This window comes from Lacerta agilis, chromosome 5 (assembly GCF_009819535.1).
Source record: "Lacerta agilis isolate rLacAgi1 chromosome 5, rLacAgi1.pri, whole genome shotgun sequence".
In the NCBI taxonomy this organism is placed as follows: Eukaryota; Metazoa; Chordata; class Lepidosauria; order Squamata; family Lacertidae; genus Lacerta; species Lacerta agilis.
In genome coordinates, this window is record NC_046316.1 from 74,879,374 (window position 1) to 74,933,583 (window position 54,210).

Consider the following 54,210-nt stretch of genomic DNA (forward strand, 5'->3'; position numbering starts at 1 on the left):
AAGAGGTGGGCAGCAAGGAAAAGCACGCTAACTCTGCCCTTGCCCTAAACTTGTGGAGGGTGACTGGTCTGAAAGGGGGGGGGCTTCAGCACTCATGGAGGCTCCCTGAACATTGATTTTCCAGGTTTCTAAAGTGCATAAGGAGCCTCATGTATAGACAATCACTGCAAATTGAGAAATTTAGGGTAACGCAAATGTCCATGAAAGGGCAGAGCTAGGACTCTCAACGCTGCTGCCCGCCCCTTCATAACACATGAAGAGGGTTATTGCACCAGGTGCGTAAAGTGCCTATTTGTGAACAACAGCGCCTGTTGTCGCCTTCACCTGAACACGTGGAGACCAGGGAGGCAGGCCAGCCAGCAGGGTCCTGCTCCTACTCTCAGAATACATAACAAAGGTGGAAACAGAGCTATTGTGAGGTGGTAGAATTCTGATGCGGTGGCAGAGCTGAGTGTGCCACTTCAGACTGCAGGCGGGGTGTGTGTGTGTGTGTCCCTTTAAAATGTTTCCTCCCTGCGTTTTTGTTTTTTTAAACCACACACACTTGCAAAAGTCTAGCACATCAGAGGAGGTCTAGATCAGAGTGTTCCCAGCTGTACTCATTTAGTACTTGAAAGGGGGGGGGGTTATTATTCTTTGACGCATGGCAGCAATCCTGAAAGTCACCCACCACCACCTGCAACCTGAAGTGGTACTGTCCATTATGCCACCTCCAGGTCTCTTGTTACTTCTGCCTCTGCAGACCCAAAGCCCAATCTGCTGCTCTTGGGGAACAACGTGGGAGTGGGGCAGTTTACCCCTGCCTAGGTGCCAGCAAAAATGTTTTCCTTTTTCTTTTTCAAGTGGATAGCATCCAAGGTACTGTATTTCACTCCAGGATCAAGCCCCTGGAGCAGAGGTTTCAGAGCAGAGGTACAACACACACACACACACATGGTAGTGGATATCAAATTTAGGGGATAGTATGGCAGTTTTATTTCTTAGTGGTTAGAGTGACCGATTATTAGCTGGGAGACCAGGATTCAAATCCACACTCAGCCATGAAGCTCACCTTGGGCCAGTCACTGACTCTCAGTCTAAACTACCTCACAGGTTTGTTGTGGGGATGTATAAGACTGAATCAGTTAAGTGCTGGAGATGCAATGGGGTTGAGGGTACTTTCTTTCATATGTGGTGGACCTGTAAAAGGGTAAGAGTATTGGAAAATATTTTATAATATTTTATAATGAATTGAAAAAAAAACATGTTCAAAAGCACCCCCCCCAAACCAGTCCTTTTTGTTGGGGATAATTCAGACAGAAATTCCCAGGTGTCAAAAAAGGTTATTTATGTATGCCACTGCTGAGGCCCGTGTTTTGTAAGCCCAAAAATGGAAAATGAGCAAGGTCACAACTAAAGAAGAATGGCAACTTAAACTGATGGAATATCTGCAGCTTACAGACCTAACATATAGAATAAGAGAACAAGAACAGCATATGTTTAAAGAAGATTGGAAAATGTTTATTGAATATATGGGAGGAAATTGTGTACGCTTGAAAGTGTTGGCAGCATTAAGATAAATTCAACAGTGTAAATAAGTTTTGATGGATGTAATAATGGAATACTGAATGGTTTACTTTATATAAAATATGCAGGGATTTATGTTATGCAAAATGAACCATGGAAAGAGAAGAAGGGAAGTCATTGATACATTAAGGTTGTTTAATTGAATACTCTAAATTGTGAAACAGGAAATTTAATAAAAATTATATATAAAAAAGAGAAAAAGGTGGCGTGTAAATGCAACAACTAAATTAGGAAGTTGTGATTTCAAGAACCCTGCTTCCCTTTTGCTCCACATTTCTTGAGGACTACATACTTGACTGACACATCCTGGGATTAAGCCTGTGGCCAATGTACGTTCAAGTTGATAAAGCGGGTTCCTAATGAGATAATCACAAGACATGGGGACAAATTTTTAGGTTTTAAAACTAATATACCGCAACTAGATTTAAAATATTATTTGGCTAATTATACCCTGACTCCTGCCCCATTTGTGGTACCTTCAGAACAAAACATAGTTGATCTAGGCAGGCTTGCCCAAACTTGGGTCTTCAGCTGCCAGCAGGACCAGTGGTCAGGGATGATGGGAGTTGTAGTCCAAAAACCTGGAGACCCAATTTTTGGAAAACCCTGATAGGATGGTGGAAAGGAGGCAGGAAATCAGACCATGAGGTTAGTTGCCTTAAGCAACTGGGACTACAATTCCCATCATCTGTGACCACTGGGTCTGCTGGGAGTCGAAGTCCAGCAACAACTTGGATGATCTCGGCTTCCTCAACCCTGCCAATGCTGTATCTTATTTATTTACCGCATAACATTTATACAGTACACCACTTGACTGCTAAAAAGTGGCTGGTGCAACCCAATCAGATGGGCGGGGTACAAATATGGTTATCACCATCAAAACCCCACCCAACCCAACCCAACCCATCAAAGCGGTTTGCAAAAAGATCGAGAAACCCCAAAGACATTTTTTTTTTTTTGGTGTGGCATGGCTTTCGCGGACTCTCAAAAGCTGATCCCGCCGTGACATATATTTTTTTAACCCTTTACGTGCCTCCAGACTTTTGGTAGGAATCCCCCTCTCCCCGTTTTCCCTCCGGCCGGGCGCAACTGCAACCGGCTGCATTTACCCTCGGGTAAAAAAAGCGTGCCGAGGATCGCGGCCCTCTAAGGGGGCAACCCCCCCCCCCAAACCTGCATTTCCCTGCTTTCATCCTAGCCTTTATTCCTCGAGCCGCGGACACCCCACGGACGAGTCTCCTTCTTTATATAAATGGATAGCATTGCGTTTCCTTCCCCCGGCGGCCTCCCTCCCCACGCCTTCTCCGTCCGCCAGTGGGCGGCCTCGGCGCGCCGCTCTCGCTCCTGCCCTTCTTCTCCCGCCCGGCGCCGAAGAAGGCGGTCCGCGGGGCGCCGGGCTCCTCCTCGCGGGCGGCGCGTCCTGGCGGGGCGGGCGGGCGGGCGGGCGGGCGGGCAGGATTAGCTCATCTCAGCCGCGGAGAGGCAGCACAGCGGCGGCGGCGGCAGCAGCAAGAGCGGCGGCCCCTCGGTAGCCTCGTCCTCCTTCCAGCCCGCCTCGTTGCGCGCTGCTTCCCGGCGCCCTCTCCCTGCGGCGGCGGCGGCGGCGGCTGTGCGCACACGGACCCGGGCGCGCAGCAGCTCGTCCCTCGGCCGCCCCTCCAGCCCTCCGGTGTTTCCAACCCCGGCCGGCTCTATGGCTGTGTGCAATGGAGACGCCAAGGTCAGTGCCGCGGCGCCGGCGGCGGGAGGGACGGGGAGGCGAAGGGGGAAGAGCGAGCGAGGCAGGCGGGGAAGGGAGAGCGGCAGCGCGGCCGCTCCGCCTTCCCCCGGCCCTGCCGGGCGAGCTTCCTCCGGGGGGCTTTGTGTGTGGCGGTGGCGCGTCGTGCCGGAGGCAGGAGCCATCTGGGGCGAAGGGCGAGCTCGGCTCCCCGCGGCTTCCACCTCCTCCTAGGGTGGCCCCCCACCCGTTATTAAAAAAAAAAACAACAACACCCCCACGGAGCTTCGCCTCTTAAGAGCAGCGGCAGGAAACGACACCCCTCTCCCTCTCCATTTGCGCGGCGTCCCTCTTTTTCGGGAGGGAGGAAGAAGCGGCAGCTTCACGCCGGGCACATGGGGAGAAAAGGCGCGGGGGGGGGGAGGGGAGGAAGAGGAAGGGAGGGTGGCTGGCACCCGCCTCCCCCAGCGCGGGCACCCGGGAAGGAAGGAGCTCGGCGAGCGCCCGGCCCCCAAAGTCCGCGGTAGTCCCTCCCCTTCCCCTCCAGGCGCATTCCCGCTGCCACTTGCCCCACATGGGCGATTTCTGGTGCTGCTGCCGCCGCCTCTTTGCCTGGCAGAAGGAGCCCCCCATTTCTCTTTCTCTTTCTCTTTCTCTTCTTGTCCCCCCTCCACCCCTATTACTGGCCAAAGAAAGGCAATCAGCTCCTATGCCACTGGCAGAGCGGGCTGGATTATTATTATTATTTTGGGGGGAGGGGAGGAGAGATAAAGAACTTTTGCACAAGTCTGATTCTTTTCAAAAAGACCTCTTCCACCCATAAGCTAAGCAACCTCAGTTGCTTGTTATGGGGCAGTTACCCCCCCCAACCCCCTTTTAGTAGATTAGGATTTGTGCGTGGGCATTTGTACCTGACCGAAACAGTGTTTAAGAAGTGGAGTGGGCTCGGCCACGGTAAAAAAACAAAACTATTTTTTACTGCATCCTCGTGCTTTTACACTTGCCTATAAGTTCTCGTAACACCCCTTAAACTCTGCTTATGGGGATGGTCAAAGGCTTTGCACAACACAAACACTCTCGCTCACACGCTCTTACTTTTGAGTGCACGCTTGTCTTTAAAGTGCGTCTAACCCGTTTGAGAAACTTTGAGAACAGGAACGGTTTGAAAGCATACTCATTTTGAAGTTTTAATACTGGTACGGTAAGAAGTCTGGGAGGAATTGCTCCTTCCTTCCCCATTGAGCATGGGTCAGGGGTGGGGTGGAGACAACCCCCTGGGTTCAGCTTTGGAAAGTTTCACTCGTATGACCAAATTGCTTCTATGTTGTCTGATGGTTGTTCCCCATGGCACCCCAGACTTAACTTAAAAGCAACACATCCCCCCCTTTTTGATACAGCAAATATGTTACAAGTATGTCTCTCACACAACCCTAATTCCCAGATAAGAGTTTCCAGAACTTCAAAGTTATGTATAGATTGGCAAAGCTAGATTTGATTCAAAAGGGATATTCTACCAAGCAGACCGAGGAATGATGCTCTCCAATATTAGGCTATTTCAGAGGATGCTAACGATGTGTACATTTAATAAATAATAAGCAGGAATTGCAGTTAAACATGGTAAGTGGATTGGAATGGTTTATGTCTGTTGAGTCAGACCCCATGGCCCTTTTTCCTGTTAGTAGAGAAAACTTTGTACATTAGATTTAGTAGCGGAGACGCTACTAGATTGGTAATATGCTACTAGATGGTGGGGGGAAATTGCCAAAATCCTATCTGTCTACTCTATGCCATGGGTAGGCAAACTAAGGCCTGGGGGCCGGATCTGGCCCAATCGCCTTCTAAATCCGGCCTGCGGACAGTCCGGGAATCAGCGTGTTTTTACGTGGGTAGAATGTGTGCTTTTATTTAAAATGCTTCTCTGAGTTATTTGTGGGGCATAGGAATTTCTTCAGCCCCCCCCAAAAAAATATAGCCCGGCCCCCCACAAGGTCCGAGGGACAGTGGACCGGCTCCCTGCTGATAAAGTTTGCTGACCCCTGGGCTGTCTAGGCTGAATCAAATGGGCACAATCTATTTTCCTTGGAATTCCCTTTTCTGGCTCTTCAAATAAGTTGGGGAAGGGGAGTGTACACTGAATTAGACCATTGGTCCAGCTAGTTCAGTATTGCCTACACTAGGTCTGCAGGATTTCAGACGTGAGTCTCTCCCAGCCCTACCTGGGACCTTCTGCATGCAAAGCAGATGCTCTGCCACTGAGCAAGTGTTTCAGATTAAAGGCATTAAATGGTATGGAAGAGATATTGTTTATTTCATAATTTATAAAGTGCCCAGAGAATGCCCAAGCAGTGTGCAGAAATAGAAATATAAAACCCATTGCTAAATGACCTGGTTCCAGCTCTACGGTTCTATGATTTTATGAAAACCAAGAAACATTAAAAGCAACAGAAATAAAAAAGACTGATTTGAGAAAGCATGGGAGAAAAGAAAACACATTAAAAAAACAGCACAGTGTTAGAAGTTGCTTCACTTTTGAGGTAGTATTGGAAACTTAAGATGAATAAGACGTAGCTCAGTTGGTTAGTGCGTGGTGCTGACACCTCCAAGGTTGCCGGTTCAATCCCATAAGGGACAGCAGCATATTCCTGTATTGCAGGGGGTTGGACTAGATCAGGCATAGGCAACCTTCGGCTCTCCAGATGTTTTGGACTACAATTCCCATCATCCCTGACCACTGGTCCTGTTAGCTAGGGATCATGGGAGTTGTGGGCCAAAACATCTGGAGAGCCAAAGGTTGCCTATGCCTGGACTAGATGATCCTTAGGTTCCCTTCCAACTCCATGATTCTATGAGATACCCTGTTCTATGAGATAAGCTAGGTGCCAAATGCGTCCTTAAACCGGGGCTACAGTTGCCGAAATGTAATGTCTAGTTGCTGTTTTGGGGCAAGACAGTTGTTGATGGACAGACTGTGATTGATTCTCAGTTAAACATCTGGCTAGTTCAGATGGTAACCTTGAGCTAGGTTAAGAGCTTTGAGAACTTAAAGAAGAAAAGCAACTTGATCCAGGGACAGTCCACATATATATTGGCCTATTCCGACCTCTTTCTTTTTCTGCTGCTCAGGCTGCACAGAAAAAGCATTTTGGTTCCAGAAATTCATTTTCCGACTGTGCAGATAAAATATAACGGATAGAATTCTACAGGATGGGGTATTAATGTGTGAAAACATTCCAGATCCAAGGATCCCCAGGCATGCACCTCCAGATGGTGGAGATATCGGGCACCATCCTGGTGCCCAGGCATCTTCACTTGGTCGCAAGTGGTCAAAAGCCAGGTGCAAAATGCACCTGGCTAATTTCGAACATTGTTTTGAGACAAGAGAATTCCAGAGAACTGATGCCAAAACTTAAAGGACTTACAGGTGAAACTCGAAAAATTAGAATATCACGGAAAAGTCCATTTATGTAAGCAATTGTTTTCATTAGCTACTGGAGTTTAATATATGAGATAGACTCATGACATGCAAAGCGAAATATGTCAAGCCTTTGTTATAATTGTGATGATTATGGCATACAGCTGATGAAAACCCCAAAGTTGAAATTGTTAATTTGGGGTTCTCATCAGCTGTATGCCATAATCATCACAATTATAACAAACAAAGGCTTGACATATCTCGCTTTGCATGTCATGAGTCTATCTCATATATTAGTTTCACCTTTTTAAGTTGAATTACTGAAAGAAATGAACCTTTCCACGATATTCTAATTTTTCGAGTTTCACCTGTACCTGAGTCACAGCAAGCTTCACCACAGGGACATGTGGCAGTATTAGCAGGTCTTTGTACACACACACCTGAGTGACCATGGTAGGATGTAGGGGGGGGGGAGGCAGCTTCTCAGATCCTGCCCAGATCCCAGTAGGAAAACCTCGACTTGCTAACTCTCTTAACAACGGTGTTGCATGTTGTTGATAGATTGCCCCAGTGAGCATTTGTTCCAGAGGTTGGCATTGCCTCCTTGTAAATGCCTTGCTTAGCTTTATAGACTTGCAGTGTTCTGATCTGGTGGGTCCTTTTGTATGGTAGAGAACAGTGGCTGCCTAGCTGATGTAACCCACCTAATTTTGCAAGGTGGGGGGTGAATGAGTGAAATAAGCATGTGTGAATAAGAGCGAGAGTGATCAGACTACGCAGCGCAGAAGTTTCAGCTACTTTTTCTTTGCACTTCCAATTATTAAAGTGTATACACAAGTCGCAACACAAAAAACTTTTGCAGCCTGAGCTGTCTGTGAAAGTGTTCAGTCAGAAAGTTTCCACAGACTACGAACCTGTTATATTAGTAGATTTATCTCCAGCCTCTTCATCTACGTAAGGAAGCTTTGAACTCCTTACTCGTTGCACAAATCTTCTGGCGATTTTTGCTTTCGTTTCGGCCTGATTCTGTGCAGGGTTTTGTGAGCCCATTGAAGTCAACGGGGGTTGTGTAACTCACTTTGTACAGGAATGCAGCCTGCCCCCTCCCCTTTAAAAACATGCATGTGTATAACATGTTAGAAAGCTTGTTTGCTGTTAGCTGCATATGCCTGTTAATACTGGAGTTTTCTAAATGCTTTCTGGCAGGAGGAACGACGAGCAAGGTGTTCTCTATGGCATCTTTTATAAACCTGCTGTGTTCACTGATGCTGACTAGGGCTATCCAGTTAGAATGCTAGGGGACTGTCCCCGTTCCTTCAAAACTTCTCTAGGGGGTATGTCTTTCTAGATGGTTGCTGGTAGCAGTTCAGCTTTCTCCATGATGCTTCCACAGTTTCTTCTTTGTAGCCATGGAACGTGGCTATCCATGTGGTATATAATATAGCCTCCCCTAGCCTGGTACCTAACAGATGTTGTTGTACTACAACTTCCAACATCTGGGACCATTAGTGATGCTGGCTGGGACTGTGGAGCTGGAATCACAACAGCACCCGTGAGGGTCACAGTTCTTCATCCCTATCATAACATCCGAACCACAAACTCGGTGGCAGTTCTGGTGCCAGTTTGACATGGCTGCAAGCCCTATCATCCTTGAGCACTGACCATGCTGCCTAAGGCTGGCAGGAGCTGTAGTCCAAGAGATCTGGAGGGTACCAGGTTGGGGAAGCCTGGTATAATGTGTGCAGATGAAGACGGCCTGTTCTCTTCCCCCTCCCTTGTGTTAGGGAAACTGAATTATCCTTGATCAGCTGTAGTTGCCTGGGAGTATGTACTCATAAGTGGGTGAGTGGGTACTGCTGCTCTTTTTGGGGAACTTGAACATTATGATTTTGTCTGACTGAGCCCCCCCCCGTTTCCACGTTCATCTTTGAAACAATTTCCCAATTACTTCCTCTTGCCAGTTCCACGTTGGGGACGTTTGTTATGACCAAGCCTTGCCAGGTGAGAGGTTTGACAACTAACAGTCATCGTGATAAGTTAAACACATAGCTGTCACTAGGGAAAGTATAAGGAATATTCTCCACATGATGTAACCAGTGGATTTGCCTTGTAAAAAGTGAATGTGGCAGATGGGTTGTGGGAAGACACATTAGATACAGAGAAGCGCTCCTGTATGGATGACCTTCCATGTTCACCGCTAAGTTTCTCAACTTAAAAACAAAAGGGCAGGGGGAGAAATCTGTATGAACATTGGCACCTGTGAACCCAGAACAATTCTCTGAATTGAGATGAGTGAGTGTGTGTGTCAAGCATGTCAAACGGACTTCATTTAATGCTAGGAATCTGTTTGCCTCAAATTGTTAATTATCCCTGAGTATGCTGATTCTGAGAATATTGTGGTGGGAAGGTCCAAATCAATCTTTAGCTGATCTTCAGAGCCCTGTGGTTGATATTATATAGAAATTGCACTTTTTACTTGGGCATTCGTTTCTGCCTCTGCCACAGCAAAAGATTTTTTTAACATCACTTGGTCATTTTTCAGTGCAAAATAATCTTGGATGATGATGAATATGATAATTCCCATTCATTCTTCTCTGTAGGTACCTAGGGTGGATTACAGAAATGTAAAAATGCAACATTAAAACCAGTTAAAACAATCTAGAATCAGAAGACTAATCTGGGTCCTAAAATATATATGTATATCTTAAGGTGTCAAAAAGCCAGGGGAATGGAAGTGTGTCTTCAGCCTATGATGAAAACTGTACAATGAAGGCACCAGATGTGCCTCTGGGGAGGGAATTGAATAGTACAGGGGCAAGGTAAGGCGTATAGATTGATTTGATGCCTTTATATCCTTTTCCAGCTACTTACGAAGCTAGTTTGCATGCGCATACCACCCACCCACCCACCAATAATGTCAATGACCTTTGTTAAACCAGTCCTGGTGTTTTGAGCGCTTTGACATTAGAGCAAAGAAGGGGTTCCTTTTGCAGGATAGGCTAGTATAAGATTGGGTTCTCATCTTTGTTTCAGTTTGGGGGTATTCATGATCTCTAGAACTCGCACAGGAAACTGCCAGTAAAGCAAATCATGAGATGACTTAAAAAAAAATATTTCATCATGTAATTGGTTTGTTTGGTTGATCAGTCGCAGATAACTGCAGACTTCTCATGAATGAGATGATTTATTTCAGTGCGGACGCTTGTGATTTGAATTAATCTACACAATCTGATATCTTGAAAAGGGAAGAAGAGGGCCTATTGTAATTTTATTCTGACCTCCCTTGTCTCCCGCCACAGCCTTCTTTCCTGAATGAAGTTTTTCAGTTCAAATGTTCTTAGCTCGTTAATGATTTCCCCTTTATCTAATTTCAGTTGTATTCGAAACTGTGTGCTATGTAGAATCCTACTATTGCAGCTTCTGACCACAGTACTCTGCATTCACTTAAGAGTGAATCCACATGATGGTATTATGACAGGGGTCAGCAGACTTTTCCCATGAATTGCTATGCCACACTGAGAGGGGGACAAGTAGTCCTCCTCCACACACACACCCTGCCCCAGCCGCCTTCTCGGTTTGCCGCCTGCCTCATTTGCCGAAGGGCTGGCGGTGGTGGCGTGAAACGGGCTTCCTCCCCGCCTAGAGAAAGACGGCGCTGCGCTTATCTCCCCAGGGGCTGCCGCCACTACCACCACTACTGCTGCTGCTTCTCGTGAAGCAGGTAGGCAGAGCAAGCTCGCCCACTCTGCTCTCTGGCCCACAGGAGCCCCAGGGTGGTGGCGGCGATGGTGACGGGAGGAAGAGGCTGAGCGGCGGTGGCTCTGCCAATCAAACCAGGCGCAGCTGCTGCTTGGCCTCTTCCTCCCGTCGCCATCGCCAGGAGTCTCAGCTATGCAGCGGGTTCCAGTTTCGTGGCGCGGGCCAGATTTAGGACCCAGGTGGGTCTGATCCTGCCCAGGGGCCGTAGTTTGCCGACCCCTGTATTATGACACGACTTAACCATTCACAGTTCAATCAGCCTGAGCAAAAGGCAACTGTCCTTACTCCAGTGCATGGCAAATACAACCCATGGTATTGACATCCTGAAAGCAGTTTGCCTTTATGAGACTTAAAAGTTTTGTTCCTTTGTTCTCCCTCCATGGATGATGGGCCTTTTCTGCGGTGGCTCCCTGTTTGTGGAATGCTCTCCCCAGGGAGGCTCGCCTGGTGCCTTCATTACAAATCCTTAGGCAAACACATTCCTCATCATCCAAACCAGGGGTCAGCAACCTTTTTTCAGCCGTGGGCTGGTCCACCGTCCCTCAGACCATGTGGTGGGCCAGACTATATTAACCCAGAGATGCATTTTAAATAAAAGGACACATTCTACTCATGTGAAAACACACTGATTCCCAGACCGTCTGTGGGCCGGACTAAGAAGGCGAATGGGCCACATCTGGCCCACGGGCCTTAGGTTGCCTACCCCTGGTTTAGACCATAGTACCACCCATGTCCCGTTCAAGAGGGAGACCGCAAGTGGGGAAGGAGGAGAATAGAAGGGAGAACGGAGAGGAAATAAAAGTTTCTGGAATATTGTTAGCCACCATTAGTGCTACTTTACTAGGGGAAAGGTGGTTTGTAAACGGAAGTAGAAAAACAAGCTTCTTCGTCCAAAGTATTCTCCTTCAATGTTCCATTTTTGCTTGTATGGCAGAAGAGCCTTTTGTATTTTGTTTTGAAAACAGATGTAGTGCATAAACACTGCAAACCTCTAAACCCTGAGGATATTGCTATATTTAATCCTCTGTTACTTTTGCATTTGAAAGTTATAGCCATAAACACACACACACATGTTACAAGATTGCCTTAACACCCAGTCGAAATCTGTAATCTTGTATCCAGTTGCACTCTTATAAAATCAAATTGATTAGAGTGAGATGCACGCGACACATGACTGACTGCAGTATTTTAATGTGGTACCCATTCCGTACCTCTTCCTTAAGAGCATGCATGGAATGATGCATAGCGGCCTCGATTTCTAAAACCAAGGATGATTGCTTATTCACAAATGACATACAAGGCTCCCTGATGCCAATGACATTAGGACTTGAACCATGGTTGCTGGAACCAGGCTGGGACCCAAGTCTGGTGAGTTTAAGTAAATGGATAAGGATGTGCTGCCTGGGCAGTCTTTAGGAAACATGAAAGCTCTGGGTTGTAGTATAAAAATACTTGTGTCTATGCCTGGCCAGCAGAACAGTACCTTCTCCAGCTCCAGCTCCTGATTTTGGGGATCTTTTCTTGCCTAGGTTCATGCACACCTGAGCCATAAACAGTGTTCAAAATTAGCCAGGCGCTTTTTGCAACTGTTGCAGGTCCAGTTGCGACCAAATGGAGATTTCATGAATGCCAGTTTGGCGACTGGGGAAAGCAAAATGTCATTTAGAGAAGGATCTGAAATATTTCCCTTGAAATGGTTTTCATTCTGGATTGTTTTATCTGATGTTTTGATGTGCTGTAAAATGCTTTGAGGTTTGTTCTTTAAAATATAAAGCGGCATCAAAATGGAATGAATCATCATCATCATCATCATCATCCCATTGGGGGTGGGAACGGTGCCTGGGCATTCCATTGTGGCAGCCTATGCGCCGAGGAGAAAATGCTTAATGTTGCACAGTATACAGGAAGTGTTGTGTCTGTGAGTTTTCTTCTGGTTGCGGTCAAACTCTTAACTTTAAAAAAATTACTAAAGCGTGTGTCAGGGCTGCGTGAAATCTGGTTTTCAACATAGTGATATGTCACCAGCTAAATATCGTGTTATACTGATATATCACAGTGTCTGAAATAAGGAAATACTGTGTCCAGTTCTGGGCACCACAGTTCAAGAAGGATACTGACAAGCTGGAACGTGTCCAGAGGAGGGCAACCAAAATGATCAAAGGCCTGGAAACGATGCCTTATGAGGAACGGCTTAGGGAGCTGGGTATGTTTAGCCTGGAGAAGAGAAGGTTAAGGGGTGATATGATAGCCATGTTCAAATATATAAAAGGATGTCATATAGAGGAGGGTGAAAGGTTGTTTTTTGCTGCTCCAGAGAAGTGGACACAGGGCAATGGATTCAAACTACAAGAAAGAAGATTCCACCTAAACATTAGGAAGAACTTCCTGACAGTGAGAGCTGTTCGGCAGTGGAATTTGCTACCAAGGAGTGTGGTGGAGTCTCCTTCTTTGGAGGTCTTTAAGCAGAGGCTTGACAGCCATCTGTCAGGAATGCTTTGGTGGTGTTTCCTGCTTGGCAGGGGGTTGGCCTGGATGGCCCTTGTGGTCTCTTCCAACTCTATGATTCTATGAAGGATGGAGCTATGTAGAGGCATTGGCTGGCTTCACAGTTTTCCCCGCATCCTGATTTTTGCCAGTGACTGCTTTTGTGATTTGCTGCCCACTGCATGGAGCAGGGGACAGCTGAGCCAGAAGAGTTAACAGGTGCTTCAGGAACTGAGAGAAGCATTGGCTGGATTCACGGTTTCCCCATCATTGTGATCTTTTGCATAGCACACACACGCACACACACACCATGATTCATGATATATTTTCAGGTCAAAAATTATGAAACTGATATCATAATATGGACTTCTCAAACCGGTTTTGAAGCCCTAATGCATAGGTCATTCTGGTTCATACTGTGAAGGAGAGTAATATGGTATGAGCAGACCTATTTGTGTGGAAGTAGCCCCATTTATTCCCTTCCTGAGTGCAATTCATTTCTTTATATCCGTCTATCAGTCGCTTCCCTTGAAATACCTCAAAGCAGTTTCACAATAAAAAACCCAAGAGCAAGCTTAGAAACTCACAATTTCATATACACACACTTACACATATATATAACGATTATAAGCAATTTCACATCCTATACCGCCTGAATCTCGTAAGCTAGGCTTGCAGATACATCCACAAAGGTTGCTAGAATATGCATTTTATTAGCCCATCTGTCTCTGCAGCTAGTGCTTGTAATTTATTGTGACACATCCTTAGCCTGATTAGGGATGCAGTCTCATCTCATTTCTAAACATCTTCCCATCCTGTTCACCTGAAAGTAGTACGTTTTTGCCCAAGCTGAGTGGCTGTTCTAAGCTTCCTCTTGGGCGACCCTCTCCCATCAAAGTGTTGCCTCTTCAATTACTGGATGCTGCTTCTAGCAGAAGCAATGGCAAAAAGGAAGGATGTGTTCGAGCCCTAGGAAGGGGTGCAAAATGACCAACATTGCATCTATATTCATTAATAAATAGTATCTGTTAAACCTGACAAATGCAACATGTTTCTCCTAAATTTTCTATTTATTACATACAGTGCTACAGTCTAGGGTTGTTGTTGTTTTTTTTAAAAAAACCCATGCATTCTTAATTATTCCAAGAGACTTCCCAATGCAAGAGCTTGCAAGTATCTTAAATAATTAACTTAGCTGCTTCTCATTTAAAAGGTAGTTTAATTTTCTGTTCTTGCTCTGCGCTGATAATCCAAGTGATAAAAGTGTTTGTGTAAATAATGTTCACAGTTGGAGAATGCTGGAGAAGATCTCAAGGATGGTCTCTGCCGCTACGATGGAGCTGTAGTGATACTTGATGCTGGAGCGCAGTATGGGAAAGTCATAGATCGCCGAGTCAGAGAACTGTTTGTCCAGTCGGAGATATTCCCTTTGGAAACACCTGCCTTTGCCATCAAAGAACAGGGATTTCGGTAAGATTCGTTAACGTTTTGTGTTTTATTTACCTTTTCAGTTCTGAACTTCGTCTGGGAAGCCAGAAGGGGGACTTGCACAGTGCTTTTATTTAGAACGAGTAACTTGACTGTCAAATCAACTTTCTGATAACAACTCTGGAACATCTAGTGAGGGGTGTACTGAGGAAAATGTACATGGTTTCTTATCCTGGGATTATCATACCATTAGAGGGTGGAGATGGAGGATTGGGTGTTTGAATGCTCCCCTTGCCAGGCAGAAGACTAGTACATTGGTGCCCTGTTAGACGAATGCCTCGCAAGACGAAAAACTCGCTAGATGAAGACATTCGTCTAGCGGAAGGCTGCCTCGCAAGACGAAAATTGTTCGTCTTTTTTTTCCGTCTAGCGAAAGCGCGGCTGTCATTGCCGCTTCGCTAGACGATAAACCCGCTAGACGAAAATTTTCGCAGAACGAATTATTTTCGTCTAGCGGGGCACCACTGTACAGCGTTACCTCTACTTATGTTCACCTCTGGTTACATAGCCTTCGGGATACGTACGCGGCAAACCCGGAAGTATTTTTCCAGGTTTCACTGCATGCGCAGAAGCGCTCTACTGCACCACGCACATGCGCAGAAGCGGCACCTCCGGTTGAGAATTCCTTGGGATTCGACTAGAGCTCCGGAACGGATCCCGTTCGCAAATGGAGGTACCTCTGCACAGGATAGAAGTCTACTCTAGAAGCTTCACTATAACCTATGTTTCTCCTATGTTTAGGGAGTGTTTCATAGAGGGGGCATTTAGTCATTCAATTGCCAGGAATATTGTGAGATGATACAGACCATACAACATACTGCCCTGCTTGCTTTTTTTTTTTAAAGCAAATGCAGATTGGACCTGACACTCGATATATCAGATGTTAAAACACATGCAAAATCCTTCTGAAAGAGTTCTAGTCTTGAGAGGGAGGGGGTTTGAATAGCTAAGGGACCCATCAAGGAGACCATCCTGGCATGTCCTTTAACATGCTCACATATGGCAAATACTGGGTCAGATTCAAGTTCAGTGGTGGGATTCCTGGTTTGACCCATTTCAGATCAGAAGACCTGTGAGACACTGTGATTGTGGGAAAGTAAGGGTTGAATGGAACAGAAAGATCAAGTTGGGTAATCAGCATGCTGAGGACACGCTCACTCGAAACCTTTCTGCTGTTTCTTCCCAGTAGTATTAAGGTGGAATCCATCAGGATTCCTTAATGGAGAGATGAGGGGGAAAGACAACAAGCAATTTGCTTATTGCACCCCCTGGAGCTTTCAGTTTAGGAGCAAGTAATTGCTTTTCAAGCAGCTATTTGAACAGTCACACACTTAGACCAGGGGCAGCTCACCTGTGGCCCTACAGACGCTGATGGACTCCAGCTCCCATCAGCCCCAGCCAGTGGCCAAGGATGGTGGAAGCAATCTTCACTTAGAACTTCCAGTGCCACAATTGTGGCCTAACAAGATTCATAGCAGAAATGGCATCCAGTCAATGTCAAAGCAAGCATTAATGGTAAAAAACAGATGAGTGGTACAGCAGCCATAGGAAAATACTATTTTAGTGCCTAAGAGAAAACCTAGTGGTGGCTAACTTTTGGTCCTCCGGGTGTTGCTGGCCTACAACTCTCATAATCTCTGACTATTGAATATGCTGGCTAGAGCTGAGGAGGTTTGGGAGTCCACAACAAATAAAGGCCTGCAGGTTAGCCAGCTCTAGGATTTGCCAATGAGAATGAATTCAAACACGCTTGTAGGATTGAATGCAGAAGGTAACAGCTTAAACCTCCTAGATTTCAAGTCCGTTTACCTCCCTGTAAAAAGCTTTAATTATCAGAATGTTAAAAACACAGTAGCAGCAGCAGAGACAACAGGTGTGCACTGGTTTTCCTAAACCTACCAGTTCTGTGGCACAATCTTTAAACGCTATTATTGCAGCTGGTTGCTTTAAAACAAAAACCAGAGCTCTGTCTTCTGTTAAATGGAAGGAGGGAGCCTCTGTCGACAGAGTGAGTGGCAGGAGTTGAACGGGTAGATCAGGCATAGGCAGACTCTGGCCCTCCAGGATGTTTGGGACTACAATTTCCATCAACCCTAGCTAACAGGACCAGCGGAGTTTGCCTATGCCTGGGGTAGATGATGTACGGCCATTTCATAGTTCAACAAGGCTGTCAACAGTAAAGTAATCCTCATAAATGTTTCCCAGAGAGGTCTGGAAATCCAGCCAGGTCCACGAGTTCCTGAAGTGATCATGAAGTGGGTTAGGATGTTATAAACCAGGGTTAGTGGGATGTGGCAGGAGTAACAACCACATACTCCTTCCTCCCACTTCCTTTCCATGCTTGTTTGAAACATCCAGCCCCTTTCTAGATGGTCTGTCTTCACAACAGGAGTAAAGGTTCGCAAGGAATCTATTCCTGCATAAGATGACATGACAACGCTGTCTTCTCTAAATTTCCTGTTCAGATTATTCTTTGCCTGATGCATAGATTGCCTGTGTCTAGCTCTGAAACAGCGGTTGGCAAACTTACCAGACCTCGGGCTGGTTCCTTCACCACCGATCACACGGAGGAGCGCACCCATATGCGCGCACGCTATTTCCGGCACACTTCCAGGTCGGCAAAGCACCGGAAATAGCTTATGTGCATGCGCAAGCGTCATTTCCAGTGCACTTCTGGGTCTGAGGAGGCTCAGAAATGGCTTGTGCGCATACGCACGGGCCTCCTCAGACTTGGAAGCGCACTGCAAATTATGCTTGCGCATGCGCACAAGCTATTTCTGGTGCGCCGCTGACCAGGAAGTGGGCGGACACGCCGCGCCGGTAAGAGCGGGCAGTGGCAGTGGGTGGCGGGGATTGCTACGGGCCGGATAACTGAGTCCCTCGGGCCGTATTCGGCCTGTGGACCTTAGTTTGGGGATCCCTGCTCTAAAACATGCCTGTTTTCCTTTGGAAGAATTGTGACAACCGAAACATTCACAACTTAAGCTCGATACACAGAAGAAAATGCCCCCTCTGTATGCCTATTCTCCAAAGGGAATATTACTTTTCCATTTTTGTTACAAAGTCAAATAAACAGCTTGTGATTTCCTCGAGCTGAAGCTGTATAAAACACACACACTCTGTTTCCGCATTCCAGCGAAAAAACTTGGAGATTATTCCCACCCCCAGCTTCAGTTCTGCTTATTTTTGTGGATGACAGTAGACACAAAAAATGGTCTGTCTGAACATTCAGTTTGTGTGAACGGCACAGGGACTTTGGTTCAGAAATCCAGCAAATGTCTGAGCCAAATGGCGCTTGCAGATTTATTACAAATTCCCACATTAAAAGCAAATCGATTAGTTGCCTGTCTGCTCAGCTTATTTGTAGCCCACTCTTATCCCAAGAAACCTATTTAAGTGTGAAACTTTGAGCTGAGTAGGAATCGTAGTGATGAGTCTCACGTGAATTACCCCCCTCCCCATGTGAAGGGCTTCTGTCCCAGAAGAAATGTACCACAATTCTCCTGCCCCTTAAAACCTATATGTTTCTTTAATAGAGACTCTCAGGAGGTAGGAATAGGCTTAGAGCCTTCAGGAAGTGCCCTAAATAATTAGGGAACCTCCATAAGGCTCTATGGGCCAATTTGTGCAATCAAAGGATCAAGTGTCTTAAAGTAGACGGAAAAATACGGTAAATCTGTTTCTAACAATGTTCGTGATTTTTATTGTAGGCTACATATTTTTTAACTTTGGTTTTAAACTAATTTGATTTTTATTGTATATTTTTAAACTTTGAAATATATGTATTTAAGTGGGATATACCGTATTTTTCTGTGTCTAACACGCCCCGGGTATAAGATAACCCCTCTTTTTTGGGACTAAAAATTGTGAAAATGGGGGGAGATTGCCCAGAGTTGTTGAGCTTTTCTCCGGGGGGGGGGGGGTTGCCGTAAATCACTCACCCACAGGGCCCCAACAGCCAAACGCACACACATTGACATTGTCTTATACACGCAAAAATACGGTATATATTTAAGTGGGAAGTGATGTCATGTGCTTCGTGCAGCCCACTCCGATTAGGAGCAGGGCTGCTGTGTTATCAAAGGCAATCCATCATTAAGCGAAGTTTTGTGTGGAACGTGGGGCCAAAACATGCATGAACAACGGTCCCCAAGTCTTTACCAGACAACCTCAGAGCTGTTTCTGGACCTTGTTGTTGTTGTTGTTCTTGTTTAGCTGTTTAGTTGTGTCCGACTCTTCGTGACCCCATGGACCAGAGCACGCCAGGCACTCCTGTATCCCACTGCCTCCCGCAGTTTGGTCAGACTCATGTTAGTAGCTTCGAGAACACTGTCCAACCATCTCGTCCTCTGTCGTCCCCTTCTCCTTGTGCCCTCCATCTTTCCCAACATCAGGGTCTTTTCCAGGGAGTCTTCTCTTCTCATGAGGTGCCCAAAGTATTGGAGCCTCAGCTTCAGGATCTGTCCTTCCAGTGAGCACTCAGGGCTGATTTCCTTCAGAATGGATAGGTTTGATCTTCTGCAGTCCATGGAGTCTCCTCCAGCACCATAATTCAAAAGCATCAATTCTTCGGCGATCAGTCTTCTTTATGGTCCAGCTCTCACTTCCATACATCACTACTGGGAAAACCATAGCTTTAACTATATGAACCAAGAGTGAATCTAAAGGCAGAAATCATAACACTGCCATTTCACCTTTCTCCTACTGGTAACTGGCATGGACCAAATACCACCGGGATACACACAGGAAGGGAAAGGATTAGGTGTTGGACCTAGGTCTCTTTGTCCTTCCTGTTCCCATATATGTGGAAACAGTAGCAGTGAAAATAATAGTGCGCAGAGGGATGTTCGTTTGAATCTCGAGGACCTCTGAACATCAGATGAACTTAGAACTTAGAACTTCCATAATGAGATAGAGGCCAGATTCGCACACAATGCTACGCTAAACCATGGTTTGCTGCGAAGGTTCTGGCTTCTGAGGAGCATATTGGACCTGTTTTCCTTCTCCATGGGCTTTTTAGCTTAGTGCAGCAAGGCTGCTAAGCTGGTGTTTGCTTTAGCTTGTTGTCCAAACCTGATAGGATGGCTCAAGCTTCTCTTCCACTAAGCATGAACTGTAGCCAATGTTTGTGCTATGATTACAGCTTGTGGCGAAGGAGGAGATGCCTCAACTGTGGTCCAGGTTTCTGACAATATGCTAATCTAAACCTTGGCTTACCTGCTACCCTATGTGTAGAAGAGGCAGGTGTGAGCCAGCATCCAGGAAGCCATATTGTGGCTTGACATGAGGTACAGATCAGGGTGGATAAAAATCAATGATTTTTTTTTTTTAATTTAAAAAAAGGATTTTAAAAAAATCAGATTTTTTGAAATTTAAATCGGATTTTTAAAATAAAATGCTTTTGGAGGAAACATCTTTCTAAAGATAGTTTTCTATTTACCGGTAAGTTACATTAGGAAATAAGGATTTGTTTTAAGCTTTTCATGTGTGCTAAAACATCAGTTAACAAACATGGATACATATGCTATAATGTTATTGTTTTAGTTAAATCATTTGTTTAAATTGTTATTAAGGAAATGATTATTTTCCTCCTTCCAGTAAAGTACGGCAGAAAAGTTGTCCAAATATAAACAGTTGACTTATTAAACCTCACAATAGTTTCATAATTACCTGCCTATGTATTTCTAATAGTATAACCACATCAGTAATTGGTATGAGCTTTCGTGTGCATGCACACTTCTTCAGATACACATGCATGCACACGAAAGCTCATACCAAGAACAAACTTAGTTGGTCTCTTAAGGTGCTACTGGAAGGAATTTTGTTATTTTGTTATTTTGTTTTGACTACGGCAGACCAACACGGCTACCTTACCTGTAACACACCAGTAATTTTTGACATAACTGTAAAAACTACTCTGAAAAGGTATTATTCCAAAAATGAAACCTTAATCTTGCTGTAAATATTAAGATTATACCAGCAAGAATGAGTCTTTCTGTAAAAAAAAAGAAAAAGATTTAAATCCAGTCTTACTGACTAGTGATTTAAATCGTGGTTTAAATCGATTTAATTTAAATCAAATCCACCTTGGTACAGATGCAGACACTTGCAGAATGTAATGTTTAACTTGCCTTGAGATGTACACTGTTTCAACATATATTTCATTTGCAAGATTCTCTCTACACTTGGGCACGAGGGAGCGAAGGGAAATAAAGGACCATATTGTTGTGTAATACTGTGGAAATGCTAATAAACTATAGGTTTTTTTTTAAGTTTTCACAACACCTATAAGAATTATTCTTGGTAAGAATTAACAAAGAAGCCTCAGATTCTTGGATCAAAAATGCCACACAACCTTTAAACTAGGAGTTGTGAGTCATAGGCATATACCATAATTCTTTGTTTTTGCTGGATGCTGAAATTTAGAAAGGTGGAAATCTAACTATAGGGTGGTTCTTATTTGCTTGTTCTGATTTTTAAAAAGCTGTACTAATGAACATCTTTTTTTTAAAAGTCTTTATAATGTCAGTCTTGAGAATTCACTGTTCCAGTAAAGCACAGCTAGCTCATTTTATAGATCAGGATGCCACAACATTCTTTATAAAGTTTTTTTTTTGAAAGTAGGTATTAAAATGGAAATTTTATTAAAGTGGTTTAGTTCCAAAAATCAATCTTTACTTTTTTATTTTTTTATTTTTAAAATACCTGTTTCTTTTGCAGGGCTATTATCATATCTGGAGGACCAAATTCAGTTTATGCAGAAGACGCTCCCTGGTTCGACCCAGCAATATTTACGATAGGCAAACCAGTTCTCGGAATCTGCTATGGCATGCAGGTGCAAATATCATTTTATGGCTGTATGTTTTTTGTAGCTCAGTTAAGAGCAAATTGCTGGCTTTTGTGTGTGTGTGTGTGTTGTATAGCTGCACGATGCATGAAAATTATGTTTGAAGTTGATTTAAGCAGATGCGGATAAGGGCCCTTTTGAAAAAAAATTGAGAAATGGTTGTGTATTAATTCCTTGCATATCACACACAGTGCAGTCCCAGGTGCAATCTATGCATGGATGCAAGGATTTTGCAAGCACATCTGTTGTTCAAAGTGTACAGAAGCCTGCTGTGTGGTGATTCATGAGCCTTTTGAGGCCATCACTATCGAGGGGGAAACATGCATAATTTTAAAAACAGGATAGCTGTGGCCTGTCAGTTATATTAAATGGGCTTGTGTTGGTATTTAAGTTTGCTTTGATATTTAGCATTTACGCAAATTAGTCTGGGGGCTCTCATTAAGGCGCCGTGAGAACTTTACGCGCACAGACCTTAGGTTTACTTACAAAAAAGTAAGCGCTTAAGATATATGAAGTCCTCAACATGAATATAATGCCGAGATCCGTGCTCTGTAGGCTCCCAATCCAGATAACAATATGAGAGGTGGTTTGGAGGGGAATGTTGCAAAAATGAAACAACAGCAAAAAGTGAAGAGGGCAGAAAATAAGCCCTGATGATAAGAAAAGTGCATCAAAGCTGGACGTTATCAAGAGTGAAATGCAAAAGAGAGGGGAAAAGTGTGTTTTAATAATTTATTAAATGAGAACAAAGAGCAAGGCTGCCCAATACTTCAAGAGGGAGATTTCCGTGCCCGAAGGGGTCGTGAGAGAGAATACACAAGACAAGGAGTAGCACAACGGAGAGTGGAAGCTTAGTATAAAGATTAGTATCTGATGAATGGTGAGACCAAGGAGAATAGAGAGAAAACTAAGATGATAACGGGCCAAGACCGTGAAGAGGCTTGGAAGTCAGCAGCAGTCTCGGTTCAATAGAGGAAACCAGTGGAGAGAAACCTTTACGAGAGGTGCAACACGATTAAAGCATGAAGAGAAGAAAATGAAGCACTTGGGAAGTGTTGAGAATAGAGATAGTAGGTTTAAGTGGAGGGGTAGGGGGAAAAAACAGTAAGCAAATGATTGCAATAATCAACGTAAAATAGAATAGGGAGTTTGTTGGAATAGGTAGCTAGAAAAGGATGACGTTTGGAAAGGCTAGACCTGACATACCTTAGAAAAATTGGAGTGGCGTGAAGGAGTGACAAGGCCTAAGTTGTGACCAGCGGAATGAGTTGGCACGGAGGGAGAAGGTTTGAATACAGGGATCAAGAAGAGAGAGAGATCTTCTGGAATATAGGTCCTGAAATGTCCAGGAACAAGAGCACAGAAGAAGGAGGAGGGGAAAGAGCATTTGGAACTGGCAGGACCATGAGAATCATCGTGGTTTACCCGACCATGTGCCCTGCAGGATGGGTCTAGTCGGAAAAGTTTAATGAATCGTGAAGTAGAGAGCAGGGACTGGGCCTAGGGGTGTCAGCGAGAGAAGTCCAGGTTTCTGTGAGAGCAGCATGAATGAGGCTGAGAGGTCCAATGTGGCTGTGTTTCTCTTTTTGAAAAGGAAGTATTTTATACAGTTCATTTTTCTACATCGGAAGTAAGTGATATGGAACCTGTTTGGGTTAGGTCTATACAGTGGTACCTCGGTTTACGAACTTAATCGGTTCCTGAAGTCCGTTCTTAAACCAAATCCATTCTTAAACCGAGGCGCGCTTTCCCTAATGAGGCCTCCCGCCGCCGGTTCCCTTCTACCATTCAGCTTCTGTTCGTAGAGCGAGGTAAAGTTCGCAAACCGAAACACTACTTCTGGTTTTGCGGAGTTCTTAAACCGAATAGTTCGTAAACAGGGCTGTTCGTAAACCGAGGTACCACTGTATTGCGCCCCATAGCCATCTGCTTTGCCACTGTGAGAACAGAGTATTGCTGGATTTGATAAGCCTTTGGTCTGAACGAGATGGGTTCCATTTAAGGGTGAAGTCTAAACCCCAGAAATCATTGGAAAGCCTTGACTAAATTTGGGGAAGCAAAAGCTGGTTTCTGTCTATACAAATTCCAAAGTGTGTGTTGTGCCGGGAAGTGGGACTATCTCGGTGGTGTACTGCAGCGCATTAGTGTGCAAATCCAAGAATAACAACACCAGCCCCAGGAGTGAGCCTGAGTAAGCTTGCAAAAGACTTGTGTACAGGGTCTGCTCGTCTCTGAAATCAAATACTGCTGCTTAAAAGTTTGCTGCAACAATGTGGAAACAGTCAAGCGCGATGAATGGCGTGTCAAAACAGAACTCCCTCGAATAGCAAGGCTTTGTGAGAGATCAAATACAGTATAGTGAGAAATAATAATAAAGCAAGTTTTCAGATTGCTCACTGCAATAGTCATGCTTATATGCACAAGGAGTAGTCTGTTGTTGGCGAAGGCTGTAATCCCAGATAGAAACATAAATAATAAAATCTTTATTACGGTCCAGAGACCCAACAATTCATTATAAAACGGTACACAGTTTTGACAGCCCGCCTTCAGGTTATATAAGCATTATGTACAGACTTAGGAAGAGAGATCATTGGTTCTTGCCACCACCGATAGAAACTTCGCTACTGCTAATGTTCAGATAGAAACATTGGCCCCACTGGTTGAGTGGAACGGATAATCTTGTGCTATGATGTGAAAAGGATCTAGGAGTCTTGGTATACCACAAACTTGACATGAGTCAACAGTGTGATGCAGCAGCTAAAAAAGCCAATGCAATTCTGGGATGCATCAATAGGAGTATAGCGTCTAGATCAAGGGAAGTAATAGTACCACTGTATTCCGCTCTGGTCAGACCTCACCTGGAACTACTGTGTCCAGTTCTGGGCACCACAGTTCAAGAAAGATACTGACAAGCTGGAATGTGTCCAGAAGAGGGCAACCAAAATGGTCTAGGCCTGGAAACAATGCCTTATGAGGAACGGCTTAGGGAGCTGGGTATGTTTAGCCTGGAGAAGAGAAGGTTAAGGGGTGATATGATAGCCATGTTCAAATATATAAAAGGATGTCATATAGAGGAGGGTGAAAGGTTGTTTTCTGCTGCTCCAGAGAAGCGGACACGGGGCAATGGATTCAAACTACAAGAAAGAAGATTCCACCTAAACATTAGGAAGAACTTCCTGACAGTAAGAGCTGTTCGACAGTGGAATTTGCTACCAAGGAGTGTGGTGGAGTCCCCTTCTTTGGAGGTCTTTAAACAGAAGCTTGACAGCCATCTGTCAGGAATGCTTTGATGGTGTTTCCTGCTTGGCAGGGGGTTGGACTAGATGGCCCTTGTGGTCTCTTCCAACTCTGTGATTCTATGATTCTATTCTATGATTCTATGATGCTGAAGAATAATGAATGGCTTTCCCCCATCTGTATGAACACTGTAATAAACAAGCAGATACTCTAGTGCTTTATTAATACATATCACTAAAGGAGCTGGAAACCAGGAAAAGCAGTGCCTTGCATGTGTCCATATGTCCAATGCAGACATAGAATCATAGAATTGTAGAGTTGGACTCTGAGGATCATCTAGTTCAAACCCCTGCAATGCAGGAATATGCAGCTGTCCCATACAGGGGATCAAACTTGCAAGTGTGGCATCATCAGCACCATGATCTAACCAACTGAGCTATCCTGAAGGACCATGCACCTACATCACTTTTATGATGGTTTGGACACACACACCTGCCTGAACGCACTCATTAATAGCTCCTAGTTCTCGCAAACAGTAGATTAGGTGACAAATCTGTTTTAAGGTTGTAGCGCTTTGACTCCAGATAGGGACTTACATGATTGCCGTTCCATCCAGGAAAATCCAGACCAGGCTTCCTCAACCTTGGCCCTCCAGAAGTTTTGAGACTACAATTCCCATCATCCCTGACCACTGGTCCTGCTAGCTAGGGATCATGGGAGTTGTAGGCCAAAAACATGTGGAGGGCCGAGGTTGAGGAAGCCTGATCCAGACCCTGAGCACAGAGCAGTATATGTTCTTCCGTGTATAGGGAATCGGAAGAATAGAGGAACAACGCGTTCTGAGCTGCAGCCTTGAGCAGTATAATCCAGGGACAGGTTTGCCAGTTCAGCTGTCAGTGAGATTAAGGCCTAAGCATTTACATGCAATTGAAACTGGGTTCAGTGGCTATCCAATGACACAAGATGCGGATATCCAGTAGATATTTTCTTGTGATCGTAGCTTGAAGCAATTTTCACACCTCCAAACTGCTTATTAGGCTCTGCGGGGGAATCTTTTAGGTGTGTGAATAATCTTTTTATTATTATTATTAGAAATGGTTTTGCAAACAATAAAACAACAAACAAATATTGAATATGTGCTCGCTACAATTAATTACCAAAACCCTTTTTCAGAATGTTTCGGAGCCAGTAGCTCTGTTATTACATTGTATTATTGGATCCCACCCATTAAAAATGTATGCTGAGAAACAGGCAAATGCACCTCTCCTTTGTGGAGGTTAATATAAGAAAAAACGGGGGGAGGGGGGTGGCCACACTTCCCAAAATTTACCTTGCTGATTTTTACCTGAAGCAAACCTACACTTTGATGTTATTTCTTCAAAAGCAGTTTAGGTGGTTGTTAGGAATTTCCCCTTGATGAACACCTGGGAACCTCCAAATCATTCCTCCACGGTAGCAAATTTGAGCTCTGCTGTGGACACCTTTATTTCAACCTTTGTCCTGAAATTGGGAACGGAACAGATTAGGAAATAATCCGAATCTGCACAGCAGGGTTGTGTTTTCAAGGAGCGTATAAGCTTTGTGCTCCAGACCAGTTCAGAACGTGCATTGCTGTGTGGAATTGACCCAACCATGATATTAGTGTTATGCAGTATTCAAATGCATCCCATCAGTGTTTGGCTGCTGTGGGCTCTAGGGGCAGAACCAAGGGCAAAAGAACTAAATAGGGCATAGGAAAAAAAAAATTAGGCGTGCAATTATTTGTATTGCCAAGTGAGCGACCAAAGATGATGCTAAACAGCGCTCCATAGCCTGCTGAAGAATAATGTAAATTAACTCCCTGTGCCTTGGGAGGCTAATTAAAGAGGAGACATATAACTCTATGTTATCTTTTAGCGGAAATACTCTCAAGATTATAAAGATGCTGCGAAAAGGCCTTCTGGGATGTTGTGCAGCCCTATTGATTGCGTGCCTGTTTGACAGAAAATTGCACTGGGCTCTGTGAGGTTTTCTCCCAAATAAGTGTTCTTATTTTCATTTCTAGTCACTGCAGTTGGAGGCGAAAGATGATAGGCTACATAACTGGTTCAATTAGCCAATCTCTCTTAGTCAAGGGGGGGGGGGAATTCCTTCCAGTAGCACCTTAGAGACCAACTAAGCTTGTTCTTGGTATGAGCTTTCGTGTGCATGCACACTTCTTCAGATATTTTTTTATTTTGTTTTGACTGGCAGACCAACATGGCTACCTACCTGTAACTAGTTACAGGTTGGTAGCCGTGTTGGTCTGCCATAGTCAAAACAAAATAAAAAAATAAAAAAACTCCTTCCAGTAGCACCTTAGAGACCAACTAAGTTTGTTCTTGGTATGAGTTTTTCGTGTATCTGAAGAAGTGTGCATGCACACAAAAGCTCATAGCAAGAACAAACTTAGTTGGTCTCTAAGGTGCTACTGGAAGGAATTTATTTTATTTTTTGTTTTATCTGTAACTAGTCAAGGAAATTTGTCTATACTTTTTTGCATTTGTTGGTCTCCTAGTAACCCATTCTTCTAGGAATGTACAATTTTGCCACAAAATTAAAACATAAGTAATACAGTAAAATAATAAAATGCAACAATGGTACAGGGGAGAAATGCAAATATATAGAAAGGGGTATGGTGATCCCAATGGAAGAGGGAAATAATATGATTGAATGCCCTCAGGGCAGACTAAAGCCAAATAATTTTTAAAATAAAAATTTAATATTAAAAGTGGTAAACGATGTTAAAGTGCATGGGTGAGCAAAAAAAAAAAGTCTTCACTTGGTGCTGAAAATATGTCACTATGGGTACCAGGTGAGCCTCTCTAGGGGGAGCATTCTGCAGTGCGGGGCAGCTACTAAAAAGGCCCTGTCTCCCTCACACTCTCTTGTTGCTTCCCTGTATTTAGGGTACAGAGGGCACTTTGAGAAGGGCTGAGGTTCTGCAGGGCTCTTTAAGACAGGGTTTCCCACACTTCTGAGTTGCTTAACCCCTATACACTCTATACATGCCTATGCCTTCAATTTCTGCGGCTTGTACTTCCTACTTCCAGTTTCACAATTTGTGCTCTATGCCTTGCAAAAACCTCTGTTCCACCTAGGCCCCTTTCCACCTCTAGGTCTTTATTCATCCCCTACACAGCCCATTGACCCCAGGGGATCAATGTTGACCATTTTGGGAAACCCTGAACTAAGACAAAGCAACGATATCTTATTAAACCTGGCTTATTTTTCTCCCAGAATTGAGCGCATATGTTGATGGTAACTCTTTAAATTTGTGCTTTTAATGCAAGTTGGATAACCCGAAGAAAGGCAGGAGCAGCTAATAAACCTGTGAGTGCTGCCTGCACTTTCTCTTTCCCCTCCATAGCAATCCTCATCATTCAATAGTTAGCAGGAATCCTTTGGAATTAAACATAAAACAAAACGAGAACCTATCTATTGCTCTGTAGTGGTGTAAGCGAAGCAGCGAAGCAGCAAAGGCAAACAGAAGAGAGGCTGGATTACGAATCCCATGGAAAATTACTTGCAGTTTTGAATTTCAATATCCAAATTAGCTGCAGCTTTGTAGCTGGCTATTGGTTTCTATCATGCTGAATGAGTTGCCTGATCCCTGGCTAATTTTGTGTGTGGTGATGCTAGTGCAAAGGGGGAAGGGAGGACTGCATTATGGGAGCTCATTGACTTTTTCTGATTTTGTCAGATGATGAATAAGGTGTTTGGAGGCACGGTACACAAAAAAGATGTCAGAGAAGATGGAGTCTTCAGCATTACACTGGATAACACATGTTCATTGTTCAGGTACGCAGGCACTTCTGTCACCAGACAGTGGAAGGGGAAGCTAATTTGTGGGACAGCCTTGAGGTATATAAAGGGCAGTTTTTAATGGAAACATGTAGGCTGAATTCAGCGTTTCACCAGCAGGACAAAGACTTACCCCTCCTCTCCTCCTCTTGCAGCCCCCTGTGCTCCTCCTCAGTTATCATACTTTTCCGTGTATAAGACTAGGCTTTTTCTTTAAAAATTATGCTAAAAAGTGGGCCGGGGAGACCCAGCCAGATGGGCGGGGTATAAATAATAAATTATTATTATTATTATTACATGGATAGTGCATAGGGTGGATGTTTGATTGGTTGTTGCTGCAACTGTCAGTGGCTATTGGGTGTGTTATTGGTTGCTGCGTCAAGGGCTGGTGTTGATTGGCTGACGCAAACAAAGGGCGGAATTTTTGCCGTGTGTGGGTGAGCGATTTTTGACAACCCCCCCCCTAAAAAAAGCTCAATAACTATGAGCCATCTCTCCCTGTGTTCTTAAATTTGAATCGCCCAAAATAGGGGACGTCTTATACATGGGGATGTCTTATAAACGGAAAAGTACGGTACTCTGCTCTGGACATAATCTGTTCCTTTTGAACCATTTTGAAGAAATAAGGGAAAATGTTAATTGGTGCAATAAATAAATAGAACTATTGTATGCTTCATTTTGCATTAAGGGCTAATAATAATATGCATTGTTTTGGTGATCATGTTTTTTCCTGTTTTTACTTAGGGGACTTCAGAAAGATGAGATTGTGCTCCTCACTCATGGAGATAGTGTAGATAAAGTAGCGGATGGATTCAAGGTTGTTGCACAGTCTGGAAATGTTATAGCAGGTTTGTATTTTCCTTACTGTTAACCATTGATTGGCTCATAAAGAACCTGTCAAGCAAAATGTGGAACAAAAACAATGCAAAGCTAATGGCTGATATCCAACATTAGCCTTACTGAGAATGAACCCATTGAAATCAACAGACTTAAGTCCATTGAGTTCAGTGAGTCTAGTGCAACTTAGGAATCTCCCATATCTGTACATTTAAATGGCAAAAATTTACATCTTGGATTCCTAGCAAAGCTTAAGAATTTAAAAATGTGTATCGGCAAGGTCCAATGGAAACAGAAAAGTGTGGCCGTCATCTTAGTTTTCAGTGATAAATTGCAAGGAGTTAATTTTTTAAATAGTATTTTAAATTAGAGAAGTTTGGATACCACACCACAGTGTTGTGATCATCTTGCAAAGGAATTCATGTGGGAAACAGCTTTGACCCAGGATCACATCATGGGCAATCACAGTTGATGGTTTGGCACATTCGAGATAATTTGGGTGGTTCTGAGCCTCCCTGCTATCATGCGTGGGGAGCAAGCCATGATTCCTGGCTCAGTGTTACATCCAGACCAAGGTTTTTATTTCAGTTGAATCCTGATCAGTAAGCCAAGAGCAATCCTTCCTACAAAAAGAAAGTATTATTCTGGTATTTTGTTCAGCATATACTGTTTGGTTCCTTGCCTCAGATTAACCACATTTAAGCCTCACAAAGCTGAATTCTCTGCTATGTGTTTTAGATTTTTCTCTTTCGTTTTTATACTGGTTTGAATGTATGCATTCTTCATTGATGTAAGTTACTTTGTGTTAACTTTGTCAAAAAAGTGACTAATAGGTTGTTAATAATAATAATAATAATAATAATAATAATATGCATCTACACACAGAGTAACAATAGTATATGCTTAGATTTCCCCAGGAAGGATGGTGGTAGATACAAAATTTAACCATACTTTAACAAATACTTCCCTCTGGTTAGTTTTATTGTTTATTTGCAATTCACCACCCAAATATAAATGGTCACTTGTCCATATTGATGTGATTCTTAAGTGTTCTGACTTTTCTTTTCTTTTTACACCCCAAGCTATAGCAAATGAATCTAAAAAACTGTACGGAGCCCAGTTCCATCCTGAAGTTAGCCTAACAGTGAATGGGAAAGCAATGCTGAAAAACTTCCTTTATGACATTGCTGGCTGCAGCGGAACCTTCACCGTTCAAAACAGAGAACTGGAGTGTATTCGAGACATAAAAGAAAAAGTAGGCTCGTCAAAAGTCCTGGTAAGATTTTGGAAGTTGGATTTCAATGCCCGTTCCCCTTAACGAGAATAGCAGTTGCTTATAAAACAAATTATTGCTTCCTGTTTACATGGTTCACCCCAGCCTTTGCCAACCTGGTGCCCTTTGGATGTTATGGAGTACAACTCCCATCAGCCCCCTGTCCTGGCTGAAGCTGATGGGAGTTGTAGTCAAAAACATCTGGAGGGCATCAGGTCAGCAAAGGCTGCTTTAACCTATGCATTTTTAAATTTTTTATTTTAACCAAAAGAGTGGGATGGTATCCTACCATGTTCAGTGGTGACTGTACTGTGGCTTTGATACTTCAGCAAACTATGGAAAAGGTAGTAAAGCAAATGAAATTCAGTGTGTAGATGAAGGCATTTTTCCCCGTTTATTGAAATTCATTTTAATGATTCTCACCCTGCCCCCATCAACCCTTGCAGGTTTTACTCAGTGGAGGCGTGGACTCAACAGTGTGTACAGCTTTACTGAACCGTGCTTTAAATCAAGACCAGGTGATAGCAGTGCACATAGATAATGGATTCATGCGCAAGAGGGAAAGCCAGTCTGTGGAAGAAGCGCTCAAAAAGTTGGGAATTCAAGTCAAAGGTACAACAGCACTCCTTTCTGTGAGCCAGTTTGGTGTAGTGGTTAAGAGCGGCAGACTCGTAATCTGGGGAACCGGGTTCGTGTCTGCACTCCTCCACATGCAGCTGCTGGGTGACCTTGGGCTAGTCACACTTCTTTGAAGTCTCTCAGCCCCACTCACCTCACAGAGTGTTTGTTGTGGGGGAGGAAGGGAAAGGAGAATGTTAGCCGCTTTGAGACTCCTTCGGGTAGTGATAAATAAAGCGGGATATCAAATCCAAACTCTTCTTCTGCTTCTTCTTCTTCTTCACGAATACAAAAAAGGGAAAAAACCCGAAGTTCTCGTTTCTTTCCATAATGCTAGTTTCTGTATTTGTAAGTTAGTTTGTTTTAACATTAGATTTCGTTTCAGACCATTAACCGCTTTTCAGTGTCTGTAGCCCAGAAAATGCAGATTCTTCTACAGCTATAGCTACCCAACATGGTGCCTTCCAAATGTTGTTGGACTCCAACTCCCATTAGTCCCATTCAGCATGGCCAATGGCCAGGAATGATGGGAACTCTCCTCCAACAACTCTGGGAGTGCAACCCAGTTTAGAATTTTTGTGTGTGTGTTGGAAAACATCTGCTGGAACTTCAAATCAACAGGGCAGCCAAATAAAAGTTATCTTGGCACAATGTTAGAAGCTACCCCCTCTGCCACCTATACGTCTCCTGTTTTCAGGCTCGCCCACGCTCCCTTTCTGCCCCATAAACTTTCCCTAGAATGCCTGTGTGGCTCCAACTTTCCCTTGCTTCCCCCCCACACCCCTTTTCACAGCTGCTGAGACCATGTAACACCGGTCCTGAAAGACCTACATTGGCTCCCAGTACGTTTCCGAGCACAATTCAAAGTGTTGGTGCTGACCTTTAAAGCCCTAAATGGCCTTGCCCAGTATACCTGAAGGAGCGTCTCCACCCCCATCACTGAGGTCCAGCACCGAGGGCCTTGTGGTGGTTCCTTCACTGCGAGAAGGGAGGTTAGAGGGAACCAGGCAGAGGGCCTTCTCGGTAGTGGCACCCACCCTGTGGAACGCCCTCCCATCAGATGTCAAGGAAATAAACAACTATCTGACATTTAGAAGACATCTGAAGGCAGCCCTGTTTAGGGAAGTTTTTAATGTTTGATGTTTTCTCATGTTTTTAATATTCTGTTGGCAGCTGCTCAGAGTGGCCTCGGGAAGCCCAACCAGATAGGTGGGCTATAAATAACAAATTATTATTATTATTAGCCATATTTGCCCATGAAATGTTTGGTTTAATGCATTCTGCCGGGGGCTCTGAGTTAGGATAGTCATTTGTTCTGGGACAATGCTTCTTCTTGGTTAATGGCCGAATCTTGAAGCAAGAACGACACAGACTTTGTGAGCTAGTCCCTCCGCTCCCAGACCAGATGTTGTCAATACTCCTTGCCTGTAATCTCCAATTCTCCCATGTCTCTATTGTAAGGTTTGAAGAACAGGGATTTGTCTCCTGGTTCTGTTGCTTTTTAAAGTGCCAATAGTGTCAATAGTAGCGATAATATAACAAGCCGCCTCTCGCTGTCATCTTTTGGGATTGCTTACACATTATCATGGAAGAAAGCTTACTGTCATTTCTCTGTCTTGTGGGTAATGACTGTCTGCAGTTTACAATTTTGCCTTTTATTACGCCAATGAACAAGAGTCTGTTAAAGCCAGCGTTCAGTATGGTTTTAGATTCTACAGTTTAGTTGCCAAATTATTTTTTTCCACTTTAGTACCCTGTGTTTAAACTGGTCTGTTCCCCCACCACCAATTGATAAAGCTATAGGACAGGCTTAGGCAAACTCGGCCCTCCGAATGTTTTGGGACTACAACTCCCATGATCCCTAACTAATAGGACCAGTGGCCAGGGATGATGGCAATTGTAGTCTCAAAATATCTGGAGGGCCAGGTTTGCCTAGGCCTGCTATAGTATAACTTGGCGGGGGGGGGGATGAAGCAAAGAAAATGTTTTTTTAGGGGGGGAAGATGTTTTAGTTGGACATGGGTAAGGGGATATCTGAGCATGTGAGTTCTCACATCATTTCAGAGTTTTTCTTAATAGCAAACCGTGTCTGTTTCTTCAGTGGTAAATGCAGCTCATTCGTTCTACAATGGCACAACAACTCTGCCCATCTCTGAGGAAGACAGAACTCCACGAAAAAGGATTAGCAAAACACTGAATATGACAACAAGTCCCGAGGAAAAACGCAAAATTATTGGTGACACCTTTGTGAAGGTATCTGTTCTAGAATTTAGGGAGAAACTTCGAATGTACCCTTCCCCGCCCTAGTTTTCAAGAGGAGGATGTTGAATTTTCATAGTTTTAAAGTTTTACATTTGTTAGCTCTCTCTCTCTCTCTCTCTCTCTCTCTCTCTCTGTGTGTGTGTGTGTGTGTGCACCCATTAGCTGATTTGGTCATTTTGCTTCCAAATTAAAACCTCTAAACATGGATCTGAGAAAGCCTCTTTTCTGTTAATTCAGCAGTTCCCAACATTTTGGGGATGCATTCTTGTTCAGAGATGTGGTCACAGTGATATTACACCCCAAAGGGTCAACCTCCATCTCATTATAAAGACATTAGGTTACCTCCTTTGGGATATATTTCAAGTGTAATGGCTAGTTAGAATATACTGTTCTTATTTTAATATGTCCTTATTTCACTTCTCCTTGGAGTAGAGTCCTCTGGTTAAATGAATTGGTGGTAGCTCCAGATGTTTCACCCAGATGTTTCTAGTCAGTTTGGGTCTGTGGTATAGACTTGTAAGGAGATCCGGATAGGAATAACAAGATTGAGCCTTACTGGCTTGAGAAGTGTTGATTTCCTTCTTTTAAAAGGAAGTTCCACAGCTCTGGAATAGCCAGGAAGATCACTGAAATGGTGGCAGTAGTTGATTATTCGAGGGCCGCAGCTCCCTCCTCAACAGAGTACCGTATTTTTCGCTCCATAGGGCGCACCTTGTTTTTAGAGGAGGAAACAAGAAAAAAAATTTTTTTTTGAGGATCAACTAAAAGTTTTGTAGCTTTTTTTGCAAAGGGAAAAGCCCTGGGTTTTTTGAGAATCAGCTAAAAGTTTTGCAGCTTTTTTGAGGATCAGCTAAAAGTTTTGCAGCTTTTTTTGCAAAGGGGGAAAAGCAAAGCTCCTTTTGCAAAGGGGGAAAAGGAAAGAGGAAAAGCCCCATTTTTATGGGGTTCAACTCACATTTCTGCAGCTTCTAAAGGAAAGGGAGCCTTTTCTACAGTTTCCAGACAGATAATCTAATCAGCCAGTCACATTTCGCTGGGGAAACAAACAACCTCCCTCTGCAGCACATACAACAAAGGAGGGCGGGGCTGAAAGGGAGCCGGGGACTCTTATCTCTCTCCCGATCTCTTGCTGATCAGCTGCTGAGCGGAGTCCTTTCACCACCCCCTTTTCTCTTTGTAAAATAAAAAGCATGATCCTCTTTTGGCCCCTGGGCAATTCAGCTCCAGGGACCAGCATCCGCTCCATAAGACACACAGATATTTCCCCAAACTTTTTAGGAGGATAAAAGTGTGTCCTATGAAGCGAAAAATACGGTACCTATAACTGGAGTCCAGCTTTTAATATAGATGAAATGTAATAGGCTTTAAAGTAGAGCCCATCCTTTTGTCCAGTAGAGGTCATCCATTATCCTTTGCATTTTGTGTACGCTCAGAATGACCATGTTATAATTCTGCACTGGCAGGGCGAGCCGGCCCTTAAAGCACTTGTTCTCTAACCCTGACACTTAATTCACAAATAGCTATAAAGGGAATGCTTGCATCATTAGAAAGAGGTTTCTGCAGCAGCTGGAACAGACTCTTAAGAGTTTATTTATTGCTAGCTTGGCTAAAAAATAACGAATGCATTTTTGCTAACAGCTTGCATGATAAAAAAACCAACACAGTGTGTAAAATGCCAAACATTAATCACACACACACACACACACACACACACACGCTTATTGTTGTGCCAACAGAAAAAATACATTTAGTACATTGTAATAGTGTAATATCTGCGGTTGAAAAAATATGAAGAAGGCTACATTGTCATACAGTTCATTGTTTCTTCCCAGTGTTACAGCGTTCATAGCTTTGGTAAAATCAGTTGTTACATTAACTATAAAAGGGTTGGTAAATTAAATTTATGCTTCCTACTAAGTGGAAGGCATGGAGCATGAATATCTCCTTATCATGCAGAGAGGGCTGCAGTTCTCGAGGAAAAATGAAGCCTACAGTTTGTAATAAAGTTTGAGGACTTGATTACAGGGAAGCTTCTCTCTCCTCTTCTCCCACCCCCAAACCCCCACAGATTGCTAATGAAGTTATTGGAGAAATGAACCTGAAACCGGAAGAAGTCTTCCTCGCTCAGGGAACGTTGAGGCCCGACCTCATTGAAAGTGCTTCTGTGGTTGCCAGTGGCAAAGCGGAAGTCATCAAGACTCATCACAACGACACAGAGCTCATCAGAAAGCTGAGGGAAGAGGTAAATAGGAAGTTACGTCTGAATTGTTCACAGGGGCCGGTTGACTGTGGTATAAGCAACACAAGACCTGTTGCATTTCCTTCATGACTTTGTATGTAGCGTTGAGCATTTTAGGCAGTATTTTCAAGTAACGCTTTTAGAAATTGGTTGTGGTCCTTTCATGTATAAAGGCCTTCTCCCCCACCCCCAACACTCACCCAACATCTCATGGGTATTTGTATACAGGGCAACTTACAAAGAGATTTTTATACTGGATAAACAGAACAACCATTTCGGATCCAGTCTATGATATAAATCAGAATTTGTTCTGGTTTAGTCACCAGGAGACCAAAAACAGCTAGACTGCATTAATTTTATGGAATGTGTTTATGCCTTATCGCAGCAGTTTCTAAGAACCTCCCTACTAAGTGCTTTGAACCACTTCCCTGTTGCCTTGGCTCCTGCGACGTTTTCATTGGGGTGGGAGAGGCGAGGTACAAATTACAGTCCCAGTTGTATAGCGGCATCGTTGTATTAGATTTGTTTTCTCATTAGTTCTGTATTACTCCAAAGAGAGGGCCTGAATGTGAAATGCGCTGTTTTCCATTGCAGGGGAAGGTAATAGAACCACTGAAAGATTTCCATAAGGACGAAGTGAGAGTGCTTGGGAGAGAGCTGGGTCTTCCTGAAGAGCTGGTCTCAAGACACCCATTCCCAGGTATAGGTAGTTTCTGTTCCAGGTTTTGAGGGAACTCTGAGCAACACATCCTTCACAGGGGCCTCCTCCCCCAGTGAGTCTGTCTCCCAGGGTGGCTCTTAATGGTGGATCCCCTGCTGTAATGTGGGCTCCTGGCAGATACTCAGCTATGGTGACCCTTGATGCTGCCCAGGGCACCATCGCATTAGCAGAATTCACCAAGAAGTGGATCCACCGGTGCCCTTGTGTGAAAGGAAAGATTTTCTGTTCATGGAAGTGTGTATACATATGACTGGTTGGAGCCTAACTGACAGAGTATAGACAGTGTTGGTGCTTGTATCAAAAAATTGCAGTAGAAACTCTATTGTAGTCAAAAACCTGCACAGTTTTAAGTGGAATCTTTTTAAAAACTATAATTTTTACTTAATTTGTGTGCAATTCCAACACGGCGTTATTTGTATGCTGCCTTTCCATAATTTAACGGTGCTCGACGGGTCTCACAACATCAAAAGGTTATCCCGGCTCACTAACAGTTGCAAGGCGTCACCAAATTTAAATGGTCATGAGCAATAAGCTTATGGAAACGCCTCCATAGCCAGTGTGGTGTAGTGGTTAAGAGCGGTAGACTCGTAATCTGGGGAACCGGGTTCGCATCCCCGCTCCTCCACATGCAGCTGCTGGGTGACCTTGGGCTAGTCACACTTCTCTGAAGTCTCTCAGCCCCACTCACCTCACAGAGTGTTTGTTGTGGTGGAGGGAGGGAAAGGAGAATGTTAGCCGCTTTGAGACTCCTTTGGGTAGTAAAAAGCGGGATATCAAATCCAAACTCTTCTTCTTCTTCTCCTATTATTAAGTGAGCAATGAAATTAAACAAGCCACTGATAATTTATAATTAAACCATAAAAAGGAAACCTAGTTAACAGCAAAAATAATACACCTCCAAAGCTAAATCTTGACCCCAGCAACAGGTATTGGCAAACTCGGCCCTGCAGATGTTTTGGGACTAAGAGCTCCCATCATCCCTAGCTAACAGGACCCAGTGGTCAGGGATGATGGGAGTTGTAGTCCCAAAACATCTGGAGGGCCGAGTTTGCCAATGCCTGCCTTAGACAATGCCCTCCCCGCACAATCTGTACCCATCCTGAGCTGCAGAAGCAGCCGTTGTACCGTGTTTCTCATAATATAAGACGTGCCTATAATATAAGCCATGGCAGGATTTTGAAGCAATCCAAAAATATAAGACATACCCCGAAAATAAGCCGCCTGGAGCCACGTGCCAGCGGGACGCAGCAAGAGCCGCCTCCTCCTCCTGCTGGCTTCCGGAGGCTCGGGGCGCTCAGTGCAGCGCTGCTGGGCGCCGACCCGGCAAGCCGCCTCCTCCCCCTCCTGCCGCCGCGGCTCGGGGCGCTCCGTGCGGCGCTGCTGGGCGCCGACCCGGCAAGCCGCCTCCTCCCCCTCCTGCCGCCGCGTCTCGGGGCGCTCCGTTACGCGCTGCTGGGCGCCGACCCGGCAAGCCTCCTCCTCCCCCTCCTGCCGCCGCGTCTCGGGGCGCTCCGTGCGGCGCTGCTGGGCGCCGACCCGGCAAGCCTCCTCCTCCCCCTCCTGCCGCCGCGTCTCGGGGCGCTCCGTTACGCGCTGCTGGGCGCCGACCCGGCAAGCCTCCTCCTCCCCCTCCTGCCGCCGCGGCTCGGGGCGCTCCGTTACGCGCTGCTGGGGGCCGACCCGGCAAGCCTCCTCCTCCCCCTCCTGCCGCCGCGGCTCGGGGCGCTCCGTTACGCGCTGCTGGGCGCCGACCCGGCAAGCCGCCTCCTCGCCCTCCTGCCGCCGCGTCTTGGGGCGCTCCGTGCGGCGCTGCTGGGCGCCGACCCGGCAAGCCGCTTCCTCCCCCTCCTGCTGGCGCGTCTTGGGGCGCTCCGTTACGCGCTGATGGGCGCCGACCCGGCAAGCCGCCTCCTCGCCCTCCTGCCGCCGCGTCTTGGGGCGCTCCGTGCGGCGCTGCTGGGCGCCGACCCAGCAAGCCGCCTCCTCCCCCTCCTGCCGCCGTGTCTCGGGGCGCTCCGTTACGCGCTGCTGGGCGCCGACCCGGCAAGCCGCCTCCTCGCCCTCCTGCCGCCGCGTCTTGGGGCGCTCCGTGCGGCGCTGCTGGGCGCCGACCCGGCAAGCCGCCTCCTCCCCCTCCTGCTGGCGCGTCTCGGGGCGCTCCGTTACGCGCTGCTGGGCGCCGACCCGGCAAGCCGCCTCCTCGCCCTCCTGCCGCCGCGTCTTGGGGCGCTCCGTGCGGCGCTGCTGGGCGCCGATCCGGCAAGCCGCCTCCTCCCCCTCCTGCCGCCGCGTCTCGGGGCGCTCCGTTACGCGCTGCTGGGCGCCGACCCGGCAAGCCGCCTCCTCGCCCTCCTGCCGCCGCGTCTTGGGGAGCTCCGTGCGGCGCTGCTGGGCGCCGACCCGGCAAGCCGCCTCCTCCCCCTCCTGCCGCCGCGTCTCGGGGCGCTCCGTGCGGCGCTGCTGGGCGCCGACCCGGCAAGCCGCTTCCTCCTCCTCCTGTCGCGGCTCAGGGTGCTCCGCATGGCGCTGCTGGGCACTTTGCCAGTACTTCAGCAGCAGCACCAACAGCCAGTTCCGGGCGCCAAGCCGCAGCAGGAAGAGGAGGAGGCTTGCCAGGTCGGCGCCCACCGCCCCGAGCCTCCGGGAGTCAGCAGGAGGAGGAGGTGGCCTGCCGGGTCGGCGCCAAGCAGGGCCGTGTGCCCGCCCCAAGACAGCTGGACCAAGCAGCAGCAACACCGGCCGCGGCAAGAGGAGGCAGGTGCCCAGAACTATACAGTACTTAATTAAAAAAAAATAAGACACCCCCGAAAATAAGCCATAAGCTTATTTTCTTAAGTAAAATAAATATAAGACGGTGTCTTATTTTATGAGAAACACGGTAGCTGGAGCCAGTCAAGGCCCTGGCCTCACTGCATGATCGTCTTTCCAAACAATGCAGAGTAAACTATTCCAAGCTTGCCTTGCAGCTGAAGAATGAGAAGGGGTTTGGGCTATTTGGCGGGGAGGAGAAACGGAAACCAAATATAGGGCAAGGGAGATCAAGGAAGTAGCACATGGAGCTGGGAGCAGGAGTGAGCATATAGCCCTTTCTTTTTTTCAAGTGAAGCCTCACAATAAGAGTAAATAGTGCTTCGGACGTCACTGCTGCTTTTGCATGCATTATGTTGCAGATAAATGGCAACATGGCCAAAACACTCATAAGTGCAGTCATGTACGTAGCATTGCTGAAATACAACTTGCCACTTATATGTTGGTAACCGATTCCACGGTGCTGTTTCAATACCGTACTGTTTTTTCCCCCCCAGGTCCTGGCCTTGCAATTAGGGTAATATGTGCCGAAGAACCATATGTTTGCAAAGACTTCCCTGAAACGAACAACATTTTGAAAATCATAGCAGACTTCTCTGCGAGTGTTAAAAAGGTAATTATCGTGACTAGAATTGAAGGGTATAAATTCCTATGTGGATTATGATAAGCCACTGCGATAGATAAGCTTGGCTTAATTGTCCCTTTATTTCAATTTCTTTAAGCCAGTTGCTGAAGAACCCTCAAGACATTATTCTTTCTGGTGCACTTTCTTCCCATCCCTCCTGCTCCATATCCTCACCTTCCCTTCCTGCGTTTCCCATCAGGTTATGCTGGCTTTCCCTGGCAGTTCTCCGTAAGCCATTGTTTGCAGAGTAGGCCCTGCAGTTTCTTTTCTTCCTTCAAGAAAGTTCTCAAGATGAATCCCCTCCCCTCCCCATTTTATAGTTTCTACCCTTATGTTTTGATCCTTCATAGCCTAGCGATTTACAGTGGGTTCCCTTCCCCAACCTCTTTTGTATTAGTTATATCCCAGTGTTTCTGGACTACAACTCCCAGCATTCCTTGCCATTGGCTATGCTGGCTGGATTGGTTGGCGTCGGAATCCAACAGCATTTGAAGAGCACCATGTTAACTTGCATTTAGCACAGGAGTAGCCAAGTGCCTACCAACTGGGAATTCCTCTGATTCAGGGGTCTGCAAACTTTTTCAGCAGGGCGCTGGTCCACTGTCCCTCAGACCTTGTGGGGGGGCCAGACTATATTTTTTTTTGGGGGGGGGATATACTAATTCCTATGCCCCACAAATAACCCAGAGATGCATTTTAAATAAAAGGACACATTCTACTCATGTAAAAACACACTGATTTCTGGACCGTTTGCAGGCCGGATTTAGAAGGCGATTGGGCCAGATCTGGCCTCCGGGCCTTAGTTTGCCTACCCATGGATTATATATTTGTACCGTGTGTAGTAGATGCTGGGTGGTTTAGAAATAACAAATCTGATTGGACCTTAAACTAACATGATACGGCAGCACTGGTCTAGCCGCACTTCTGGCCTCTTTGTTGAAGAACCCCTTATTTTCCAACCTCTGCCTCTATGCAAAACACTAACTTCCAGTGAGACGTAGCCGAGTAATGATCTCAGGTGTTTTGATTGGACTTTTTCCCCTTTGCTGCCCAGCCTCACACTCTGTTGCAGAGGGTCAAAGCGTGTACAACTGAGGAAGACCAGGAGAAACTGATGCAAATCACAAGTCTACATTCGTTGAATGCCTTTCTGCTGCCAATCAAAACTGTAGGAGTACAGGTGAGTGCGTTGACGCTGTGGTAATCATACCTAAAACTTGCGTGGCTAGATTGCGGGTAACAAATTTAGCGTTTTTGGAGCCAAAATAGAATACGTCCAAAACGGATTGGGATTAAGCAACGGTAGAGCTATTTTTTAAAAAATATATTTGACAGCCTCTAAATGTCTGAATGGTCACTTTGGTAAGGCTTGGAAATTCTGAAGCATTCTTAAGATTAAATAGCATCACTCACATTGTGTTCCATGAGGTTCAGGCTTCCACTGGAGGAGCAACAGCTGGAGGCTCATATATTCCTACTGATTTGCTCACTGCAGACAAAATTCTGCTTTTACCTGTTCTGCTTTTATAAGACTTGTTTTACTATCCTCCTTATACTGTCCTATTATTATTTTTGTGTTATTTTTCTATGCGACTTAGACATACTTGAAATACGTTGGGGTTGAGAAATGCTTTTCAACAAACAAACAAACAAACAAACAAACAAACAAACCAGTTCTCCTTTCCTGGGGCAGTTGAGGCACCCGTCAGACGCAAAGCCAATTAAAGGCTCGGAACTGCATGCATTGTAGCTTTATTGTCTCTGGGAGATAGGTCAGTTGTCTGTTCTGGACAGAGTCGCAATCCCTCTGAAAGAAGAGGCTCACAGTTCGTGGCTGCGCTTAGATTAATCTTAGTTGCTTAGAGGCTCAGGTGGCTAGGAGTGCCTTTCTCCAGCTACATCCTTGAAACGGTCTTGCCCCGCCCTGGTGATTCCTAGATTGGCAATTTGATTATTGCAATGCACCATGTGTGGAACGCTTGGCCTTGGCCTGGATGCTCTGGCTAATTTAAGATGCCGCAAGCTAGAGTCGATAAGGATGGGCTTTCATAAGCCCATAATTCTGGCGCTTAAAAGCTTGTACAGTCGTACCTCGGAAGTAGAACGCCTTGTGAGTGTTCCGGTTTGCGAACGTTCTTTGGAACCCAAACTTCCGTCATGGCTTCCACGGCTTCTGATTGGCTGCAGGAGCTTCCCTGCAGCCAGTCACAAGCTGCGCCTTGGTTCCCAATTGTTTTGGAAGTTGAACAGACTTCTGGAATGGATTCCTTTCGACTTCTGAGGTACAACTGTACTGGCTACCTATATGCTGCCAGTAGGCAGGGTGATAAATCAATACATCGTCCAAAATTGGTTTGAAGTCTGCATCATGATAACAGTTTCATAATGTATGACTTGGCAATAAATCGACAATCACAGTGTGTGTGTGTGTGTCTGTGTGTGCGTGTGTGAGCGTGTGTGAGTGTGCGTGCACACTATGTAAAAAATTCCAATATTGGGGAAACCACAAAGCCGGCCATCACTTTTCTCTCATGGCTCCTGCTTCCTGTTGCTTATTACTATAAAACAACTTTACCTGTTAAAGGTAAGTAAAAATGCACCAGTTTTAGACCCCTAAGTAGTAGCAGTTGCCAGTTCTCCGTTTGCCTCTACAAAGTTGCATCCTTATTTCAGACATTGTGATATGGTGGTACCACGGTTTACAAACTTAATCCGTTCTGGAAGTCCGTTCTTAAACCAAAACCATTCTTAAACCAAAGCACAGTTTCCCTAATGAGGCTTCCCGCCACTGGTGCCCTTCCACCGTTCAGATTCCATTCTTAGACCGAGGTAAAGTTTGCAAACCAGGACACTACTTCCAGTTTTGTGGAGTTCGTAAACTGAATCGTTCGTAAACAGGACTGTTCTTAAACCGAGGTACCACTGTATAGGTATATCACGATGTTTAAAGCGGGATATCGATCAGCCCTACATTACCGGTCCTTGCTGCAAGGGCCCTAATTTGGGTCCAGGATACAGACCACTTGATGCTTCATATTCCTGTCTGATCCTGGAAGTATTTAGGGGAGTCACATTTAGTGGTCCCCCATGACCAAGATGCAAGGCTCATATCTGCCAGAATCTGTGCATATTCAGCATTCTGTGCCTGGTTCTGTGGAGCTGCCTCTCGGCTGGGATCAGGTAGGACCCGCCCCCCTATTGAATTTCAGGCATTTTGTGAAGGTATAATTTCAGCAGGCATTTCAAGTAAGCTTTTTCTGGTTTAGTTTTTGCTAATTTAATCCTTTGTACCTCTTTTCCAACATCACCGTACATGGCAGTGTCCAAACTTGGGAGTGTCGAGCGGTATATAACTTGTTGCAAGGAAAGAACTAGATGAGGTTTCAGCTAATGCAAACGTTTCAGCTGTTGATTTTGTTTTGCTGCTTTGCAGGGCGATGGCCGCTCCTACAGCTATGTATGTGGGATCTCCAGCAAAGATGCTCCACACTGGGAGTCCCTTATGTTCCTATCCAGACTCATCCCCCGCATGTGTCACAACATAAACCGGTATATATCTGCATTATTTTTTTTAAAAAATACAGCCGCTGCTGATTTTGTTGTTTGCTTACATTTTTGCTTTGGTAAATTTTTAATTTACACATGAGAAGTAAAAACGGAACTACCATATAGAAGAATATGCTACTGCCTTTCTTGAATGCTTATTATAAATTGGAGATGCAAAACTTTTGGAAATTTTGAAGCCAGCAGGGCGGGGGTCTTGTTTTAGGGTTGCTGGGAATCGAAGTACATATGCAGTACCTTCTTACCAAACCTAAACTTATTTTATTGTTTTAACCATGTTAAAAGCACCAGTTACAACATATTTACTGTATATTCTGGCGTATAAGACTACTTTTTAATCCAGGAAAATTTTCTCAAAATTCGGGGGTCGTCTTATACGCCGGGTGGAGAATCTGCGGTCGAGTATATCTCAAACTCTATATTTTAACTGGAAAAGTTGGGGGTCGTCTTATACGCCCAGTCGTCTTATACGCCGAAAAATACGGTATTAAATAAAATGGTACTTTGGCATAGTCATAACATTTATGACAGAATTGCCTTGACTCAGAAGTAAGCCCCACTCTGTTTAGTGGCGCTTACTTCTGTGTAAGCACACATAGGCTTGCATGAATGTCATCAGCTGCTACCCTGTGAGTGTGTCACCTTTGAATACATGCGTAGGGTTGCGCTGTTGGTGTCACAGTGAATTGATGGGAGAGATGAAAAGGTTGACCTCAAGGGAGAGAGCACATGTAGAAAGCTTTTGGTATCTCAAAACGTATAGGCCAGAGACCACCAGACAGTATAATATTTATTAAAGGTTTTTCCAATTAAATCCAAATTACAAAACATGATTAAATTTTTCTAACTCCCCTTTCTCTCACTAAGAGGAGCATACTAAAACAAACCCCCTCTCACTGGGGTGATCAATAATTCTTTCCCAATTTAACCACTTACTTTACACATATCATTTTTACTTTTGCAGACTTCCCCAATTTCCCCCCCCCCCGTTGAATCCCAAATTAACCCTGATTCACAGTTATTGCCAATTAACCCCCATAATACTTTTTCTCCTTCTTACATTTTCCTTAAATCTTTTACTAAATATTTTCCCATCTTACAAATCTAATTTATCCATTTAAGCTGTCCTCTGCATTCACTGTATTTCTAAACCTCCATTACCTAATCCCAAATCTTTAATAAAAAAAAATAGAAAAAAAAAATCTGAAGTGCAGCACTCAAAGCAGAGCACGTTTGGCTTCCAAAAAAGTTTCGCAGATTTGAACACTTACTTCTGGGTTTGCAGTGTTCAGGTTCCAAGTTGTTTGAGAACTAAGCTGTTCGAAAACCAAGGCACCACTGTATACTGGAAAGCCAAGTGTCAAGTACTGCAGGCATGAGTGCTCTTAACAGTGAGGTCTTTTAAAGCCAGGGAGGGAAGCAAACTTTTGCTTTAGTATTGGAATAAAAACACTGCACAATATTCTGAATGTTCATGTTTTCCAAACGGGATACCTGGCTTTTAAAATGATTTAACGACTGCCTGTGTGAATTAAAGGCACTGTGCACCCACGTTTTACATGGTTGGACGAAGCCAGAATTTATAATACTGTCTGCTATTCTGGTAGTTTATAGATGCATTGTTCATCTTTCCCTAACCTGGCACCCTTCAGAAGTTGGGGACTGAAACTCCTTTTAGCCCTAGCCAGCATAGTGCTTGCATTATTCAGTTTGCAATAAACCACACACTCCAACGCTTTGTTTTCTTCCCTCTTTAGAGTTGTCTATGTGTTTGGCCCACCTGTCAAAGAACCTCCCACAGACGTCACTCCCACTTTCCTGACAACAGGAGTCCTTAGCACATTGCGGCAAGCTGATTTTGAGGCTCATAATATTCTCAGGGAGTCTGGTTAGTATGTGCATTTGTTCAGTGGAAAGTCATTGCTAATTAGTTCATTGCTAAGAGGTCTGCTGCCCTTGAGTCGCCATTGGCAAAGACCACTTAACAGCAGTTCAGAATTCGTCAAGCAACCCAGATTTTGGTGCAAGATAACAAAGTAAAAGTTTGCATAACAGACGTTTATTTTGTAGAACCCTGGCTTCAGAAAGTTGACTTTCCTGGGACACTGCAGTTTCGCGATTTTGTAGCAGAAAAACTACATCAAAAGTGAATCACATAAAAGTTTTAAAAGAAACTAACTTGATGCATGCAACGCTTAACCAAGAGCAGTTTCTGAGTTGTACCATGGAGTACAGTCTTCATGCTGCTGTTCATTTTCATTTGTATCCTGCCTTCCTTAAAGGAGCTCAGGGTGGCAAAATGATCTCCCTCCCCCTATTTTATCCTGACAACAACCCTGTGACATAAGATTAGGCCAAGATAGTGATTGGCCCAAGACCACCCAGTGAGCTTCATGACTGAATCGGGAGTTGGAATTCTGGTCTCCCAAGTCCTAGTCCATCACTGTAATTGAGGGATGGGGGACCTGTCAACCTCTGGGTGTTGTTCAACCACAACTTTCATCATTCCTGACGATGTGCTCTAATCATTACACTATGCCGGCTCTCTCTGTTCATATAACTGTTTGCTAATTGCAGCATTCTTGCTTTCTTATTCCAAGGTTATGCCGGAAAAATCAGCCAGATGCCAGTCATCTTGACACCGTTGCATTTTGACCGAGATCCCCTTCAGAAGCAGCCTTCCTGTCAAAGATCTGTGGTCATTCGGACCTTCATCACTAGTGATTTCATGACGGGTATTGCAGCGACTCCCGGCAATGAGATACCAGAAGAGGTAAAACTTTCAGAATAATCATTTGGAGCTGCCTTTTCTTTCTTCGCTAATATGGAAACTGTGCTTGTTCCTTCACAATGGTTTAAAAGTTCATTTTTGTAGCACAGAAATAAATGTGTGCTCTGGCCCTCAAACCGCTCCAGGCCTTACGCTGTAGGCTGTACATTCGTACCTTGGATCCTGAATGCCTTGCAAGTCTGAACGTTTCGGCTCCCAAACACCGCAAACCCGGAAGTGAGTGTTCCGGTTTGCAAACGTTCTTTGGAACCCAAATGTCCGACAGGGCTTCCACGGCTTCCGATTGGCTCCTGCAGCCAATCAGAAACCTCACTTTGGTTTCTGAACGTTTTGGAAGTCGAACGGGCTTCCAGAACGGATTCCATTCAACTTCCAAGGTATGACTATAGTGAGTGTATGAACTGCCTCTCCAAAATGTTTGCCTGGGTTTGTTTGCTTTTGTTTTGTTTTGTTGTTTTGTTTGCAAACAAAATAATACCAGGCTGTATTTTAAAAGTTTGACGCACCGTTCCTACCCCCTTCTAAGACAGTTGGGTGAAATAGTCTAATGAATATCCTGTGCCTTACATTACAGCCCTGATTTCTCTCTCATTCAAACCAGGGAGCCTGTCTACTTAACTGCTCTTCTCACTTTGTCTTGTTCCTAAATGAACGCAGGTTGTGTTGAAGATGGTGGCAGAGATTAAGAAGATTCCTGGCATCTCCCGGGTGATGTATGACTTGACTTCAAAACCACCAGGAACAACTGAGTGGGAATAATTATTCCCTCCCCCTTCCTTGTATGAAAGTACTGTATGCAGTTTTAAATTATATCAGAAACCATTCCCAGTGTTGACATGCAGTACTGTGAAACAGAGTCGCTGGAGCTGCTGCTACATCATATGTGATCTCTTCCTCCCACCCCCCACCCCCTTCCTGGAGCATAATCTGCAAATTAAGAATGATGTTGGGGGCGGGGGGCGGGGAGCAAGGTAAGTGGGCTGAGGATACGTACGGGTAAATAATTAGGGCAGTGTTGCCTACGTGCAGATAGATTCATTTTGCTTTGCCTTTTTTGGGGGGGTCTCATTGACTGTTTCTACTGTTACGTCATTTCAATGTCTCTTTTTATTTTTTTATTTTCGTTTTCTTTTGTATACTGTGTAAAAAGAGACCGTTTATTTACATTTACCAAAACCAATGTCGAAGCCTATTAAAATAATGGGTTTGGGGGTGGGGTGGGGGTGGGGTGGGGGAAGCCACCCACGACTGCTTTTGAAACAGATTTATTATAAATAAATATTTTGCCAAATGGAGTAGTAGGTATTGTTGAGTTGTGGAATCAATGTATAATTTGTTTTGCTGCGTACTGTGTGAATCCCTGTTCCATATTGTTTGGAGTATTAAGCCCACGGCAATAAGTGTTGACTTTTAAGACAACAACAACAACACCTGGCACTCAAATAATGGCTGTGTCTCCCCCCTTGCTCCCCTGTCCCTCCTCCGTAATGTTTTTTTAAAAGCAAGTTTTGTTTAAAAATGTAAAAGCATACATTTCCCCCACCGTGCAGTGATATCTATATTTAATGTACATTAAATCAGTTACAAGGGAGCCAAACATGAATTATGTATACAGTTGAAAATGCATCGTGCGGTTCAGGCAAAATCAAAGGGAGTAACAATCCACATTGCAGCCATCAAAATCTTATCTGCCCTTCCTCGGCTTTTGTCTTTGCCTTTATGCCAAACTATCATTCATACCGTTCCTGTTGGGCTTATATTTTATATGGGGCTGCTTTGGAAAAGCAAGAGGGAATAATTGCTCTCTGTGTACACCTTTCCAAGGTCTTCTAAAATGTGCTGATTTGTATGTGATTGGGTTGTTTTGGAGGCAGCAGGGCCAATCTAGATATAAATTAGTTTGTGCATTTCTTGAAAAATAAACTACCAATAAGTCAGAAGGGTAAATAGAGTTAACCTCTCAGCTCTGGTTTGGGTAAGGATCAGAAGCTGGGTGGTTTTCAATATGTGCAGGTATTGAGCCACATAGCTTCGACTAAAGTGGAGTTGCTACTACAGCATCTTGTCAGGGTAGATGGACAGGAGAACAGTGTTAAGGTCACATCCACACCCTATATTTAAAGCACTCTTCAATCCACAGTCCATCATGGCTTCCCCCAAAGAATCCTGAAAACTCTTACTTTGTTTAGGGGGCTGGGAACTGTCATTCGACAGTCATACAGAGGAGGGAGAAAGGTTGTTTTCTGCTGCTCCAGAGAAGCGGACACGGAGCAATGGATTCAAACTACAAGAAAGAAGATTCCACCTAAACATTAGGAAGAACTTCCTGACAGTAAGAGCTGTTTGACAGTGGAATTTGCTGCCAAGGAGTGTGGTGGAGTCTCCCTCTTTGGAGGTCTTTAAGCGGAAGCTTGACAGCCATCTGTCAGGAATGCTTTGATGGTGTTTCCTGCTTGGCAGGGGGTTGGACTGGATGGCCCTTGTGGTCTCTTCCAACTCTATGATGCCTCACAGAGGTACAATTCCCAGCATCCTTAACAAACTATAGCTCCTGGGTTGCTTAGGGGGAGTCCATAGCTGTTAAAATGGTAGAAGAGGGCTTAAAATGCTAGAATACTTTACTCCCATTAAGAGAATAGGGCTGCAACGACTTCACTCACCTGTTCTGAATACGGCCTTAGTGCACCACAAATCACTGCGACCCTACACAAACTTCGATTTGTACCCGATGGTCCTCAGGTCCCCAAGTATTACTGCGTTGATTAGCAGGATACAGACAACCATTCTGCCATGCACTGCTTGTTCGGAAGGTCACCGCAGGACAAGTGAAAACTTGTGGAGGGGCAGCAAACTAGTCGCTTCTGTTTAATGCTGTATCTGTTGACAAAAAAAGGGTCCTTCCTCTCAATATGTCCTTATGTGAATTAACCAAGACATGGCTTGTTAAGATGCAGAGGTCCGGGCTCGATGGATTGTCTTGTGTGGTAGAGCATCTGGCTGGAATAAAGCAGAGGGACAGATAAAGGGGAAATAAGGGCAAAAGGTACTTGCTATAAAACCATTATTACAATGGGGCGCATGTACCTGGCGTTTGGGGAGCTGGGACGAGCTGGTGGTTCTCTTGCTACGCTAACTTGCCTTACCGTCCCACATGAGGAAGGTTTGTTGTCTCCTGACCACTTGTCCTGCGGAGGTCTTGGAACATGTACCTGAGCGAGTAAACCGGGTGGCATGGTCCAGTGTGCAGTAGGCGAATCATAGAATTGTAGAGTTGGAAGGGACCCCCCCCGATGGCCACCTAGTCTGACCCCCTACAATGCTGGAATCTCAACTGTGAAGCACCCATGGCAGATGATTTGCAAATCTGTTTGCCCGTTTCATCCAAACCCAGGGTGTGCAACCAAAGTGCTTTCCTGTATAGTCCGTGTTTGGGAATGGGTGTGGTCAAGTGAGCAGAAGACCCAAGTGTCTACTTAGCAAACCCTACTAGGAAGTCCTCTTTATGCCTGCTGGTGAGATTATGGCACCTGAGACTATAATGTAATGATCACTTGCAAGCCTGATGGCTCTTGCATGGTGGGAACTCTTATTCAGATGCCTCCTAGACAGTCAGGTTCATAGCAGGGGGATGTTCCTTGAGCTATTGCTGTGCTTTGACATTGAGGTTTACTTGGCCATTTTAAATCTCCTTTAAAAAAAAAAGCTTATGTTTAACATACAATATGTAACCCTATTATAGTTATGGTCCAAGCTAGAGAAATGAGGTTTATATAATGCATGGTTCCATTCATAAGAGCCAGAGGTTTTAACTGAGTGGTGTGTCTACCGACGGTAACCTTTGCAGCTGGAGCTAAGAGTATTTTGTGTCCATGTTCACTATGTTAGATGCACAGATAGTCAAATTATAGGATTTCCATCTTTAACAAATGTATACATTTAAGTCAGCTCTGGGCTTGTTTTGTTTTGTTTAAAAAAAAAAGATTTGTGAAGAAAATGGGAGTTTGGCTAACTTTATTAAGAAGATTAACATTGCAGCCAGAAGCAAACACATGATGTAAGAGGCATTGCAATATGAGGGATTTGTTAAATTTGAATCCAGATTCCAGTAGTGTATGGAGCAGGGTATTTCTTATTTCTTTTTTTTTTTTTTTTTTAAACCACACAGTTAGTTTGTGAGGGAAGTGGAATGTAGCTTCATTGCCATCCTTCCAGTCCTTGAATGTATTTCATCGTGTTCATTCATGTAATCTCAGCCGGATGGAGAAACACAGATTGTCGTCTTCTTGTGGCCCAGAAGGGAATGTACCTTATGAATGCAGTTGCTCTTATTCAGTCTGTTTACCCCTCTCTAGTCCTTCAGTGAGACATGTCAACGTATTCAAAGGAATTTGTATAGGGAAATAATTCCTAGCATTCTCGTTTTTTTAAAGAAAGAAAACATTTTTCTGCTTGTAAATGATAAGTACTGTGAGCCTTAATTTTTATCCACAAATAAAAGTTACCCATTTGGATACTTGTGTGATTATTATTATTATTATTATTATTATTTTAAAGACACTCCTTCCAATCCTTAACTCCCCACTTTGGAATTTGTTCCCTAAACGATCAAGGCCCGCTGTGGACAGCGGTTGGCTCTTCTGAGTGAGCAGAGGAGTATCACGGAAACAAACTATGGCAGGACAAGCAGTGGAGAGAAGCCATCAGGTGTCTGGAGCTTCAAAATGTGACCTGAGTATTCTGCGGCCTAGTCCAGAACCCCAGGCTCAAGCACGCTTCCCATGAGGCATATCACTTAATACAGACTGGTCCGCTGGCGAGGTCAGACTGCAAATGCAAGGGTGAATAGATATTAACAAAATTAGTTTTAGAGCAAGTGTTTCCCAAACGTGGGCCTCCAGCTGTTTTCAGACTACATTTCCCATCATCCCTGAACACTGGTCTTGCTGGCTAGGGATGATGGGAGTTGTAGTCTACTGTGTTAATTCTGTGCACCCTGGAATGGATTTAAACACCCCTTTTCATATGAAGGATGTAACCGTAACCTTGTTCGCCACCCATCCAAAACCCATATTTTAGGTGTGTCTCTTGTTGTGCAGGAGCTGATGCTCAGTTAACTGTATGGTTAACTTTACAGTTCAATGGTATGCACGTCTACTTCAACAACAGGTTTGTTGTTAATGAGGCTTGCTCTCAGGTAAGTTAGTAATGATGGCAACCCAGGCCTTGCCATTGGGGAAGAATGGGGTTCTTGGGCCTTTTGTCTCCACAAGCAGAACCAGCAGGACATGGCTGACTCCCCATGGTAAATAGAAGGCCCAGGGGATGGGAAGGGGAAGCGACGATCTGCACATTCTTTCTAATGTTGTGTTACGCCTCACAAAATGGCGGCCGTTTTGTGACTGGTGACCTCAGCACTCTCACAAAATTCAAAATGTTCGCACTGGTCCAAGACGGTTAGCAACTTCAGAGTGTGAAACGAGGTTATCTGGAATATAGGACTGAATAAAAAAATTCTTTCCAGTAGCACCTTAGAGACCAACTGAGTTTGTTCTTGGTATGACCTTTCGTGTGCATGCACACTTCTTCAGATACCAAGAACAAACTCAGTTGGTCTCTAAGGTGCTACTGGAAAGAATTTTTTTATTTTGTTTCGACTATGGCAGACCAACACGGCTACCTACCTGTAACTGGAACGATGGAAGGCACCACATTGAGCCGCATGAAATGGAAGTCCATCGTATCTGAAGAAGTGTGCATGCACACGAAAGCTCATACCAAGAACAAACTCAGTTGGTCTCTAAGGTGCTACTGGAAAGATTTTTTTTTATTTTGTTAATACTATGTGTGTTAGCAAAGCACTTCCAGATGTAAGGTAGTATCCCAGGGAGTAGGTTAGTGGAAGGTTATATTCCTCTTGGTGCTGTTTTAGATGCTGTCCAAAAAATTACAGGAATGTCACAGGTTCCGCTTTTTATTTTTGACCACAGAATGCCTGCTTGAGGCTTAAAGGCTCAAGGCTGCCTTTAAAGGCTGCATTTCTAAACTTACTGAGTAGTAAGGTAAAGGTAAAGGGACCCCTGACTGTTAGGTCCAGTTGTGGACGACTGGGGTTGCGGTGCTCATCTTGCTTTACTGGCCAAGGGAGCCGGCGTACAGCTTCCAGGTCATGTGGCCAGCATGACTAAGCCGCTTCTGGTGAACCAGAGCAGTGCACGGAAACACCGTTTACCTTCCCTCCACAGCAGTACCTATTTATCTACTTGCACTGTGTGCTTTCAAACTGCTAGGTTTGCAGGAGCAGGGACTGAGCAACAGGAGCTCACCCTGTTGCGGGGATTCAAACTGCCGACCTTCTGATCGGCAAGCCCTAGGCTCTGTGGTTTAACCCACAGCACCACCCACGTCCCTTAGTAGTAAAGACCACTAAAATCAATGGGACAGACTTTCAAGTAGCCATGCTTGATCAGAATGTTAAAATGCTTGTCGCTAGATGATTGGGAGCTACAAGACTTAAACGTCTGCTACTATATAAAGGTTGCTTCAAAGATCCTTGTAGGATGCTGAACTCTTATTTAACTTTGCTTCCTCTTGAGTCACATTGAGGAGAAAGTCTGGTAAACGCTCCTGTTATCGCACGGATACCCATGCCCTTATAAGCTTTGAAGCACAGTGGTACCTCGACTTACGAATTTAATCCGTTCCGAATCCACATTCGTAGGTCGAATAATTCGTAAGTTGAAAAAAGTGATTTCCCCATAGGAATGCATTGGAAACGAAAAATTCGGAAAAATTCATAAGTCGAGTAAACCGCATCTAAAATTTGTAAGTCGAGTAAACCCCATCTAAAACTGCCAACGGATGTCCTTTGGATGTCAAAAAATTTGTAGGCGTGCAGGCACTTTTTTCATTCATAAGTCGAAAAATTCGTATGTCGAGTAATTTGTAAGTCGAGGTACCCCTGTAAATTAATTCTAAGCCACACAAAGAGATTTTCAGTGTTTCTTGCGATTCTTGTCATTTTCTCAGGACATAAGCTGGAAAACAATTAGTATTAGAAAATGGAATTGTTGCTTTAACTATAAATACCTCCAAATGATTTGAGCTGCTTGGTTCTTTTGTGTAAACATTTTCTCGTCTTTGTACGTGTTCAAAAAATGACTCATACCTTCAAAAAGTGCCATTCTGGGACTCCTATGAACTTGCACATTCTTAGTGGACCATTATCTTTCTATATATTCCCAACACACTTGTCACTGCCTAACATGATAACAAAACAGTCCTGGGAATGCTGTTTTAGGTGAGAGTTGGCTGGGTGCTTGGTGCTTCTTCACTTTGTGCTGCAGGAAAAATTGTTTCACCTGAAGCAGAAGAGAGGGAATAGGGAAATGACCAGCTTTTGTTGCATACCAGCTGTAACGGGGGCCGCTGTTTTTGTAACATAGAGACCACCTTATTTTGATCGTGGTCAAGCCTGCTGTAGAAGAACAGTTGTATGATTAAATGGAAAGCGCTAAGAGTCACAAAAACTTAAGTTTTGCCTGACCTGCATGAAAAATAAAACCAAAAGCCTTTTTCCATACCAATACCTGGCAATAAAGGTGACTCGTGTCATTTCAAAGGGACGAACAAAATTAAGAATACTTTTGCAGAGCTAGACAACTGTGTGTGAAAACATACATCTCCCTCTATTGTCAGTGTTTTACTGCCACCTGGTGTTTTAAAGGAAGAGTAGCATACTTGCTGACTTGAGTAGTTTTGGGTTACTTTATATTATAACAACAGAAGATCAGTAAGTGCGGGAAGGCGTTGCCTCTGATGATATATTCAGGTACAGTGGTACCTCAGGTTACGAACTTAATTCGTTCCGGAGGTCCATTCTTAACCTAAGGTGTGCTTTCGCTAGTGGGGTCTGCTGCTGCGCGATTTCCGTTCTCATCCTGGGGCAAAGTTCGCAACCTGGAGCAACAACTTCCGGGTTAGAGGAGTTTGTAACCCGAAGCGTCTGTAACCCGAAGTGTTTGTAACCCAAGGTACCTCTGTATTTGGGTATTCTGTTGGTTGTGTGAAACAACTTCAGAATGCAAAGCTGGAAAAAAAAATTACAGCAAAGAACATTTCTAGACACACAGATTATGTGCAT

General features: G+C 44.6%; 1 protein-coding gene across 2 annotated transcripts; it reads left to right on the top strand.

Moving 5' to 3' along the window:
- Positions 1-782: 782 nt before the first annotated feature.
- GMPS (guanine monophosphate synthase) lies at positions 783-46,903 on the top strand. Of its 2 annotated transcripts, none has more exons than XM_033150490.1 (16): positions 783-858; positions 14,227-14,408; positions 21,147-21,261; positions 28,232-28,329; positions 29,077-29,180; positions 30,252-30,445; positions 30,889-31,054; positions 33,162-33,313; positions 35,391-35,564; positions 36,156-36,261; positions 39,588-39,703; positions 40,770-40,895; positions 43,149-43,264; positions 45,037-45,167; positions 45,880-46,052; positions 46,728-46,903. In XM_033150490.1, exons 1-16 carry the CDS (start codon positions 820-822, stop codon positions 46,827-46,829), a joined length of 2,094 nt encoding a protein of 697 aa, XP_033006381.1. In that variant the 5' UTR covers positions 783-819; the 3' UTR covers positions 46,830-46,903. The 2 variants fall into 2 exon arrangements, with proteins under 2 accessions (XP_033006381.1, XP_033006382.1); XM_033150491.1 differs by lacking the exon at positions 783-858 and adding an exon at positions 3,035-3,286.
- Positions 46,904-54,210: the final 7,307 nt, after the last annotated feature.

What these genes read in the sequence shown, in the direction of transcription:
- GMPS (XM_033150490.1), top strand. Translation starts at nt 820, where the DNA reads ATGTTTTCCTTTTTCTTTTTCAAGTGGATAGCATCCAAG. An exon ending in GTCTGGAAATGTTATAGCAG is followed by an intron (nt 29,181 to 30,251) that starts GTTTGTATTTTC and finishes TTACACCCCAAG; the next exon opens with CTATAGCAAATGAATCTAAA. An exon ending in TCAAAACTGTAGGAGTACAG is followed by an intron (nt 40,896 to 43,148) that starts GTGAGTGCGTTG and finishes GCTGCTTTGCAG; the next exon opens with GGCGATGGCCGCTCCTACAG.